Raw genomic sequence first — 72,089 nt, 5'->3', positions numbered from 1 at the left:
ACAATCAGTCAGGGCCGGGATTACAGTCAAGACCAGGATTACAATCGGTCAGGGCCGGGATTACAGCCAGGACCCGGATTACAATCAGTCAGGGCCTGGATTACAGTCAAGACCAGGATTACAATCGCTCAGGGCCGGAATCACAGTCAAGACCAGGATTACAATCGCTCAGGGTCAGGATTACAGTCAAGACCAGGATTACAATTGGTCAGGGCCGGTATTACAGTCAGGACTAGGATTACAATCGCTCAGGGCCGGGATTACAGTCAGGACTAGGATTACAATCGGTCAGGGCCAGGATTACAGTCAGGACTAGGATTACAATCACTCAGGGCGGGATTACAGTCAGGACCAGAATTACAATCGCTCAGGGCCAGGATTACAGTCAGCACTAGGATTACAGGCGCTCAGAGCCAGGATTTCAGTCAGGACTAGGATTACAATCGCTCAGGGCCAGGATTACAGTCAAGACCAGGATGACAATCGGTCAGGACCGGGATTACAGTCAGGACCAGGATTACAGTCGGTCAGGGCCGGGATTACAGTCGATCAAGGCCAGGATTATAATCAGTCATGGCCGGGCTCACAATCTGTCTGGGCCAGGATTACAATCAGTCAGGGCCAGAATTACAATCTGTCTGGGCTGGGATTGCAATCAGGGTCCAGATTACAATCAGTCAGGGCCAGGATTACAATCATTTAGGGCCGGTGTTACGACCAGGTGAGCTCCTCCTTAGTAACTCCTTGTTCACTGCTTTCCAATATAAGGCGAAGGAACCAACACAAACAGGTATTCTTAGGTTTATAGAAGAAAAGTTAAAATTTATTAAGCTTGATCTTAAACTCGAATTAGACTGACGTCTATGGATACACGCATCACCACGCTAGCATGCACATGCGATCCACACATGCAAACAGCGACAGAAAAAAAATAAAGTGGAAAAGTTTGAGGCAACATCTGAAGAGTTTTTGTTACGGTTCTTCAAGCTCACTGTAGAGCCCTTGATTGTAGGTAGATCTTGCTTTTCATTGGGGCCCAGTACTGTTCTTAAACTTTGTTCACTGTAGGAAATTTTTCTCTCTTGGGGTTCATGTGTCTTGAGTGGATTCAGAGGCTTGTGGGAAAAAGATGGGAGCAGACAGGAGAGATTTTCTCAGTCCAGGAGGAAACAGTCTATCTGCTCAAACTCTCTGTGGCCTGTTCAAAAACCCTGGAACAGCCAGTTAATCATGTGACCAAAACAAGAAATGCTGGAATCACTCAGCAGGTCTGGCAGCATCTGTGGAAAGAGAAGCAGAGTTAACGTTTCGGAAGAAGGGTCACTGACCCGAAACGTTAACTCTGCTTCTCTTTCCACAGATGCTGCCGGACCTGCTGAGTGATTCCAGCATTTCTTGTTTTTGTTTCAGATTTCCAGCATCCGCAGTATTTTGCTTTTATAATCATGTGACCAGCTGGTCCAACCAGTCCTGGCCCCTGTGGATTGCATCACCCCACAGGCCCTGGAATGCACTTCCCCACCCCCTCACTGTGGATGGATCAACATCCATTGTGGGTTGAATGTGTCAGGAAATAGTCCTTTGTCTACACAAGCATGTCTGTTAATATGCAAATGTTTTTTCCAGCCATAGCTGATCTGTTCAACAAGTCATTTCCTTGCTCCAGCAACAGTTCAAAATCAATGTTCATAAGACAAAACCAATGTGCCTCATTCTTGGCAGCCTGCATGACAGCTGGGATTACAGTCAGGGCAGGAGTAGTCAGGACCAGGATTGCAATCTGTCAGTGTCAGGATTACAGTCAGAACCAGGATTACAACTGGTCAGCGCCAGGATTACAATCAAGGCTGGGATTACAATCTGTCAGTGTCGGCATTACAGTCAGAACCAGGATTATAATCCTGGTTGATAGGTAAATTGGCCATTATAAATTGTCACTAGTATAGGTAGGTGGTAGGGAAAAATAGGGACAGGTGGGGATGTTTGGTAGGAATATGGGATTAGTGTAGGATTAGTATAAATGGGTGGTTGATGTTCGGCACAGACTCGGTGGGCCGAAGGGCCTGTTTCAGTGCTGTATCTCTAATCTATAATCTGCCTGTGCTGGGATTATGTAGTTAAATCTTTCACCTCAAATAGAGAAAAAAGTGCAAAGTCAGATTTTGATGTGAGCCAATTTCAGCTGCTGATATTAGTAAATACAGATTTAACAGTCACATGGGATATCCCTCTAGCTGTTATCTAACAGATGTGCTAATGACATATTATAGAAGCAGTAAAGGAAGTGTACAGTATCAGCAACAGGAACTGTTCATGAATAACATTTTAGATTCGAACACTGGTGAGGTGTCCAACAGGAATTCTCGAGAATGGGAGATAAGGAATCTGTTTCATTTACCTTTGGGCTGAGTGAGGAGAATGTCTGCAGAACATTTATTGAAGATGTTAAATAGTTGGGTGAAATCACTGGTAAACCACCAGATGTACAGTTTCAGGTGGAAACAGGTTTGATCAGCTTCTGTTAATACTTCCTTAGGTGTATTATGGAAACATAGAATAATGCAGCACAGAAAGAGACATTCCGCCAATCATATCTGTGTCAGCTCTTTCAAGGAGCCATCCGATTGGTGCTACTCGCCTGTTCTTTCCCCATAGCCTTGGAATCTTTCCTACGATTAAGAGGCATCTTGACAAATAAATGCAAAGAATGAGAATAGAGGGATACGGAAGTGCAGAAGGTTTTAGTTTTGACAGGCATCAAGATCGGCGCGGGTTTGGAGGGCTGAATGCCCTGTTCCTGTGCTGTACTGTTCTTTGTTCTTTGTTCAAGTAATTCCCTTGTAAAAGTGACAAGTGAATCTGCTTAAATCCATTCCCACCTTTGGACAAAGTTAGAAATAAAAGCTGTTCTAAAGTGACATCTTAACCACCAGTCCTGATCGTACGTCATTGCATAATACTGTATTTAATTATAATACATTGCATTGTATTTGATCATAATTCCTCACACTGTATTTGATTAGAATTCACTGCAATTGATTTGATTATATTTCATTGCAATATATTTGATTCCAATTTGTTGCACTGTATCTGATTATAATTTATTATATTTGACTACAATTCACTGCAATTTATTTGATTATAATTTATTATGCTGCATTTAACTGTTATTCATTACACTGGATTTAATATTTCAATGCACTATATTTTATATTAATTTAGTCCACTGTATTTCATTATTTTATTCACTGTGTTTGGGTTACATTCATTTTGATGTATGTAATTTTAATTGTAATCAATTAATTAGTTAAGCAATGCCTTGTTGTTTCATCCTTGTTTCCAAATCCCTCCATGCCCTCGCCCCTCCCTATCTCTGTAATCTCCTCCAACCCTACAGCCCACTGAGATATCTGCTCTAATTCTGGAGTCGTGAGCATCCAGAGGCTGGAATTTTACCCTTGGCAGACGGGAAAAGTCGGTGGCGATCCCGCCTCTGCCTGGCTGGGGGATCCGGATTGCATTTTGCGCTCCCCAGACCTTTAATTGGTCTGAGGCAGGACTTCCGCCTCATTGAGGCAGGAAGTCCCGCCTAATGGAGCTGCCGGCCAATCAGCGGGACGACAGCTCTCTGTCCCAGTAGCGCTGCCAGGAACAGTGGTTACTCCTGGGACTGCAGCCCAGCTGAAGACGGAAGATGTCGGGGAGCCCCGGAGAATGGGTACGTTTTTGGGGCCTCGCCGGTGGCAATCGGTCGGGGCCCAGCGAGGCAAGGGTGGCTGACTGAGGGGATGGGGGGGCATATTGGAGGGCATGTTGAGCTTTGGGGGTTTGGGACATGGGGCCTGCCCTCCATCAGGCACAGGTGCCTGATCAGCCCCACAGGCCATCGGAAAGCCACCTACTTTTAACAGGCAGCTTTTCTCGAGCCTGGGCCGCCTGCCAGCCAAGGGTAAAATCCCCATGGAGGTGGGCGGAGGCCCCTAAGTGCTGTTAACTGGCCATTTAAGGGCCTTGATTGGCCTGGGGCAGGCAGGCCGTTTTTCGCCACCGCCACTCTGTGTAAAAAGGCAGTGGAGACGGGAGCAGGTTGGGAACGGCCCCCCGAGTTTCCCGCTTCATTTTATGCCCCCCCGCCACCATCCCACTCTTTGGGGTGGGGTGTAAAATTCCGGCCAGAGTTTTAATAGTTCCACCATTGGTGGCTATGCCTTCAGCTGCTTGGGCCCTAAGCTCTGGAATTCTCTCCCTAAACCTCTCCACCTCTCTAACTCATTGTCCTCCTTAAAACCTACCTCTTTGACCAAGCTTTTGGTCATCTGCCCGGGTATATCATACGAACATACGAATTAAGAGCAGGAGTAGGCCACTCAACCCCTCGTGCCTGCTCCACCATTCAATAGGTTCATGGCTGAACTGATTCCTCCACATTTACACCCACTCCCTTATCAAAGAACAAAGAACAAAGAACGGTACAGCACAGGAACAGGCCATTCGGCCCTCCAAGCCTGCACCGATCTTGATGCCTGCCTAAACTAACACCTTCTGCACTTCCGGGGACCGTATCCCTCTATTCCCATCTTATTCATGTATTTGTCAAGATGCCTCTTAAACGTCGCTATCGTACCTGCTTCCACCACCTCCCCCAGCAACAAGCTCCAGGCACTCATCACCCGCTGTGTAAAGAACTTGCCTCGTACATCCCCTCTAAACTTTTCCCCTCTCACCTTAAACCTATGTCCCCTAGTAACTGACTCTTCCACCCTGGGAAAAAGCTTCTGACTATCCACTCTGTCCATGCCGCTTATAACTTTGTAAACCTCTATTATGTCGCCCCTCCACCTCCGTCGTTCCAGTGAAAACAATCCGAGTTTATCCAACCTCTCCTCATAGCTAATGTCCTCCAGACCAGGCAACATCCTGGTAAACCTCTTCTGTACCCTCTCCAAAGCCTCCACGTCCTTCTGGTAGTGTGGCGACCAGAATTGCACACAATATTCTAAGTGTGGCCTAACTAAAGTTCTGTACAGCTGCAGCATGATTTGCCTATTTTTATACTCTATGCCCAGACCGATGAAGGCAAGCATGCCAAATGCCTTCATGGCTACCTTATCCACCTGCATTGCCACTTTCAGTGACCTGTGGACCTGTACGCCCAGATCTCTCTGCCTGTCAATACTCCTAAGGGTTATGCCATTTACTGTATACTTCCCACCTGCATTAGACCTTCCAAAATGTATTACCTCACATTTGTCCGAATTAAAATCCATCTGCCATTTCTCCGCCCAAGTCTCCAACTGATCTATATCCTGCTGTATCCTCTGACAATCCTCATCACTATCCACAACTCCACCAACCTTTGTGTTGTCCGCAAACTTACTAATCAGACCAGCTACATTTTCCTCCAAATCATTTATATATACTACAAAGAGCAAAGGTCCCAGCACTGATCCCTGCGGAACACCACTAGTCACATCCCTCCATTCAGAAAAGCATCCTTCCACTGATACCCTCTGTCTTCTATGACTGAGCCAGTTCTGTATCCATCTTGCCAGCTCACCTCTTATGTGTTTTGTTGTCAAATTTTGTTTTATAATGCTCCTGTGAAACACCTTAGGACATTTTACTATGTGAAAGGTGCTTAATAAATACAAGTTGTTATAAATGTAATGCACTTGAGAATTTAATTTATTGCATTTGATTATAACTTATAGTACTGAATTTTATTGTAATTTAATGCAATGTATTTGCCAATAATTTTGCGGTATCGAATTTATATTTAATGCACTATGTTTGATAATTCTATACTCTTTATTTGATTACAACTTAGTGTGGTTTTATTATAATTCATCACAGTGCATTTGATTATAGCATATTACATAGAATTACATAGAAATCACAAACAAAAAAGGCCAGTCAGCCCAACAGGTCTGTGTCAGTGTTTAGATTCTACACAAGCCTCTTCCTACCCTACTTCATATCACCATATCCTTACATACCTCGAGGATCAGCAGCTAATCTTTTGATTAGGCACTTCACTGCCTTCAAACTCATTGATTTCAACAACTTCAGAACATAACCACTGATCCCATTTTCTCAGACAGGGGGTGCTATTAATGGCTCTAGTGTAACCATTTACACCTCCTCTAGACTGGTGTTGTCCACCGCTGACTATCCACAGATGTGGCAACAGTGACACGCACGCTAATTTTCTTAGAAAGCACTTATGTACACACATTGCAACAGCCCCTGAAGCTTGTTCGCCATTCATTGAGATCATGACTAATCTGCTTCCTAATTCTATTTACCCAACTTGGCTCCATGTTCCTTAATACCGTTGGCTACCAAAAGTCTATCCACCTCAGATTTAAAATGATTAATTTTTTTGTGGGAGAGGAGTGTTTCCTAACTTTTCTCCTGAATAGTCTTGCTCTGATTTAAGGTTCTGTCCCAATCCAGCTTAATGTATTTCACACGTGTATATTTATTTAACAAACTTCCGCCATGATTCAGTAACCAAGGAAGTAAAGTACTCACAACGATCAAAAAACACCCACACTCTGCCTCTTAATTTTAACAAACACAACAAAGATTGAAATTCACTTGCATACGCTGTCCAAGTATGAATATTGAGATCATTTGATCAAAGACTCTTTTTATTTACTCATCAGAAATGTAATTAGCCACATCTGAATTCCCAGTTAGCCACATTTGTCTAATGATTAACATATTAGACAGCAATCCTCTAGACCATCTCTTGTTTCCTGTCCCATTACTACCCGTTTGCCTTGTAACCTCATTATTTTTGTTATTTAAGCTCTCCTGCTTTCCACCCTATCACAGGCCTTCCCTTTTGTTCTTTCTTCCACTCCTCACTTTCGCTGCCTCTCCACCTGCTGTAAACCTGTTACATCTTGAATTTTCTCCAGTTTTGAAGAAAGGTCATCAAGCTGAAACGCTGGGTGAAATGTTACCAACTTATTCCCTGCGGGAACAGTGGGGCCATTTGTAGGCCAGGATTTGTGCGCCTTGTGGTTGCTTTTTCCCATAGCAAACCAATTAGGAGCCTGTCTGTGGGTTCCCTGACCAATCAGGGAGGGCGGGTAAGATGATACGCTTAAAACAGTAATGAAGGATTTCTATTGAAAGGGATCCCAGCAGGACTCACAATAGCAGCACTGTTTGGAGGAAAACAGATAGTCTGAGGGAGGAAAGAGTCGGATCATGGATGCAAGGCGTGGAAAGGCTCCCCCCACCCCATCCCAGTTCATGGACTCATCCCAGGAGGTTATGTTGCAAGCAGTGAGGGCACGGAGAGCAGTCCTCTTTCCAGAGAACTGCAGGAGGAGGCCAGCCAGCTTCACCAAGAAGGCGTGGCTTCAAGTTGCTGAGGTGGTGAGTAGCAGGAGTGTGCTGTTGAGGACCTGGATCCAGTGCCAGAAATGCTTCAATGACATCATAAGATCTAGCAAGGTGAGCATCCTGCAACTCTCAGCTGGTAGCCATCAGTTCTCAGTCACCCTCCTCCAATATTTCGTGTCCAGCCTTAGTAATCAGTGAACTCCTCGCACGCCTAACTCTCTGCTTTTTCTTATTTTATTTTTATTTTATTATACAGCGCTGAAACAGGCCCTTCGGCCCACCGAGTCTGTGCCAACCAACAACCACCCATTTATACTAACCCTACAGTAATCCCATATTCCTTACCACCTACTACACTAGCGGCAATTTACAATGGCCAATTTACCTATCACCTGCAAGTCTTTGGCGGTGGGAGGAAACCGGAGCACCCGGCAAAATCCCCTATGACTATTGCTTTTCCAATTTCCTCCTGCTCACCCGTACAGCTGAGCCAGGTGTGGTGCCATGGATTAAGTTCTAGCTGTGCACCCCAGAGGAACCATCACTCTGACCAGTACTTAGAACAGAATACAACTTGAAGACTGAAATACATTTAGCGGATTCCTGCACTCATTCGCTTTATGCTTGCATACTCTTAACTTGTGGGTTGACATCTATAAATGTACTATCCATTAAACTCACAGCCTCACAGATGCACTGCAGTGATGCCAGCTGTTGCTCAAGCTAAGAAAACCCGGAGCTGAAGCTCCTCCAGCGGACGACACTTCCTGCACATGTGATTGTCCAGGACACAAGAGGCATCCCAGAGTTCCCAAAGGGATCAGGATGCACACTCCAGTCCAAGCTGCCCTGCCATGCCCCTATTTATTGGACTATTAGATGTACTACTTAAATAGATTAAGGGCCAGGATTTTCAATTGCTGGTAGGGTCAGGAAAACGTGTGGGCACATTTTAAATTTCACATTCTGGAGGGCAGCTCTGGATCCTACCACCTCTGGAATGTGCACAATTTTCAAAGGGAGAGCGGTAGGCGGGGGAATGGGGAACCTGCTTGCCTCCAATTAATGGCCTACTGAGCTCCTTGAGAAGTTTGCTAATGGGATGGGGAGGGCAACAAGGCAATATTTGAAGTTGAAATCCCCAAATCCGAACTGTCTGGTGCATGTTGCTACCACAGCTGTCGTGTTCAAAGCAGTCTGTTTCGCATTTCTCCCAGTCTGCTTCACACTGCTCCCGGTCTGCTTCACATTGCTCTCGGTCTGCTTCACACTGCTTCCGGTCTGCTTCACACTGCTTCCGGTCTGCTTCATGCTGCTCCCAGACTGCTTCACACTGCTTCCGGTCTGCTTCACATTGCTCCCAGACTGCTTCACACTGCTTCCGGTCTGCTTCACACTGCTCCCGGTCTGCTTCACATTGCTCCCAGTCTGCTTCACACTGCTTCCGGTCTGCTTCACACTGCTCCCGGTCTGCTTCACACTGCTCCCAGTCTGCTGCACACTGCTTCCGGTCTGCTTCACACTGCTCCCAGTCTGCTGCACACTGCTTCCGGTCTGCTTCACATTGCTCTCGGTCTGCTTCACACTGCTTCCGGTCTGCTTCACACTGCTTCCGGTCTGCTTCATGCTGCTCCCAGACTGCTTCACACTGCTTCCGGTCTGCTTCACATTGCTCCCAGACTGCTTCACACTGCTCCCAGTCTGCTTCACACTGTTCCCAGTCTGCTGCACACTGCTCCCAGTCTGCTGCACACTGCTCCCAGTCTGCTGCACACTGCTCCCAGACTGCTTCACACTGCTTCCGGTCTGCTGCACACTGCTCCCAGTCTGCTGCACACTGCTCCCAGACTGCTTCACACTGCTTCCGGTCTGCTGCACACTGCTCCCAGTCTGCTGCACACTGCTCCCAGACTGCTTCACACTGCTCCCAGACTGCTGCACACTGCTCCCAGACTGCATCACATTGCTCCCAGTCTGCTTCACACTGCTCCCAGACTGCTTCACACTGCTCCCAGACTGCTTCACACTGCTCCCAGACTGCTTCACATTGCTCCCAGACTGCTTCACACTGCTCCCAGTCTGCTTCACACTACTCCCAGACTGCTTCACACTGCTCCCAGTCTGCTTCACACTGCTCCCAGACTGCTGCACACTGCTCCCAGTCTGCTTCACACTGCTCCCTGACTGCTTCACACTGCTCCCAGTCTGCTTCACACTGCTTCCGGTCTGCTGCACACTGCTCCCAGTCTGCTGCACACTGCTCCCAGACTGCTTCACACTGCTTCCGGTCTGCTGCACACTGCTCCCAGTCTGCTGCACACTGCTCCCAGACTGCTGCACACTGCTCCCAGACTGCATCACATTGCTCCCAGTCTGCTTCACACTGCTTCCGGTCTGCTTCACATTGCTCCCAGACTGCTTCACATTGCTCCCAGACTGCTTCACACTACTCCCAGACTGCTTCACACTGCTCCCAGTCTGCTTCACACTACTCCCAGACTGCTTCACACTGCTCCCAGTCTGCTTCACACTGCTCCCAGACTGCTGCACACTGCTCCCAGTCTGCTTCACACTGCTCCCAGTCTGCTTCACACTGCTTCCGGTCTGCTGCACACTGCTCCCAGACAGCTCACATTGCTCCCGATCTACTTCACACTGCTCCCAGACTGCTTCACACTGCTTCCGCTCTGCTTCACACTGCTCCCAGACAGCTCACATTGCTCCCGATCTACTTCACACTGCTCCCAGACTGCTTCACACTGCTCCCAGACTGCTTCACACTGCTCCCTGACTGCTTCACACTGCTTCCGGTCTGCTTCACATTGCTCCCAGACTGCTTCACATTGCTCCCGATCTACTTCACACTGCTCCCTGACTGCTTCACACTGCTTCCGGTCTGCTGCACACTGCTCCCAGACTGCTTCACACTGCTTCCGGTCTGCTTCACATTGCTCCCAGTCTGCTTCACACTGCTTCCGGTCTGCTTCACACTGCTCCCAGACTGCTTCACACTGCTCCCAGAGTGCTTCACACTGCTTCCGCTCTGCTTCACACTGCTCCCAGACAGCTCACATTGCTCCCGATCTACTTCACACTGCTCCCAGACTGCTTCACACTGCTCCCAGACTGCTTCACACTGCTCCCTGACTGCTTCACACTGCTTCCGGTCTGCTTCACACTGCTTCCGGTCTGCTTCACACTGCTCCCAGTCTGCTTCACACTGCTCCCAGACTGCTTCACACTGCTTCCGCTCTGCTTCACACTGCTCCCAGACAGCCACATTGCTCCCGATCTACTTCACATTGCTCCCAGACTGCTTCACACTGCCCCCTGACTGCTTCACACTGCTCCCTGACTGCTTCACACTGCTTCCGGTCTGCTTCACACTGCTTCCGGTCTGCTTCACATTGCTCTTGGTCAGCTTCACATTGCTCCCGATCTACTTCACACTGCTCCCTGACTGCTTCACACTGCTCCCTGACTGCTTCACACTGCTTCCGGTCTGCTTCACACTGCTTCCGGTCTGCTTCACATTGCTCTTGGTCAGCTTCACATTGCTCCCGATCTACTTCACACTGCTCCCTGACTGCTTCACACTGCTCCCTGACTGCTTCACACTGCTCCCTGACTGCTTCACACTGCTCCCTGACTGCTTCACACTGCTTCCGGTCTGCTTCACACAGCTTCCGGTCTGCTTCACATTGCTCCCAGTCTGCTTCACACTGCTTCCGGTCTGCTTCACATTGCTCCCAGTCTGCTTCACACTGCTTCTGGTCTGCTTCACACTGCTCCCAGACTGCTTCACACTGCCCCCTGACTGCTTCACACTGCTTCCGGTCTGCTTCACACTGCTTCCGGTCTTCTTCACATTGCTCTTGGTCAGCTTCACATTGCTCCCGATCTACTTCACATTGCTCCCTGACTGCTTCACACTGCTTCTGGTCTGCTTCACACAGCTTCCGGTCTGCTTCACATTGCTCTCAGTCTGCTTCACACTGCTTCTGGTCTGCTTCACATTGCTCCCAGACTGCTTCACACTGCTTCCGGTCTGCTTCACATTGCTCCCAGTCTGCTTCACACTGCTTCCGGTCTGCTTCACACTGCTTCCAGACTGCTTCACACTGCTTCCGGTCTGCTTCACACTGCTCCCAGACTGCTTCACACTGCTTCCGGTCTGCTTCACATTGCTCCCAGACTGCTTCACACTGCTTCTGGTCTGCTTCACATTGCTCCCAGACTGCTTCACACTGCTTCCGGTCTGCTTCACATTGCTCCCAGTCTGCTTCACACTGCTTCCGGTCTGCTTCACACTGCTCCCAGACTGCTTCACACTGCTTCCGGTCTGCTTCACACTGCTCCCAGACTGCTTCACACTGCTTCCGGTCTGCTTCACATTGCTCCCAGACTGCTTCACACTGCTTCCGGTCTGCTTCACATTGCTCCCAGACTGCTTCACACTGCTTCCGGTCTGCTTCACATTGCTCCCAGACTGCTTCACACTGCTTCCGGTCTCCTTCACATTGCTTCCAGACTGCTTCACACTGCTTCCGGTCTGCTTCACATTGCTCCCAGACTGCTTCACACTGCTTCCGGTCTGCTTCACACTGCTCCCTGACTGCTTCACACTGCTTTCGGTCTGCTTCACATTGCTCCCAGACTGCTTCACACTGCTTCCGGTCTGCTTCACACTGCTCCCTGACTGCTTCACACTGCTTTCGGTCTGCTTCACATTGCTCCCAGACTGCTTCACACTGCTTCCGGTCTGCTTCACATTGCTTCCAGACTGCTTCACACTGCTTCCGGTCTGCTTCACATTGCTCCCAGACTGCTTCACACTGCTTCCGGTCTGCTTCACACTGCTCCCTGACTGCTTCACACTGCTTTCGGTCTGCTTCACACTGCTCCCAGTCTGCTTCACACTGCTTCCGGTCTGCTTCACATTGCTCTTGGTCAGCTTCACATTGCTCTTGGTCAGCTTCACATTGCTTCTGCTCTGCTTCACACTGCTCCCAGATAGCTCACATTGCTCCCGATCTACTTCACACTGCCCCCTGACTGCTTCACACTGCTTCCGGTCTGCTTCACACTGCTTCCGGTCTGCTTCACACTGCTCCCAGACTGCTTCACACTGCTTCTGCTCTGCTTCACACTGCTCCCAGACTGCTTCACACTGCTTCCGGTCTGCTTCACATTGCTCCCAGACTGCTTCACATTGCTTCCGGTCTGCTTCACATTGCTCCCAGTCTGCTTCACACTGCTTCCGGTCTGCTTCACATTGCTCTTGGTCAGCTTCACATTGCTTCTGCTCTGCTTCACACTGCTCCCAGATAGCTCACATTGCTCCCGATCTACTTCACACTGCTCCCAGACTGCTTCACACTGCTCCCAGTCTGCTTCACACTGCTCCCAGTCTGCTTCACATTGCTTCTGCTCTGCTTCACACTGCTCCCAGACTGCTTCACATTGCTCCCGATCTACTTCACACTGCTCCCAGACTGCTTCACACTGCTTCCGGTCTGCTTCACACTGCTCCCAGACTGCTTCACACTGCTTCTGCTCTGCTTCACACTGCTCCCAGACTGCTTCACACTGCTTCCGGTCTGCTTCACACTGCTCCCAGACTGCTTCACACTGCTTCCGGTCTGCTTCACATTGCTCCCAGACTGCTTCACATTGCTCCCGATCTACTTCACACTGCTCCCAGACTGCTTCACACTGCTTCCGGTCTGCTTCACACTGCTCCCAGACTGCTTCACACTGCTTCTGCTCTGCTTCACACTGCTCCCAGACTGCTTCACACTGCTTCCGGTCTGCTTCACATTGCTCCCAGACTGCTTCACATTGCTTCCGGTCTGCTTCACATTGCTCCCAGACTGCTTCACATTGCTTCCGGTCTGCTTCACATTGCTCCCAGACTGCTTCACACTGCTTCCGGTCTGCTTCACATTGCTCCCAGTCTGCTTCACACTGCTTCCGGTCTGCTTCACATTGCTCCCAGACTGCTTCACACTGCCCCCTGACTGCTTCACACTGCTTCTGCTCTGCTTCACATTGCTCCCAGACTGCTTCACATTGCTTCCGGTCTGCTTCACATTGCTCCCAGACTGCTTCACACTGCCCCCTGACTGCTTCACACTGCTTCTGCTCTGCTTCACACTGCTTCTGCTCTGCTTCACATTGCTCCCAGACTGCTTCACATTGCTTCCGGTCTGCTTCACATTGCTCCCAGACTGCTTCACACTGCTTCCGGTCTGCTTCACATTGCTCCCAGTCTGCTTCACACTGCTTCCGGTCTGCTTCACACTGCTTCTGCTCTGCTTCACACTGCTCCCAGACTGCTTCACACTGCCCCCTGACTGCTTCACACTGCTCCCAGTCTGCTTCACATTGCTCTTGGTCAGCTTCACATTGCTTCTGCTCTGCTTCACACTGCTCCCAGATAGCTCACATTGCTCCCGATCTACTTCACATTGCTCCCAGTCTGCTTCACACTGCTCTTGACCTGCTTCACACTGCTCCCAGTCTGCTTCACACTGCTCTTGACCTGCTTCACACTGCTCCCGATGCAACATAAATGAGACGTGTGGTGTTCAGTTGATTGAAGATCTGAAACATGTTTGTTGAACAGAAAACAAGTATACACAGTGCAGAGCTAACTATTTACAGGACTTGCCTCTTGGTGTTGCAGTTACAGAATGACAGTGGCTCTGAGTCACATGACTGCATCCTGGCACTTAGCTCATTAGCATACTAAGATCTTAAATGGACGTCACTCTTAAAGGAATTCACACAACACCCCCTTCTTTCCAAAGATAAGTCTTGTATGCTAAAAGCAAGAATACATAAAATTAGATAACATCAACATTATTTACACATGGATAGAGATTGTGAAATTTACAAATATAGAGGCTCAAAAGTCCATATATCATCTTGGTGGTTTGACAACTGTTGCTTGGGCAATTCGTGTCTCATCTGTTGCTGTTCTTTCTGAAGTATCGTCTTTTCTGCATTCAGTTTCTGTTGCTCTGCCTTCAGCCTGCTAATATACTCTGTTGCTCATCTCAAAATGCCCATTTTTGAGGCCTTGTCATTCTTGGAATGCTCCAGTACCTCATCTTGAAGATCCAACAGGCAATACTTCACCTCATTCCTCCTCTGCCTTTTCAGGACTTTGCATGTCCTTCGCCTCTCCTCATCATCCGCTTCTGAAGGCTTGGGGCTGCAGGTTGAGGACTTGTTGGGGAAGAGTACTTGGCCTCATGGGGATACCTGCCCATTCTGGCTCATTGCAGTGCTGGCAATTCTCTAGAGAGCAGAAGTGAAGGCACGGCATAGTTGTGTTGTTGCTGGGTTTCCAGACTGCGCCGTTTGATGCTGGTCAGAGTCTGCGAGTGGGTTCTGGTCCTTGCAGATTTCCCCTTGACAATAATCTCATGAATAGTTATGATGTTGTGGTCCTTACATGCTGGTAGTCCAGCCACTGCTGGTTCCCTCGTGCCTACCAGGTAGAACATTTGTGGTTTCCAGGACAACTTGCCATAGCTGCATTGCATTGTTAATGTGCCACTGCAAGAGATAGGTGATCCATTGTATGCAGATAACTTGGCAGCTGTATCATTGGTTTTCAATGACTCCAGTCTATATCTTTGAGGATTTGGACTGGTAGGATATTTGAACTAGCACCGGTGTCAACCTTGACCTTTTTTGTATGTTTGCCAGCTTTCTTTGGGCACATGATGTTAATAGTGGTGAAAGCTTCCAGTTGTTGTACTTCATCAATGTGATGTGTCAGGTTCACAATGTGGAATGTTTGCTCGGCTTCTGTCTGAGAACTATTTCTCTCTGAGTCTTGTGTCAGGTGTGTTTTGCCATAGATTTTGGGTATCGGCTTGCATTTACGCAGGTCTCCGGCACTTTTATTTCTGCTGCTGCCCTGTTTCCCTTCTGTTTGCTTGTGTACGACCATTATTTTTGACTGCCTTTTTGGAGCCAGAATTCCTGCATAGGCAGGCCCAGTGTCCTTTTGCACCACACTCCTTGCACAGGTCTTGAAATACAGGGCAATTTTGCTGTGAGTGGGACAGACCACACTTACCACCCAGCCTGCTTTCTCTTTTTGACCTGGTTACAGTGCCCATACTGTTGGCTGCACCTAATGCTTGCAGGTGCTGTTGTCCAGCTATAATGGCTTCATATTTTCTGCCATCTTCCAGCAGTGCATCATGACTGTGACCTTTTTTTTCCCCAAGAGGTCTTTCTGAAATCCTTCAATGGGTGTTGACACAATCACCAGTTCCATTATTCCGTCTGACATCTCAGCTTCTGAGAAGTCGCATTCGTTGCCCTTACTTCGGCATCTGCTGGTGAGCTGGTCTATTGATTCCTATGGCTGTTGCCTGTGGGACATCTATTCCAGGTGGTAAATTCGAAAATTCACTCTCAATCTGAGTTGACCTTCCAGCACTTTCTATATTTTTGTGGGATCTTTCTGGTCTTGTTCAGATAATCCAGAGGTATTGATTCTGTGCAGTCACTCATTTCCAATCACTATCATTATTTTTACAGCCTATTTTTCTGGCTCTGCAATTACTTGGTCTGTAAAGCAGAATTGCATTCTGTGTTGGAACAGTTTGAACTCGGATAGGTTATCTATGCCTTTCCTGTTCATGCTGGGAAAATTGGTCCTGCTTAGTTTGTTTTAAAACTTGCTTTAAGACCTGGTTATGTGACTCTGTCTTCCCTGTAAAATAAATTCTCTGTTCTTTAGACTGGCTGGTTTGATTGACCAGAGCAGCTTGTCTGTTGATCTAGCTTCCAGCACTCTAGTCTGTTTGTTTGTACAGTTGTGCAATAGGCATTTCAAGTGCTTTGTGATTACTAGGGTTTGTTTATGCAGCCGTTTAATAGGCAATCCCTAATGCTTGAGTGGTTTTATGAGTTTTTTAAAACTTCGGCTGAATGAATGAAAGCTCTTCATGCTGGAGTGATTTAATGGTTTCTTTTTATAGCTTTAGCTGCAAGCTGTGTGAATGGAGGATTTCCATGCTTTTTGCTGTCAGGCACCCCCTGTAATGGCATGGATCTGATCAGCGTGGGAGAGCCTTTGAAAAACAATCAATCAGCCTGAGATAGGGATTGGGTTTTCCCTTTTTTTTACTGAGCCTTTAAAAAAATTAAATTTACAAGCACCTCATAGCTTTTTTTATTGGCTCAATGGGGCTTCTGGCTCACCTGATTGCAGCCTGTTCAGAGCTCTACCTTCTACAGCTTGAGGTGAGTTTCTTTTTTCTTCTTTGCACTGTTTGGGCCAGTGTTTATTTTCACATTCTCTCTTTTAGCTGTAGGTAGTTTTAAAAGCTGTTTTCCTGTGGTCTTCAATCCTAGATTCTGTCTTCTCACCATACCTGCCATCATGTAATGAGAAGCTTTTTATGTTGTCTGATGCAACATAAATGAGATGTGTGGAGTTCAGTTGATTGAGGATCTCAAACAGGTTTATTGAACAGCTAACAAGTATATACTTGTGCGGAGTTAACTATTTACAGGACTTGCCTCTTGGTGTTATAGTTACAGAGTGACTCTGGCTCTGAGTCACATGACTGTGTCCTGGCACTTAGCTCATTGGCATACCAAGATCTTAAAGGGACATCACTCTTAAAAGCAACCACACAACAGCTCACCAACGTCTCCACCTCCAAGAGACTGGGAAAATTCTGACCATTAACTCTGTTTCTCTCTCCACAGATACTGCCTGACCTACTGAGTATTTCCAGCATTTTCCCTTTTATTCCATTTTTCCAGCATCTTGTATTTTGCTTTTGTCCTATTCCTTTCTCCTCATGTGCTAAGCTAGCTTACCCTTAGATGCATTTATGCTAGTCACCTCAAATACTCAAACTGGTAGCAAATTCTAACCAGTATCTGTGTAAAGAAGATTCTGCTGAATTCTTTATTGGATATTGAATCTTATATTGATTACCTTGAGTTTTGGACGTTCCAAAAATGGAAACATTTTCTCTACAACTACAGAACGTCTTCAAAATATTACTGACTTCTATGATGCAACTTCTCAGTCTTTTTTCTACATAAAAGAGCCCCAACCTGTTCCATCTTCCTCTGACTGCTGTACCCTCTCAGTTCTTGTACCATCGCAGTAAATCTTTTTTGAACTTTCTCCGGCGCTTCTATATCCTTTGTGTAATATGGAGACCAGAATTGTGGATAGTATTCCAAGTGTGGTCTAAATAAGGTTCTGTATAAATTTAACATAATTTCTCTGCTTTTGAGTACTATTCCCTGAGAAATGAATGCCAGTGCTTTGTTTGCACTTGTTTTTGTAGTTTTGTTAACCTGTATTGCTACTTTTAATAATCTGTTCATCTGTTCTGAGATTCCATTGTATCTCAAACCCATGTAAACTCCTCCTACCAAAATGCACCACCTCACACTTATCTGCATTGAAATTAATTTACAGGCCCAATCTGCAAGTTTATTAACATCTTCTTGTATTTGTCACAGTTCTCCTCAGTATGAATTATATCCCCCAATTTGGTGTCATCCACAAATTTTGCTTTTGTATTTCTCATTCCCCAGATGATGTAAATGACAAACAATAGTAGTCCCAGCATGATCCTTTTGGAACACCACCACCTACCTTCCACTAGTCTGTGTAAGTACCCTTACCACCTACTCTCCATTTTCTGTTTTGTCGCCAGCTTGCTATCCATTCTACCACCTGTCTGCTGACTTCACATGTTTTGACCTTAGTCATGAATCTACTATGCGTACCTTAACAAAAAAGCCTTTTGAAAATCCAAGTATATTATATGCATGCAATACATTGTATTTGATCATTTAATAAAAAATGTCATAATAATTAATTTCTTATTATCTGAAAATAATTTTTACACACTGCCTTTGACAACATTTGTTTTCAATTCTGTGATATTATTGGCTAATACAGGAATAATAAATCATTAACAATACAACTTATATTTCTATAGCACCTTTAATATAATAAACTATTTTCAGGTGTTTCACAGGTGTATTATAAAACAAAATATGACACAGAGCCACAAAACACCAAGTCACAAAAAGAGATATTAGGTCAGATGATCAAAAGCTGGGTCAAACAGGTAGGTTTTAAGGAGTGTTTTAAAGGAGGAAAGCAAGGTGGAGAGGCGGAAAGGTGTCGGGAGGATATTCCAGAGCTTAGTGCTTGTCAGCTGATGGCACAACCACCAATGGTGGAGCAATTAAAATCAGGAATGCTCAAGAAGGCATAATTAGGAGGAGCTCAGATATCTAGGAAGGTTGCAGGAAATTACAGAAAGAGGGAGGGGAGAGGCCATGGAGGGATTTGAAAACAAGGATAAGAATTTTACGATCAGGATGTAGCTTGACCAGGAGCCAATGTAGGTCAGTGAGCACAGGGGTGAGAGGGGAATGGGATTTGGTGCAAGTTAAGACACGGCAGCAGAGTTTTGGATGACCTCAAGTTTAAAAGAACTTACCTGTAATGTTTCTGGTTTAGTGTTAGGATGTCCCTTCAAGGACTATTGGTTTTGCCACTGTATGTTGAGTTCCACTGGACAGGGCGTGTGCTGTTACTAACCACCAATTAATTCAGAGCATTTGCTTCATCATACATGCCTAAGTTCCATCAATTAGTGAGGTGGGAACACTGGTGAACTATTTCCAGCCATGGTCCAGAATTGCAGTGAGGATGCCTGTGTTAATGGGATGCTAACTGCTCAGTGATTATAATCTCAATATCACTACATTCTTGATAAAAAACTGGCAAAACTGAGGCCAACACTGGGCCCATTGTATCATGCTATAATAATGTTATAAAATTTAATACATTGTATTTTCTATCCTTACTCATTGCGCTATTTGTAATGACTATTCTTTCCTGATATTATAACATGTGCTGTTAGCATCTACTCCCACTGCTCGCGATGGCTATAATTTGCTTGAATTCCAGGACCAGTCACCTCTTCCCTTCGGAAAGGACGATGTCAGTCACCAAGATAGATAATGCCTGAGAGTGGCACTCGAACCTACAGTATGTTTGAAGCATACTGTCACAATGAAGTAAGATAATTTACCATGTATGAAGAAGGCTGTGCAATGTGCTATCAGTTACATTATTGATACAATTTATTTATTGCTGTTATTAATAGCTTCATTAATATTCAGACAAAAATGTGAAGACCACATCTGAAAATGCCTGGTGCCACGGGAATGCTATTAAGCCATCCACATCGCTGAGAACTTCTTAATTTGGTGAAAACACTCCAGAGATGTGCATTTGGGAGCACCCTTTGACTGGCCTGGCTCCACAACATAAGTTGCACCCGAGTTAAGATGCTGCAAATAAAAGTGAGCAGGTTACTCACCCAGTCAGATTCTGACTGTTTGCAGTATTAACCTGCAAGATTCTGCAGGCGGATGTGGAGACCTGATCCAGATGGGAAGTGAACCAGCAGCTTTTAAATGCGGTGTGGCGGTTAAATCACCATAGCCTTGGCCCACCTCCAACCAGAACCTGCTCCCAGTTAAAATTCACCCGAATGTCTTTCAGATATCCATCTTAACCAACAACAGGTGCAGGCATTTGCTTATTACCTTTAATGTTAATGCAACACACGGTCTTTGCATTGAGTGAGTGAAACATTATCCGCGGGGCTTTCAGGTGATGCAGCAAAATGTTTACACTCTACGGCAGAAGGAGCTTAATGAGACACATACCAGTCTGAACAAAAACAGATGTAAAATTACGATTGGAAAGAATGATCTCGGCTTGGTATCTCTGGAAGCTTGTGCCTCTGTAAGATATCACTGTAACGACCACTCCAAAATATATTCTGCTAACACAGCAATTTCTACTGTCAAAAACAACGAATGACATTTAACAGAGTGAAAGGGTGATACGCGTCTGTGGGCGGAGAATACTTAGAGTTTGAAAAAAGGACAGATCCGAGTCAATCAAATTCTCATTCCTGATCTTTTCTCAAGCACGCAGGCAGTAAATTCCTCCAGCTTCATTGTCATCTCCCTGGACAATCAATGAAATAAATTTAACAACACTGTCAAATCCAGCCAGTGTTCATGCTTGTCACAAAAGCTCAGTCCTCCCTCTCCTCCTCCTTCACTCCCTCGCCTTTCACGTAGCATCTGAATTCCTGATGACATTGTTGGTGTGAGTACATGAAATATTCAATATCTTAGCGTCCAGTCAAGACCAAGTTATCACAACACCAATTATCAGTGCTCAGTGGAGCGAAGGAATATTGGTAGGGTAAAATGTAGAGTGTGTAAAAGAGTGGGGAGTTGGATGGGGTACAGTGTGTGTGTAAGGGTGGGGAGTTGGATGGGGTACAGTGTGTGTGAAAGGGTGGGGAGTTGGATGGGGTACAGTGTGTGTGAAAGGGTGGGGAGTTGGATGGGGTACAGTGTGTGTGAATGGGTGGGGAGTTGGATGGGGTACAGTGTGTGTGAAAGGGTGGGGAGTTGGATGGGGTACAGTGTGTGCGAAAGGGTGGGGAGTTGGATGGGATACAGTGTGTGTGAAAGGGTGGGGAGTTGGATGGGGTACAGTGTGTGCGAAAGGGTGGGGAGTTGGATGGGATACAGTGTGTGTGAAAGGGTGGAGAGGTGGACGGGGCACAGTGTGTGTGTGTGTGTGTGTGTGTGTGTACGTGCATGCCGGGCGGAGGTGCGTTGTGGGGGTGGAGTTGGATGGGGCCACGTCTATCTGAAAGGGTCCGGAGTGGGATGGTCTGTCCACACCTGGACTGAGCATAATTCTGGGCACCATAACCTGGGAGAGATAACCAGCCATTGGAGACAGTATTGTGAAAGGCACCTAGACTGTGACCTGCAATTTGGCAACTGGGATATAAGGAGCGGCTGCAGAAGCTGGGAATGTTGAGACTGGGGAAGGGAACAGTCAGGGGTGATCATCGAGATGGGTTCACAACCCTGAACGATGGAGTCAAGATCATGTTCAGTATTGCTGCAGAAAGGCTGGAGATACTATTTCCACAAGAGCTGATGAAGTTAAAAGGAAAATTAATAGACTTATTTAAGAAAGGCTTTGATCGGATGAATCAGGAAAAAATAATTTGCTCTGGTTGGGGAGTCAGTGAAAGGGAAAGTCATTAATATAAAATGTTCACTAGGCCAGGTTAGATCTTTATGTAAAGGGTTGCTGGAGTTTTGCCAGAAGGAGTGGGTCCTGTAGAGAACCTTACATTTTTTAAAGGAAGAATAATTAAATATTTGAAGCAGAGGATGACAGAGGGTTTTAAAGAGAGAATGGGGCAGTGGGATTAGTCTTATTCTAGTAAAGAGCCGTCATACACAAGGAATTTAATGGCCTCCTTCTGTGCTGCAATGTTCCATGGCTGTATGGCAGCTGGACGCACAGCAAGATTCCACATCAGCTGTCCAATAAAGGATCCATTTCTGATGCTATTATTTGAGCAAGAAGTGTCTGCCAGGTTATTGGAACAAGTTTTTTGACCAGTGCCACATCTGTCTGAGGCAGATGGAGCCTCAGTTTAATAATCCTAAAGACAGCCCCTTTGACAGTTCAGTGCTCCCTCAGTACTGCACTGAAGTGACAGCCGACATTATGGGCTCATGGCCGGTACCTTGTCAGTTCCGTGGAGGAGGAGTTGGAGGCAGGAACAGGGACAAAATCTGAAAATAGTGCATCGAGTTGCTCCCCACGGATTGGTGCCTCTGAACGATCTTGTCGGAGGCTGATTCAACGTAGCAGCAGCTATTCCCCTGGCGGCTAGACGCAGCCAATGAGGCGAATTAAGGGACCAAATAGGAGCAACTTCCTGATGCTGCCAGGATCTTTCCGATGTCGCATAGGCCTCCCGCTGAGACTGGAGCTTGGCAGGTACCTGGAGGTGGCCTCTCAGTGGTAGGCCGGGGAGTGGCCATCGCACCTCCTCTCAATCCCCCACCACAGAGCCGCGGGGATCAGAGGGCCATTGCCGTGGCCGTAAGCAACCTGTGGAGGGATCCCCCTCTGAATTGATGGCCTGCCAGCTGTGGCCATTCTTTATTTTTAAATTTTCAGAAGGCTTCTGAGAGTGCCTCCATTTTGAGGCATCCTCGCACTCCCCTATCTGCCTCAGCATCGTCAACCTCTCCTGGTGGGGCTGCCAGCCGTCCAGAGGTCCAGGCCCTCTGATTGGGGCTCCCGCCTTGAGAACTCATCCACCATCCTTAATTGGCCAGTGAACATGGAGACGGACTCTTAATCAGCTGCCTCCGGTAAGGTCGTGATGCTGTGTGGCCAGCCAACACCAGCACAGTCGGGACCACGTTTGGTCCTGATGGTAGAAACATTTCAAAGTTGGTAAGCTTCTGCCCAATGTCTCTGGGATGGGGCTTGGACTTAAACCCACAACATTCCGGCTCGAGGGGAGAGTTCTACTGCTGAGCCAATATTTAGGCTGAAGCTCGCTTTAACATAGAATCACAGGAATGACAGGCCATTCAGCCCACAGCTCTCTACTCTAATCCCATTTCCCAGTATCTTTAATCCCATCCCCCAGATCCCTTCATATTCTCCCTTGACAATAACTATACTATTCACTTTCAAACCACGTCTTACTTTGCCTCAGCGATCATTTCAAGGCAAGTAATCCATAAACACGGTACACTGATCTTTAATAAAGCTGATTTTGTTCATTATATAACAATCAAATAACCAAGTAAGATAATAGGGTAAACAAGCGCGGTTAAAGTTTAAAATGGCTCAACAGCTTGTGCTGTTTCCTTCATTACAACAGTGATTGTCATGTGTTGTTGTAGTTGTAGCGTAGCTAGGGCATTATTGAGAAATCTCGCAGTCTGGATAAGGTCAACTAATAACTTAATACTTCACATCACTATATACACTCTCCTCAAGCCTCCAAAGCTAGCATCCTTCGTGCTGCTACTCTTTTCTTCCCAGACCATTAACATGTGACTGTTACATCATCACCCTTACAGTGGGAAGGGTTGCTTTCACTGTTTCCAGCATTAACCCTTACATGTCTTTATACTACAGCTCCCCCAAGTCTTTATCCAATATTTTCTTAAACATATATACATTCTTGACTTTATCTACTACCCTTTCTCCCCACAAGTCTCTGACTTCACAGATTTCGTTTGTTAGGAGGTTTCACGACTCTCCCCGATCTGGTTGTAGTCTGACTGAAATGGTTAGTTGTCTTCCGTAAGTCTGGATCACTTACTTGGTTGAGCTTTACTAAGGATTGTAGTATTCTATTTGCTGCTGGGTTTGTTCATCTTCACCTGAGCCTTCCAAATGAATGATTGGCTGTTGCTTCTGGGGAGTAGGGATAATGTTCCTCATTTCAACGTTTGTTTCCTTTAGTTGTGTGCATCACATACCATCTCTGGTAGTTGTCAACTCTGTGGATTACAGTACCTTCCCTTTCTAGGTCACATATCCATACTCTTTGGCTATTATTCAGTTTGGGTAAGTCTCTGGCATGAAATCGTTTGTTGTAATTTCTAGTTTGTTGCCTGCATAAGAGTTTCCCCAGTCTCTTATTCTCTTGTAGTCTTGGACATTCAATCCTGGAAGCAATTTTTTAGACAACACCAGAAGTTACGTTCTTATCTTCCTGCCCATCAGTAACTCTGCAGGTGATAGTCCACACATCAACAGTGTAGATCGACAAATTAGAAGTGAGATTGAAAGATCTTCATTCTTCTTCAAAAAGGACTTTATGGTTATTACACCTCTTTCCACTTCACCATTCGACTGTGGGTAACGTGGTGAACTTTTGAGATGTTGAATCCCATTTTTGTCTCAAACTGTATAAAATGTTCATTCGCAAACTGTGGCCCGTCGTTTGACAAGAATTCGTCAGGGGTACCACGTGACGCAACGATGTCTTGTAGTACTCTTATAACTGCTTCTGTTGTCATGGAATGCAACCTTCACAATTCTATCCACCTTGAGAAATAATCAATGATGATTATGTAGGACTTCCCATTGAACATTAATAAATCAACACCCAGACGTTGCCAAGGTCTGGTCAGAAATTAAGTGGTTAACAGTTGTTCACACTGTTCTGGTCTTTGTATTGCACAGATCTGACAGTTCCGGATCACATTCTCAATGTCTTTGGATATTCCTGGCCACCACACTGAAGATTGTGCCCTTGCTCTGCACTTGGTGTACACATTCTAAGACATACGGTCTCAGTGAACTAGGAATGACTAGTCTAAAATTGTAAACTAGCAATTGTGAAGTATTTTCTGTATTCATAGAAAATTTTCACTGTTTTCTCACGAGGATGTCTTGTGTGCAATACTGCCTTATGCAAATTCATTCTTCACCGCATTTTTGGGCGTGATGTATTTCTTGCAATTTCTGTCTGCTTGCTGGCCAATTTTGGGCAGTATACTGTGAGCATGACACTATCTCGTACACAGAATTCAAATCTTGTGTGGGATGGTCTACTGTCACTCTTGATAGCAGATGTTTCATCTTTCCCTGGACGTATACGGTCTCATACGTATATCTCATCAATCTTAAACAAAATCTTTGGATTCTTGAAGGCATTTTTGCAATCCCCTTTTCGTTCAACAAAGATACCAAAGGTTTATGGCCTGTCTCAATCCACCAATGTAGTCAGAAATTCTTTCACATGCCCATGTAATGGTAAGCAGTTCTTTTTCAATTATCGCATACCTTGTCTCTGTGTCAGACAAAGCTGTTGACGCATAGTATATTGGTCTGCAAGAACCATCAGGTTGCTCTTGGAAAAAGACTGCCCCTAACCCAGTGGAAGAGGCATCTGCCGCTAATATTGTAGCTAGTGTAGGGTTATAGCCTGCCAACACGCCCGGAGATATAAGCATTTCTTTAATTTTCTGGAATTCTTGTACTTGCTGTCAACTGCAACACTACACTTACTGTTTTGTGAGAAGTTATCTTAGCGGTTCTGTTATCTGCGCTAAATGAGGCAGAAACTTGGCTAACTGATTCATCATTCCCAGGAATCTTTGGAGCTACTGAATGGAAGTCGGAATAGAAAATTCTCTAATGGACTGTGTCTTCTGTGGACCTGCCATTATATCTTCACTGCTCACTATGTGTCCCAAGAAACAAACTGAGGTCTTGGAAAATTCGCACTTCTCGTTCAGAGTTAGCTCTGCATCTAGAAGTCGCTATAGAACCGCTCAAACTCTTCGGTCATGTTCCCCTACTGACTGCCCATGCATCAGTATGTCATCATGTGACAAATAACTCCTTTGAGCCCTTCTAAGATGTTCAACATAGACCTTTGAAAGATCTCTGGTGTTGAAGTTATCCCAAACAGTAACCAATTGAAACAAAATCACCTGAAAGGTATTATAAATGTGATTAGTAATCTTCATCTAAGGATACCTTCCAAAACCCACCATAGGCATCGAGTTTGCTAAACATGGTGCTCTGAGACAATTTCGCCAAACTGTCGTCCACTGTGGACATTAGGTGAATCTCTCGTGCTACTGCTTCATTAAGCTGCGTTAAAGCCACACAAATACATAGAGTTCCATTTTGTTTTGGGATGGGAACCATCAGCCCATTGGTTGCGTAACAGGAGAAATGACCCCCATTCTTGTGATCTCTGCCATCTGGTCTTGAACTTGGTTCATCAATGAGTGAGGTATCTTTCTGGATATAAAGATAGACACTGGCCTGGTACCATCCCTATGTGTGATTCGATACTCTGTCTTCAGTCTTCTGAGACCTGTGAAAAGTTTTGGATAGTCTACTTGAAAGCGACTTTGTCAATCTTCTTGATCAGATGCAGGCCTAAACAGGCTTTTCTACTCAGCAAGGAAAATTCTTGGTTTTGCAAGACATACAAAGTTTCTGTAATTTGTCTCCCTCTATATTGGAGAGTTGCTTGAAGTTTACCCTTCACTTTCAGTTTGGTCCTGCCTGGACCACGTAACTGTGTGTCCACCAGTTGTAGGCAATGTCTCAACAACTATGGCGCTTGGTCTGACAGAACTGTGACACTAATACCTGTGTCCAGTTTAAAATTCGTTAGGTGTCTGCTTATGTAGATGTCCACCATCCAAAATCCTTGATTTGGGTCATTAATTTCTCCTAGGAAATCTCCTGGTTCCTTTTCTTCTGGAAGTTGATGCACTTCATTTACCACACTGTGTGCGAAGGTCTTTTTCTTTGTGCGATTGAGCAAGGAGGTCTTGCTTTGGCACATTTTCCTGTAATGGTCAGTCTTTTTACAGTTGAAACATAGGAACATAGGAGCAGGAACTGAACAGAACAGTTCTGAAGAAGGGTCACGGACCTGAAACGTTAACTCTGCTTCTCTCTCTACAGATGCTGCCAGACCTGCTGAGTATTTCCAGCATTTCTTGTTTTTATTTCTAGTGAACCTTTGTTGCACTCCCTCGATGGCAATACTATCCCTCCTAAGGTAAGGGGACCAAAACTACACACAAAACTACAAGTGCGGTCTAACCAAGCTTCTATACAATTGAAGCAAGACTTCATGACTCCTGTACTCAAATCCACTTGCGATAAAGGCTGACACACCATTAGCCTTCTTCATTGCGCTTTATGAGCAGGACACTGTTCCTGTCTGATGGTCTTCCCAGTGTCATGCACCTTCTCACCTGTCTGTGTCTTCTTCTCTACAAATTGCCTCTCCCTCTTTGACTTCAAAAACTGTAATTTCTTCAAATCCAAGGCTTCTCCTCAGCCCGTAGAATGACTCTATTTTGCTTACGAACTTCATTCTGTCATACGATCTGAATTGCCTTCTCAAGTGTGAGGTCACCTTTCGACTGCAAGAGATCTGACAAAGACTCATCAGCTATTCTCACAACTATTCCGTCCCTTATCAGTTTCGGCCTTTAATTCTCCACAGTCACATCCCTCTGTCAATCTGTATAGATCAGAATCTACAGATTTGCCTATCTTCTGGGCTCGCTCGTTAAATTTTGCTATTTTATTTTATTGCTGTGTAAATTGAAATATTTGTCAAAAGTTTGAAGCACATACACAAATGTATCTGAAGCCTTGTTTATCCCTTGCCTCACAATCATATCGTCTGCAATTGAACCCATAGAGTATAAGAAGGAATTTACTTGTTCTGCTTCTGACTTTGTATGGAGCTGGGAAGCAATCCTAAATCGTAGAAATCTTTTTCTCCATAAGGACAAATTTTGTACCTTATAGCGTCCTTCCTGATCATAGAAGCTTTCAGGCATTCCAAATTTCAGATCCATTTTGCTTTCCTGGGCTCTGTTAGACTTTTTCAGGGTGTTGCCCTTTCTTTTTAAATTGCTCTGGCTTTAATGGAGGTGTTTGCGGTCTTTCTGGGGATTTCCTGTGCTTTACGACAGTTCCTGTGCTTTCTCTCCGCGGTCTGGTTGAGTAATGGCTGCCGACTCCACCCGACTCTCGAGTTGCCTTTTCACCTGAGATTGACCTCTCTCCCCATTTTTTCAAGTCAGTGCACCGTTGTCCGATAATGGCCCCTTTTGATATTCTTTGACCTGATCCTGGACCATTGCCCGGCACTGAGAATCAGAAATCGATCGCTGGACCTGGATGTTTCATTGCAGATCACCACGCTACTATGGTGCGGTCCGACAGCCTGCACAGCTGACTCACTGACTGTTCACGTGTTCCTTGGCTACAGCACAGCTCTGGAGTTGGTTGCAATCTCCTGACGAGATCTGCTGTCCTCTTGGCACTATTTCACAAGGTAAGGTGATTTTCAATACTTTCTGGTTGTTTTAACTGGTGCCACCATATTGTGTGTTGTTGTTGTTGTAGTTGTAGTGTAGCTAGGGCATTATTGAGAAAGTCACGGAGTCTGGTTAAGGTCAAATAACAACTTATTATTTTCACTATATACACTCTCCTCAAGCCTCCTTAGCTAGCATCCTTCGTGCTGCTACTCTCTTCTTCCCCAACCCATTACCATGTGACTGTTACATTATCACCCTTACAGTGAGAGGGCTTGCTCTCACTGTCTCCAGCATTAACCCTTACATGTCCTTATGCTACAGTGACTAGACCTCAAAAGGCTCTTTAAGGGATTTGGGATGTCCTGAAGTCATGAAATATAAATACAAGTTTTTATTTTCTTTTTCATATTACATTTCTATGTAGGGGCTCTGAAATCCATTAGTGATCGCTGTCCTATGACTGTGCCTTTGTGTTGAATTAACAAGGCAGAGAACATACTCAAAAACTTGAGGCTCACATTTTGGATGGTTGAGTATAAAGCCTTACCACACAAAGAAGATAAACCAAATTTTCACCACAAATACAATAGCAGGAATGGCTTTATTTGAAGAAGCACTGTCTTGGTTAATCATTTTTATCTTTTTATTTACGAAAGAACAAAAGAGGAAGTAACAGCGTCAGGCCCTTTGGCCCAACAGAACTGCTCTTTCTATAGACCATCAATTCAGTGTCACACATTTAATTTTCAAAGAAATTCCTTCATAATTACGTCCTGATTTTTTTTTAATGCATTCATTCTTCAGGATGTGGGCATTATTGGCAAGACCAGCATTTACTGTTCATCCCTAGTTTCTCTTGAGAAGCTGTGTCTTCTTCTTAGTTTGTGTAGTGAAAATACTCTCACAATGTGGAAAGTTACAGGATTTTGACCCAGCAAAGCTGAAAGAACGATAATGCATGTCCAAGTTGAGATGATATGTAACTTGGAAGAGAACTTGAAGGTGGTGATGTTCCCATACACCTGCTGCCCTTGTCTTTCTAGATGATGCAGATAATGGGTTTGAGAGTTGCTGCAGTGCATACTATAGATAGTCCACATTATCTACAGTACTGTGTACAGTATTGGTCTGCTTATTTAAGGAAAGATGTAAATGTGTTGCAAGCAGTTCAGAGAAGGTTTACTAGACTAATACCTGGGATGGATGGGTTGTCTTATGAGGAAAGGCTGGACAGGCTAGGCTTGTATCCACTGGAGTTTAGAACTGTAAGAGGTGATTTGATTGAAACATATATGATTCTGAGGAGTCTTGACAGGGTGGATGTGGAAAAGATGTTTCTTCTTGGAGGAGAATCTAGAACTAGGGGTCACTGTTTAAAAATAAGGGGTCGCCCATTGAAGACAGAGATGAGGAGAATTTTTTTCTCTTTAGAGTCTTTAGAACTCTCTTCCTCAAAAGGCGTGGAAGTAGAGTCTTTGAATATTTTTAAGGCAGAGATAGATAGATTCTTGATAAGCAGGAGGTGTAAGATTATTGAGGGTAGGTGGAAATGTGGTGTTGAGGTGACAATCAGATTAGCCATGATCTTATTGAATGGTAGAGCAGGCTCAAGGAGCTGAGTGGCCTACTCCTGCTCCTAAGTTATAGGTTTATATCTTCGTATTGGAACTATGGTATGCCAGTGGTGTAGAGTTGGTGTTTGTGTTAATGGGTTGGGTAATCATCAAGCAAACTGCGTTAATAAGCTCCATAGTCAATCAAGACAAACTTTAATATTTGTCTATTCTCATATCTCCACATACTCTAATGCCATTATAAACAATAGCATTCCCACTAGTGCAGGAACCATGTATCTCATGCAGTTTTTACCTATCCATCGAACTGGATATTTATCAAGCAGCTTTTTGAACGAATTACATTTGTCCCACATACCTACCACTCTCAAAGAGCTTGTTTTGACATAGTGTCTTTCACAACCTCGGGATGTTAATCATTAACATCAACTAGCCTTCATCTCAAGGGGCCTGGAATAGAAAAGCATGGAAGCTATGCTACAGTTGTGTAAAGCTCTGGTCAGACCCCATCTAGAGTAACTACATTCAGGTCTGGGCACTGCCCCTCAGGAAGGATTTAATGGATTTGGAGGGGGTGCAGCACAGACTCACTAGACTGATGCTGGGATAAATGGGATGAATTATGAGGGCAGCTGGCATAAACTAAGCTTGTATCCCCTTAACTATAGAAGATTAATGGGTGTTTAAGATGATTTAAGATTTGAAATTATTTCCTCTGATGGGGGAGTTCAGAACAAAGGAACATAACCTTAAAATTAGAGCCAGGCTTTTCAGAGGTGATATCAGGAATTGTGTACCAAGGCTCCCATATCGCTCTGTTCCTCTACACTTCCGAGTGTCTCATCATTTAGAGAATACTTCCATCTATCTTTCTTGGGTGCTCACATTTGCCCACATTGCACTCCACCTGCCACCGTTTTTCCCATCCACTTAGACTATCTATTTTACCTCAGTGTCCATGTGCCAGTCTGTCCCAAATAGATTGGTGCCATCCACTGCTTCCGTAAACCCCAGCGGGATCAATGCTGGAGGCTCCAGTGCGTGTGATCCCAGTCTCACCACTAGGGTAACGACCCATGGATTTTTGAAGCCATTAAGTCATCTTAACACGTCCTGCATTCCTCTTCAGCCAGTGTATTCAACCACAATCTGTAACTTCATGACCTGGTATATCCCTCACTCTACCATTACCATCAAGTCAGGGGACCAAACCTGGTTCAATGAGGAGTGCAGGAGAGTATGTCGGGAGTAGCACCAGGCATGCCTAAAAATGAAATGCCAACCTGGTGAAGCTACAACACATGAGTGGCTGCATGCTAAACAGTGGAAGCAGCATGTGATAGACAGAGATAAACGATCCACAACCAATGAATCAGATCAATGCTCTGTAATCCTGCCACATCCAGTTGTGAATGACGGTGGACAATTAAACAACTAATCAAAGGAACAGGCTCCACAAACATCCCCATCCTCAACAATGGGGAAGCCCAGCATGTCAGTGTAAAGGACAATGCTGAAGGATTTGCAACCATCTTCAGTCAGAAGTGCCGAGTTGATGATCCATCTCGGCCTCCTCCTGAGGTCTCCAGCATCACAGATGCCAGACTTCAGACAATTCTATTCACTCCATACGATATCAAGAAGAGGCTGAAGGCTGTAGTACTGAAGACTTGTGCTGCAGAATTAGCCGCACCCAAGCTATTCCAGTACAGTTACAACACTGGCATCTATCCGACAATGTGGAAAATTGTCCAGGTATGTCCTGTCCAGAAAGCAGGACAAATCCAGTCCGGCCAATTACTGCCCCATCAGTCTACTCCCGATCATCAGCAAAGTGATGGAAGGTGTCGTTGACCTTCACCTTGTACAATGCAAGTCCCAAGTTTATTTATTTATTTATTTATTTTTATTTAGACATATAGCACTGAAACAGGCCCTTCGGCCCACTGAGTCTGTGCCAACCATCTAATCCTACATTAATCCCATATTCCGACCACATCCCCTCAATTCCCCTACCACCTACCTACACTAGGGGCAATTTACAATGGCCAATTTACCTATCAACCTGCAAGTCTTTGGCTGTGGGAGGAAACCGGAGCACCCGGCGGAAACCCACGCGGTCACAGGGAGAACTTGCAAACTCCGCACAGGCAGTACACAGAATCGAACCTGGGTCACTGGAGCGGTGAGGCTGCGGTGCTAACCACTGCGCCACCGTGCCGCCCCAAAGTTGCGAAGTGGGCTGATTTTTCTTGAGTGCGTTGAATGTTTGCACTCTAACCAGCTCTCCAACGCTCAGCTCTGGCAATGATTTGGCAACTTAAAGTGAAATTTGGCTTTCTTTCATCTCACTTAGATCTTGTCACTCATTCCAGTTGCCACTTCTGCCGTCATTAGCTTTTTTAGCTGTTGGGAGAGTAGTGTGGGTGCACCATGACATTAATCGCTGGACTGGACTACTTTCCATGCCTTCAGTAAGTGTGTTTCTCCACTCTAGAAGTTGAGAGATTGTTCTCACTGGTCAGGGAATCTAGAAGGGCGGCACAGTGGCGCAGTGGTTAGCACCGCAGCCTCACAGCTCCAGCGACCTGGGTTCAATTCTGGGTACTGCCTGTGTGGAGTTTGCAAGTTCTCCCTGTGTCTGCGTGGGTTTCCTCCGGGTGCTCCGGTTTCCTCCCACATGCCAAAGACTTGCAGGTTGATAGGTAAATTGGCCATTATCAATTGCCCCTAGTATAGGTAGGTGGTAGGGAAATATATATGGACAGGTGGGGATGTAATAGGAATATGGAATTAGTGTAGGATTAGTATAAATGGGTGGTTGATGGTCGGCACAGACTCGGTGGGCTGAAGGGCCTGTTTCAGTGCTGTATCTCTAACTAACTAACTAACATGGGAACACAGTCTCAGGATAAGGGGGTCAATCATTCAGGACTGAGATTAGGAGAAATTACTTCACTCAAAGGGCTGTGAATCTTTAGAATTCTCTACCCCAGAGGGTTGTAGATGCTTCATCACTGAACACACAAAATGATGGGATAGATGGATTGTTGGTCTCGCGGGGAATCAAAGGATATGGGAAGTGGGCACGAAAGTGGAATTGAACACAATATGAGCTATGATTGTATTGAATTGCAGAGCAGGCTCGATGGGCCAAATGGTCTAATTCTGCTCCTATTTCTTGTGTCCTGTAAGATTGCCTTGTACTCAGCTGTGCTGGAAATAGTAGGTTTTTGATGATCCTTTTGGCAATTTTAACCACGGCTTTAGCCATTTCACTGGGGATTGTGTGGAGATGATGTGTGAGCTGTACTGCCTAATCGTTCAGGAAGTGCCTGAATTCTTCACTTGTGAACCGTGGGCCATTGTCACTCACCACAATATCAGCAATGTCATGATGACTGAAATGTGCTTTCAGGCGTTCTATGATCTCACTGGCGTCATTGACATCAGCTGGTCTAATTCCCAGTAGTCTGAATAGTAGTTGGCTGTGACGAGATAATTAGTTTTAATGAGAGTGAAGAGGTCTTCTCCAAGCTTCATCCATTGTCTGCATGGGATATTATGAGTCATGAGGGGCTCTTAGCTTGCTCAGCTTGATGTTACAAGCACTGCTCTGGTTGATGTGGTCCTTAATCTCATTGCTTGTATTTGGCCAGTAAAGCCTTCCACAGACTGGACTCGATTCCTTGAAGGCTTGTGTGGACGTGCTCCAGCATCCTTTTTCTCATCTCTTTCGGGATAATGACCTAGTCCCTTGGGCAGTCACTTCACATGCCAAACATTGTTTTTTTTTGTCACAGGTGTGTCCTTGATGGTTTCAGGCCATCCTTTTATCACAACTTCCAGTAGCAGTTGAAGTGTTGCTTCTTGTCGCGTAGTGTGCTTGATCTGAGCAAGACACTTGTCTGTCAGATTCAACAGGTTTGATTTTCAAATCAAACTCTCAACACTGGAGCTCGGGAAGGCCATAGACCACCTAACGACCAGAAAGGCACCCGGCAAGGACAGAATCTCAGCGAATTGTTCAAGCAAAGAAAGTCCCATCTATTGCCGCACCTTTATGACCTTCTTCTCTGCTGGAAGGTAGGCTCTGTTCCACAGGTGATGCATGATGCCAAAATCACCACACTATACAAAAACAAAGATGACAGAGGAGACTGCAACAACTACAGGTGCACCTCACTCCTTAGCGGGAAAGACCAGTGCTATGGTTATACTTAAAAGACTCCATTTACTTACAGACTGAGTGTACCCGGAAGCACAGTACAGTTTCCATGCTGGCAGATCTACTGTGGTCATGATCTTCTCAATAAGCCAGGTACAAGAGACGTGTACCCCTTTACCTTACTTTTGTAGATCTCACTAAGGCATTTGACACTGTCAGCAGAGCAGAGCCCGACAGGGTTTTGGGAAAAATTGGCTGAACACTGAAGCTCCTCAGTCTCACCCACTCTTTCCATGATAACATGCACTGCATTGTACAGTTTGATGGCTCCATTTCCAACAGTTTTGGTCTGAAGATTGGAGTGAAACAGGGTTGTGTCCCAGTCCCCACTCTGTTTGGCATCTTCTTCTCCATGCTCCTGACCTTCGTCTTCCCTGCAGTTATGGAAAGAGTCTACTTGCACACGAGGTCAAACAGCAAGTTCTACAATCTATCAAGGCTGAAAGCAAAGATAAAAACACATCACGTCCTGATCAGAGAACTTCTCGACACTTATGATGCTGCGCAAGTCGCTCACATAGAAACTCAGCTGCAAAGGCTCATGGACCGTCTCTCCCATGCCTGTAACTTGTTCTCCTTGACTGTAAGCGTCAAGAAAACCGTGGCCATGGGTCAAGGTGTTACATCTCCGCCCTTGATCACACTATATAACACCCCACTGGAAGTGGTTAGCAAATTCTGCTACATTGGGTCCACGGTGACTCATAAAACGTGCATGGGATAACACCAAACTGACCATTAGGACCAAGCTGATGGTTTATAAGACCTGTGTTCTCAGAACCTTGCTGTATGGCAAACATGGGCAACTTACAGCTACCAGGAAAAGAAGCTCAATAATTTCCATCTTCGCTATCTGTGGTGCATTATGGGTATATCCTGGCAGGACAAAAATCACTAATGTGGCAGTCCTCTCAAAGGCAGAGCTCCCAAGTGTTTTGGCACTAATCAAACTGAGGCGGCTTCAATAGATAGGACACATCCACAGGATGGAAGATAGTTGTATACCCAAAGACCTTCTGTATGGTGAGGTAGATGGGGCCACATGACCAGTGGGGTGCCCAAAGCTCCGCTTCAAGGATGCTTGCTAGTGTGACATGAAGACCTTAAATGTCGACTATCGCACCTGGGAGTCACTAGCTGGTGAAAGCGGGAAATGGTGCCACATCCTGGTGTGCATTACCATGACGACCGGTGGCTACAGCAACTTGGCAACAGACGCCAATGCCGAAAACAACACAATGTCACTTGGCAGCTTCACATGTGGCACTTGTGGTAGAACCTGCCTCTCAAGGATTGGCCTTCCCAGCCATGAGCAAAGGTGCATCAAGAGAAAAGACACCCCACCTTTCGTAGTTGAAAGGATGCCAACCATGTGATTTTCAAATCGGGGTCAGGAACTTGATGCCCGGATAGGTTCCAGTCCTGACCCCGTGATGCAATCTTCAAATGTTAATGCCCTAATTGGGCCAGAGGCGAGATGCCTGTTTGAGAAGGCACCTCAAAGGCAGACGGCAGCCATGACGGGGCCTGTTGCTGCCTTGTTCAAGACTAGAGGCAGGTATTTGGAGAGCCAGAAGCTTCAGACAATTGGCTAAATGGCCAGGCATATGGAACAGTGCCCAATCTTGCAGCAAAAGCCCTGGTGGCAAAATTTTTTCCAGTTTTGAAAAAAAACTTTGCAGCTCCCCACACTGAACCTGGCAGCTGTGCACGAAAGTGCACCAGAATGTTCCAATTTGGCGAATTCTGGTTTAAAAATCGCCTCCTGGCCCTCCCAGCCCATTAACAAGCTCCTCAAGGAGCTTCAAGGGCTGTTAATTGGTGACGAGCGGGTTCCCGATTTCCCCCACCTTCCCTTTGAAAATTGTGTCGCGTTCCAGAGGCGTCGGGATCCAGTCACGCCCTCCAGGAATGCAATTTTCAATGCACGTCCGCACCCTTGCTCGTCCCCTTCTGCAATTGAAAATCCAGCCCAATGTCTTTGCTGGGTTGATGACTTCCAGAACATGCTGTGCTGTTACTTCTTGTTGAATCAGGAAGATGTCACACTCTGTACGAGCATCATCAACCTCCTTCAGAGGGAGTGCAGCTCTCGACAGCATGTCGATGGTGTCCATCTGCTTCCCTTGCTTGTACTTCACTTCCAAGTGATATCTCTGTAAACAAAGGAACAAACATCCTTTACAAATGCTTTGGAACAGATAGAAGTGGTTTCAGAAAGATGCTTTAAGTAGCTTATGGTCAGATTCTACCATCACTTTCTCTCTCTCAAACAAGTACTGGTTGAAATGCTCACAAGCAAAGACAATAGCCAGATACTCTTTCTCAATCTGTGCATAGCATCGTTCAGTTTGCTGTAATGCTCTGGGTGCAAATGAGGGTAGCTCCAAGTCCTGTTTCACTGCAATCACACTTCATTGTTCACATCATAGTACCTCAGCACTGGCATTGTCATCACTTGTTTGATGAAAATAAAAGCTGCTTCTTCTGTGCCTCAATATCACTGAACATCCTTTACAGTGAGCTTACCTAGAGGTTCACACTCTGACAACAGATTGGTCAAGAACTTGGCTAGACAGTTAACAAATCCAACAGGTCATTGAACTACCTTCATATCAGTTGGTTACTGCATCTCTGCTGCAGCTCACAGCCTATCAGGATTAGGGCGAAGTCCTTTAGCTGTCACTACATGCCCTATGTACCTGACTTCAGTCATCTTCAGCTGGAAATTTTTCTTGTTCAGCTTCAGGTTCATCTGCCGAACTCTCTCTAGTAGTCTCACTCGATTCCGATCATGGTCAGCAATAGCATCTTCCATCCTATCTCGATATCCATAGACTAGAAGATTCATCTATGATCCCTTCCACTCCCGGTAGACCATTGACTACCTCATGCTGTCTGCGTTGGTACTCTTCTGGAGCAGCGGAATTGCCAAATGGCATGCGTACCCACCTATACCTTCCAAATGGTGTCCACACAGTAGTCAGAAAGCCGATGCTTTTATCCAACTTCATTTGCCAGTATCCATCTTTAGCATCTCGGGTGCTTTGGCAAGTTGAGGCAGAATCTCTTCAATGATTGGTGTAGGATCTCTTCAAAGGTTTATTAAGGTCCTTTGGATCTAAACACAGTCTCAGCTTTCCAGGTTTTTCACTGCTACCTGGATACTAATCCAGTCTGTAGGAGTTGTCACTTTCTTGATTACTCCCATCTTTTCAAGCTCCTCTATCTTGTCTTTCAGGCTAGATTTGAGGTCAGCTGGGACTCTTATCGGGCGATGTTGAGTTGGCCTCACACTCTCATCTACTTCGATATTATATTCATCAGGAAGGCATCCAAGAGCTGTGAAAACATCTTTGTAATCTGCCAGGATCTGTTCAGCACTCAATGGCTTGGTGTCATGTGAAACATTGCAAATCACTTCTGCTACGTCGGGGGTTACCAGTCCAGACTTTTGTCTTGTGTCAGCCGAGATGAGGGGAGTTTGCTTCGTGTTCACTATCTAAAACTGAAGTTCTTCTTTCTTCTCATTGCATTGGACGCTCAGCTTGGTTTGTCCTCTTGGAGTGAGCATCACTCCATCATGGAGCCTCACCTTTATCTTCAACGGCTTCATGTTCAGGTCACCATCTTGAGCAACTTCACACAAGTCAGCAAAACTCACGTAGAACTAGTGTCTACCTGACACCTCACATCAGCTCGATGCTCTCCTTCTGCAGTCATCATTCCAACAGGCACAAACTACTTTCTACCAGCACCAACATGTTCTAGAATGTAATGTGATTCATCAGACTCATTATCCAACATCTCTCCATAAACCACCTTTACAGGCTTTTCTTCTTTCTAGAAAAACATGTGTGAAAAGTGGTTCAACTTCTTGCAGTTAAGAGCACTGCTTTCCCCAGGCCGGACATGCTTCCTTTTCCTTCTTGTGGTGTCCCCCACAGTATTTACATCCAGTACTCTGGCTTTTATCTTTCTGTCACCCCCTCTGTCCTTCCTTTTCATCATTGACTTGTGTTTGAAAGTCTTGAACTGCCTCTCAGCATCGTGCACAGCCATATCAGTTCTCCCATCAATAATCTTCAGCTGTTGATTAGCCACCTCAGAGCTTCTGCACATGTCAATAGCTTTCTTGAGAGGAAACTTCTCTTCTCTCAGCATACACGATGTCAAGACAATCCCATCTCTGAGATCATCCTTCAGTTGCCCAAACTCACAAGACTCAGTCAGACGTCTCAGTACAGTCACATACTGATCAATATTCTCCCTCTCTTCCTGAGCTCTGGTGTTAAACACACAGTGTTCATAAATGATCTTAGTAGAGGGTTCAAAGTGGGTCTTAAAGACTCCAAAATCTCACAAGTCCCTTGCTTTTCTTCTGCTCGGTGAGATCTCGGGTGCAATCCAGCTTGTAACACTCCTTCCCCATCAAAGATAGCAGAGTTGCTACTTTTTGGGTTTCTTGCCCAATTCTGTGGCAATTTCATAATTCTGCCATTGAGGCTGGAGGAATTGCCAATTCCCTCTCAAATCTCCCTTCATGCCCTTGGAGCAGGTATTGGAAAATTCAAAGCCGTAATGACTTACCCAGCTGTCGATGTCCTGTGCAATGTTGTGGACAGATGTTTTATGACCCGGCTCCTGTGTCGTGGGCTGGGGAGGCTTCTTCATACCCCAATCCCACTCGTCCGCGGGAGTGTGGCCAGGCTTTAGCAAGTCAAACTTCTTCTCAAGATCGTACTAAAACTTTCCCTGCTGAAACTCCACATGGCATAATTTTCTCTGATGTTTTGCGTATCTGCTGGCTGTCTTACAGCTGACATGCCTCAATCTAAAGGCTAACAAAATCCTCTCAAATCCCAGCGGCTCACTTCTGACATCATGTTCCATGTGACGTACACAAAAATGTCAAGTGCCTTTATTTTGTTACTCTTGATGTCAGAGGTCAAACCATATCTGCACCTCATTAGATCTGTGCGCAGGCCAACGGGTACAAAGGTATTACTCCAACAGTGCTATCAAGTGGCTCTTACACTCACCAATAACCTGTTCACCGATGCTCAGTTTGAGTTCTGCCAGGGCCACTCAGCTCCAGAACTCATTACAGCCTTGGTCCAAACATGAACTAAAGAGCAGAATTCAAGAGGTGAACTGAGAGTGATTTCCCTGGATATCAAGGCAGCATTTAACTGAGTGTGGCATCAAGGAGCTCTAGTAAAATTGAAGTCAATGGGAATCATGGGGTAAACTCTCCAGTGGCTGGAGTCAGACCTAACACAAAAGAAGATGGTTGTGGTTGTTGGAGGTCAATCATCTCAGGCCCAGGACATCACTGCAGGAGTTCCTCAGGGTCGAGTCCTAGGCCCAACCATCTTCAGTTGCTTCCTCAATGACCTTACCTCCATCATAAGATCAGAAGTGGGAATGTTCACTGATGATTGCACAATGTTCAGTAGCGTTTGCAACGTGCAGATACTGAAGCATTCTGTGTTCATATGTAGAAAGACCTGGACAACATTCAGGCTTCAGGCTTGGGCTGTTAAGTGGCAAGTAACGTTTGTGCCACACAAGTGCCAGGCAATCACAATCCCAAACAAGAGAGAATCTATGCATTCCCTTTTGACATGCAACAGCACTTCCATCACTGAATCCCCCATCATCAACATACTGGAGGTTACTGGACCAGCCATGTAAACACTGTGGCCAGAAGATCAGGTCAGAGACTGGGAATTCTGCAGTGAGTAACTTACCTCCTGACTCCCCAAAGCCTGTACATCATCTACAAGGCACAAGTCAGCAGTGTGATGGAATACTCTCCACCTACCTGGATGAGTGCAGTTCCAACAACACTCAAACAACTCAACTGCATCCAGGACAAAGAAACCTGCTTAATCAGCACCCAATCCACTGCCTTAAACATTCCCTCCCTCCATTGCCGGTGAACAGTGGCATCAGTGTGTACCATCTACAAGATGATGTCACGCTTACGAGAAGTGCGACAATGAAAATATAGACCCAAACTGAAGGGTTATAAAAATTGACTTTACCTTGTAAAAAATGGTCAATTCTGCAAAAGCTGGCTGCATGTGTATTCGAACATTGCCACATTGTCTGTTCAGAATAAAGGATGCCTAACCAGGTTCAGAGGTGTCAATTACACCCATCCTGAAATATTTTTGAAATGAATGGGTTCTCCTGAAACAAAGAAGGTGTGAAGTAGCTACCTCCTGGGCCATTGTGTATCACCACAGGGAGGGAAATCCATGTCTCCCAGCAGAGGAAAGATGTAAGACCATTTTGACATTAAAATTTGCTGAAGAGAGAGAAAAAGAATAAGGACAAACATCATGATAGTCTGTCCAGCTGGGAGAAAATCCAGCAAGCCAGACAAGGTGCCCTGCTGTAAATGCTACATTTTCAACTTGTGCAGCAGTGAACAGTAAGTGATCCTCTTTCTTCAAACAGAACTTTCAACCAACAGAGAAGTCTACAAACACCTCAGGCCAGCAACCAACGAGAAGTTGACTTCTGAGAGAATTCAACAGGTTTGCTGTGAACCCCGAAACCCTAACTCACTTCAAAACCACTTAGCGCTTTCCCTTTCTATCTGTCTCTTCTTGTGTGTTGCGACAATTTCGAGATAAGGCATATTGATCAATAAATAATTCATCTTCTATTTTAAACTAACAAGAAAGCCTGTTGCTGTTTGTTTATTTGACAACTAAAACACAAAGGGGTTAAACCTCAATAACAATAAACACTTGCTGCGGTCAGGTGGGAGTTGAACAGAGGGAACCACCAACACCCCTCACCACGTGGCCGTAACAATGCACTGCAGCAACTCCCAAGGCTTCTTCGACAGCATTTTCTAAACCCACGGCTTCTTCCACGTAGAAGGACAAGGACAGTAGATACATGGGAACACCGCCACCTACAAGTTCCCCTCCAAGTCACACACCATCCTGACTTGGAACTATATCACCGTTCTTCACTGTCGCTGGGTCAAAATCCTGGAACTCCCTTCCAGCAGTACTGTGGCTATACCTACAGCACATGAACTGCAGCGGTTCAAGAAGGCAGCTCACCACCACCTTCTCAAGGGCAACTAGGGATGGCTAATAAATGCTGGCCTAGTTAGTGATAGAGTCATAGAGTCGTGCAGCATAGAAACAGGCCCTTCGGCCCACCACATCCATGTTGACCATAATGTCTATCTATACTAAACCCACCTGCCTGCATTAATTCCATATCCCTCTATGCCTTGCTCATTCAAGTACCTGTCCAGATGCCTCTTAAATGTCGCTACTGTTCCTGCCTCCACCATCTCCTCTGGCAGCTCATTCCAGATACCCACTATCCTTTGTGTGAAACATTTACCCCTTTGATCCCCTTTAAACCTCCTCCCTCTCACCTTAAGTCTATGCCCTCTAGTTTTAGTCACCCCTACCATGGGAAACAGACTCTGGCTATCTACCCTATCTATGCCGCTCATCATTTTATATACCTCTATCATGCTCACGTCATGAACAAATAAAAAAAACTCCTGTCTAACGCTTCCCACTCTTCCCCTCCTACCCTGTCTTCTCACTACTGCAGTCTTCTGTAAAAACACAAGTCAAGTCTACATTTAGAGTCCCGATCATTATTTCATCCTCCGTTAAGATTTCTCTTTCCACCTCTAGATACACTTTATTTTTTACTTTCAATATATTGAAAAAATTATTTGCCATTTCTCTTCCTGTTCCCTGCAAGTCTTTCTTCACACCCTCCTTTAGCCTTTCTAATTTCCTTTTTCATTTTTCCACTGTATTTTCTACATTCCGACTTGTTCCACTATTAATCTGAAGTTTGTCTTACTTCTTCCAGCCTTTACCCAATTTCAGCAACACCCACTTCCACATTAACTTTTCATTTGCCTATAATGGAATGTATGGAAATAAAGTCTCCACAGCATCATGAAAGGTTTTGCAAAATCCATGAGGGTACAGTTGTGAATCCATGGGGGCGGAGAATTCCGTTAGTGTCATGTCAGTGTCGGAGTAGTCACAATGTGGAGTGGAATCCAGCTATACTGGCTTTCTGCCCCACGTTGACAAATAGCGAACTGGAGAAGTGGAGCAATTCTTCAGCCGCCAGTCATTAGAACCAAAGCCTGCTTTGGAGGGGAGGTGTATCTATCTGGGGAATCTGCCCAGCTCCCCATTTGATAGATGCAGCCGGACCTACATAACTTGAATTTAAGAAGGCTTGAATAGTGTTGCAAAGATAGAGATCTGATGCCAAAGGCTGCTACAATTCTCCCAGCTTTTTGGGATTTCATCTCTGACTCGATAAAGGCTTTGTACATTCTGACCCTGCCCTCGCCGATGCTCCACAGTTCAAGCAGCCACAGAGGGCAGGCGTCTTGAACTACTCCAGAGACATGGACACCTGGCCAAATATTAAAACTGACCCAATGCTGGAATTGACACAATGCTATGGGGAGCCTGATGCCATGTTTGAATGCCCCACTTTAACCCTGTCAGCTTCCTGCCCCACCCTTCCCTCCAAAACTTTTTCCCCAACTTTTGCTCCTCTTCTCCTTGTAGGTTTTCATCTGCTGCAGATCAAAGCCCTCTAGTGATTTTGGTTTGCTTTTGGTTCCAATTACTGACACATTGGTGTCTGTGTGCCAGTATCAGGTAAACAGCCTCATTCATCCTCAGGACAGAAATAAATCTGGCTTTAAAAATTACAGAGAGATTACTATGACTTGTTCTAAAGTGCAGAGTCCAATTAGTTCAGGTTACAGTATTATTGATCACATGAGGAAATAACGTCGAAATTATTAGATCAGATTATTCTTCTGTGTATAAACATAATTTTAAGATGTAACAATATTGAAAATCCAGATGAAATTTTCCTTTAATTTTTGCCACCTTCATGTCTAAAAGCAAAGCCAAAGAAACTAATGCACATGACCGATGGCATCAGAGTTAGTACCTGGCAATAGCAGCACCAGTTAACATTTCCAGTTGAAACACTGAGATAGACTGACCATTTATGAATGTCATGAGGGACAGGTCAGAATTCAACACGGTATATATATTTATTAATAGTCGTTCAGTTATTTTTACATTTAAACAGTTGGTGAGATGACAGCTGAGCCTCAAGGTACAGTCCAGCCTTACAGCTCTTGTCACTTTAGATATAAAACCCTCTTAATAAAAAAACCCTACAGACACTTCAGAGCTCCAAGGACTAGCTACAAAATGCTGTCTTCAACCTTGAAAGACTACATTGAAAACATCATTACTCTGAGCCACAAATCACTCTGTCAGTACTGTACCATCACCAGAACCCACTGATAGCATGACAGCACCTTATTTTGTCACTGTACTTTGTAGAACACGACTCCCAACAAGTGGAAAGGATTTGCTTAAAAATGATCCAGCTTTCAACTTGATACACATTTCCCAAAAGGATGACACAATCCATGCTGAAAAAAACAAGCTCTTAACTTCTAAGTTAAAATTGTGATAAATGCTCTGGAGCGGAATACCTCCTACCATGTCTGATGTGTATAATTAGCTCATCACAGTGCACATCAATTCCATGGAAAATTAGTTTATTTAACAAGGTAAAACATTGAGATTAATGTGTAATGAGTTATCCAAATTATTCACTTACCTAAACAGGAGTCTCTCCTGAAGTATTTCAGTAATTATCTACAAATGAAATTTGGTTCCCAATCACATTATAAGGAAGGAGTTACTTTGCAAACAAGGTGACAAACATTTCTCGATCATGGACAGGACTTCACGCCTCTGAAACAGGAAGCAATGGAGGTGGGTGGGGTGGAGGGGGGTGCGGCTTAAAATTGTGTGGCGTGGCATCAGGTCAGCCCTCTGACATCATCACCCCAGGGCCGCATTTTACGAGGGGCAGACAGGAAGCCAGTAGGGGACGCCACACGTGTTTTCAAAATGAACAACTGATAGCCATTTTAGATAGTTAATGAGGCAACAGACCGCGATTTTACGGGACCCTCCGGATTTAATGTTAAGTACACAGGAACACAGGACATTGGAGCCTCAGAAGGTTTTAAAGGGCAGCAACGGGGCAGCAGCTGTTGCCATTGCTGCAGTCAGCAGCCACAGAGTGAGGCATTTTTCATTCATAGGAAGCAGTTGGAAAGCCATTGATCTGGGCTCAAGCCCCACCTTGGTGCCATAGTGGTCCTGACAGGGGGAATCACTTGAGACCGCCTGAGGGGGAGAGGGTGGTGGGCTGGGCCACATTTCAGCAGCTACTGGCAGGGTGGCCCAAGCAGACCAGCAGTCCCCAAGTGCCATGGGCATCGTTCATTCAGGAGGAGGGTCCTCCAGTGAGGAGCAGAACCAGAGAGGGTGGCAGATGTGGATTTCATCTGAGGATGCTGGAGGGTTCAGTGTTCAGAGGATGGTTGCAGGGATGAGTGCTGCAGCAAAGGACTTCCGCCTCAGGCTCGGGTCCTGGCGCCAGCACATACTTCTGTGTCAGGTGACGATGGCGGCTACCACCTCAATGCCCACTTCCGGTCACTGACTGGTCAGCCACCCCACCTGCCGGCTGTTAATTGGCCGGTCAGCGCGACATCACAATGGGAACGGGAGCAGCAGCGGGAGGGCCTTTGCCACCCGCTCTTGTTCCACATTCCCTTTCCCAGCATCTCCTGTAAAATCCCAGCCCATGTCCCTAAAATCCCAGCACATGTCCCATAAAATCCAGGCCCTTGTCTCATAGAATCCTGGCCCATGTCTTGCATAAGAGAATTTTAGAAACAGAAAATGGTCATTGGGCCAACAAACTATCCCTTTGACCAATCACAACCCTACCTAATCATGACTCACCGTCCCCCTCAATCCCCTCACTCCTGAAACATATCTAGGTGCCTCAGTCCATTTTGCTGTTTGCTTCAATGACCTTCTTGAGTAATTACTGAGCAGGTCTATTGCCCTGTGGCTTCCACTCATACACCTAACCTTTTCATTTCTACCTCATGCCACCTGCTATTTGAATGCATTGCCATTGTAAATTCCTGATCGTCATCTTTATGTCTCCCTTTATGCCCTCCAGAGAGCAGTAATATCCTTTCTTGACCGAGTTGACCAGTACTCAAGATGGGATGTGACCTGTGCGTCATGCAGCAACAATACAGTCTTTGGGATGTTTTGTTCCCCATCCCTCTGCTAATGTAACTGAGTATCTAATTTATTTTTCATTGTCACCTAGCACTGTTTTAGTTACATAAATGTGTTCCCTGTTCTATAGTTCTTAGGGCTAAAGAAATCAAGGAATATGGGGAGAAAGCAGGAACAGGTAACTGAGTTTGGACGATCAGCCATGATCGTATTGAACGGTGCAGACTCGAAGGGCCGAATGGCCTACTCCTGCTCCTATTTTCTATGTCTCTATGTTACTTTTAGTGAGCATCTGAAAACTGTGCCACCTGATAAATACTCCTTCTTCCATACGACTTTACACATACTCCCATTTTACTGTATGGGCAATCAGTAGCCCCATTACCTGAAAGGTATAAGCCCTTCCCAATCCGATTACAGTTTCTCAATTGTTCTGTCTTCTATATGGGCTCGCTGCAGGTTTCCATGATGACACCCTCATGCAAGTCATTTACACTTAGACTAAGATCTAAAAAGAGAAGCAAGACAATCCACCAGGACCTATAGCGTTAACTCTGCAATTTCGAAAATTCCTTCAGTTACAGCATTGTACTCACAAAATCACAAACCATGTCCTCCCAGCCACAACACATGCCAGCATAAAAACACATTGGGCTGAATTTTACAGCCAACCCCCCACCGACGTTGGGGGTCGTGGCGGGCCGGGGGGGTGGGGGGGGGGGGCGCCGAAAAATGCCTTTGGCAGAGGCCCACCATGGGCCTCGACGTCGGGAAGGCCAGGTCCGATATTGCCAGCCTCGTGACGGCCCCCTGCCGCTCAGCAATGGCAGTCAAATTTGCATAAATAAATGTATTTAAATAAATGAATGAATTACTGACCCACTTCCCCCACCCTCCGTCCCAGAGTGATATTGCTGCCAGTGGCTGACACTCTTGTGCCTTCAGAATCCCATCCAGGGATTCGAGATCGAGATGTAACATTGGTGGGGAGGAGGTAAGTATTTCAGTGCAGAGGGGGAAGCGGGGTCAAAGTCATCTGATTGGTGTAGGGGATGGTGGAAGGGGTAAAGTTCACAGTTTATGAACTGTGGGAGGGGGGAAGGTCAGGTGCACAAGGCAAGTATTTTGTGGGCGGAGAGGACAAAGAATGAATTGTATGGTTATTGGGAGGTAGGAGAGGGGCTAGAAACATTTATTTGACTCTTTTTGAATCAATTTAAAATGATTATATCTTTAAATATTAAAATGAAATGGAAGGGCTTGAAGCCCTTTAAAAATGGTGTCAGCGCCTGCACAATGGCGCCTGTTGCTATTGCCGGGGACGGACAGCCCACTCCCTCCAACTCGTCCACATCATCGGGGGGGGGGGGGGGGGCGCGATCTGCCCCAGCTATTTAAATGAGCTGCCGCGTTTAATATCGTGGCGACACTTATGAGAAGTATGACAACGAAAAAAAAGACTCAAACTGTAGAGTTATAAAAATTTGACTTTACCTTTTAAAAAAATGGACAATGCTGCAAAAGGTGGCCACATGTGTAATTGAGCATTGCTGTTTAGAACAAAGGATGCCTAACCAGGTTGAGAGGTGCCAAAATTACCCATCCTGAAACATTCCTGAATTGAATGGGTTCTTCTGAAACAAAGAAGGTGTGAAGTGGCCACATCCTGGACATTGTTGCTTACAACATCCATGCCTCCCAGCAGAGGCAAGATGCAACAACTTTTTTTTATCTTAAAAGGCAGCCCTAGAGAGAGAGACCCAGAAAGAAGCATCACCAAACAGCTTGTTCAGCTAAGGTGCTGGGAGCAATCCAGCAAGCTAGAAGGGAAGTGCCCTGCTGTAGAATTCTACATCTGTACTTATACAGCAGTGAATTGGAAGTGATCCACCATCTTCAACTGAACTTTCAACAGAAGAGAGAAACCTACAAACACCTTAGGCCTGCAGCCAATGAAAACTTGACTTCCGAGAGAATTCAACAGGTTTACCATGACCCACGAAACCTACCCCCACTTGCAACCACTTACCCCTTTTTCCTCTCTATTAGCCTCGTGTGTCTGTGTGTGTGTGTGCGCATGTGTGTGTGAGCGAATGCACGAGTGACTACGACTGCAACAATTTTGGGATAAGGCATATTGATCAATAAATATTTGATATTCTGTTTTAAACCTACAAGAAAACCTGTTGCTCTCTGTTCATTTGACAAATAAAACACAAAGGGGTTAAACCCTAATAACAAAAACACACTTGCTGTGGTAAGGTGAGAGTAGAACAGTGGGAACCACCGAAACCCCTCACCACGTGGCCGTGACAACATACTTAGACACACACATACAGACATACACATTCATATACACAAATACAGATACTCATACACACACACTCACAGACACACACAGAAACTCACAGCCACTCACACATGCAATATGCACACAGTCAGACACACAGTTTTACACACAAACACACGCAAACACTTACCCTGACACACACAGGCAGACACACACACACTCTGACACACGCTCTTACACAGACACACACACACATACACAAAGGCTGGAATTTTACAGACTTATAAAATTCATGGCTACTTCCAGTATCGTCCTTCTGTGCTGTATTATTTTATAATTCTCTATGTCAGCAGCTCAGCCACCTGCGTGAACCTATGGGAAACAGCCAATTAATAGGCCAGCTCTCTGTTTGCCGTCCACTTTGGGATGGTGGGCAGCACACAGTCACCGAAGGGCCAATCAGGGAGCCCAAGAATAGAGTCAGCCGGAAGCCCCACTGTTGAGAAAGAGGGAGACTAGGGGGCACCTCAAAATGGAGATATTCACAAAAGGGTCCACAGGGAATAACAAAAACAAGGCCCAGAACTATGAGGGTCCTCAGTGTGAACGGGAAACCCCTCGGCCCAGAACTGTGAGGGTCCTCAGTGTGAAGGGGAAACCCCTCGGCCCAGAACTGTGAGGGTCCTCAGTGTGAAGGGGAAACCCCTCGGCCCAGAACTGTGAGGGTCCTCAGTGTGAAGGGGAAACCCCTCCCCAAGAATGTGTTTGGCCACGATTGCACCTCTTTGAGCCTTGCATCTCCCTGATACTGGCATTTGCAGCGGCCTCTGATAGCTCTCCAACGTTTCGCAGTGTGGCTGCCTCCAAAGCGTTGTCAGGCTCCTGACGCAGCGAGGGATCCATGCAAGGCCAGAAAACTTGCATCACTCTAAGAAAATGACTGTTAATTGAGGCCTTACTAACTTTGGCTGCCTGTCCAACTCTTGTGAGTGGGTTGCTGATTACAGTGGCAGCCTGCTCCTGGGAAACTCGACCGGACTTTCCTCTATTTTCTCTATTTTCCCGGGCCTTGCCACCAGGAAACTTCCAGCCAAGCACTCACCCAGACACAGAAGCACATTCAAACACACACACACACACACACATTCACACACATTCAAACATACACTCAAACATACACTCATGCAGGTGCATATATTCTCATACATGGATAATTACACACACAAACTGGCCGGAATTTTATGTTGTGGCGGGAGCCCCGTGCACCGGCCGAAAAGTCGGGGGTGAGCCCATATCTGCTGGGCCTGGAAGCCAGGCAGCTATTTTGTGTGATCGAGGCCCTTAATTGGCCTCAGGTGGGACTTCTACCCCTCTGAGGCAGGATGTCCCTTTTCAGGAGCTTCCAGCCAATCAGAGAGCCTGTAGTTCCTCAGTCCCAGCAGCGCCACAGGGAGTGGTGGCCACTGCTGGGACTGCACCCAGCAAGAAGAGCAACAGGGAGGCTGACACCAAAAGGTGAGTGGGAATTCAGGCCTCTCCAGGGAAAATCGACTGGGCCCCAGCAACGGGGTGAGGGGAAGGTGCTCCAGCGGGGGTGGCTTGTGCCGCGGGAGGGCCCTCTGTGGGGCACAGGGTGCCCGATCAGGAGGGTCCCCCCACACCCCCAGCCCGCAAGGAGGCCTCCAGGTTTTAATGGCAGCCTCCATAGGTGGCGAAATGCCCAGCTGCCACTGGTCATATACCAGCAGCGGCAGGAGGAGGCCCTTAAGTGGCAATTAATTGAGCACTTAAGGGCCTCAATTAGCCTGAGGCGGGCAGGCCATTTTCAACATCCCCCGCTGCTGATAAAATGGCAACAGGGGTGGGTACACGATGGGAACTGTGCCCCACTCGATTTTAGGCCCCTCGCCTCCAGTCCACCCCCATGGGGTGGCCTAAATTTCCAGGCACACACACACTCATGCAGCCACACAAACATAGTCACAGACAGATATATACACACGTGCGTAGACACACCCATGCAGATTCACTCACATAGAGGCACACACATGCACATATACACACACACACTCACCCAAACACACACACTCACATACACCCATTCTCTCACACGCGCATACATATCCATACCAACACATAGACACACATATGTACACATACATACATTGACATACACACAGCGCACACTACCACACACTTACACACACACACTTACACACACACACCCACACACACACACTCACACACACACACTCACACACACTTACACACACACACTCACACACACACACTCACACACTCACACACACACACTCACACACTCACACACACACTCACACACACACACTCACACACACTCACACACACACACTCACACATGCACATACACTTACACACACATACACACACAAACATACGCACACATGTATACACACACACGTACACACACACACAAACACACACACACATGTACACACGCAGGGCTAGATTTGGTTTGAAGACCGCAGGTCCTGGCGACAGCAGCGAAAGCAGGTGACGCTTCTGCTCGAGAGTCACACGGTCGCCGAATGCAATCACATGGCAGCTGGCCAATTAACTACCTGGAGGTGTGGGGCTGTCCAATTAACGAGCAGGGGCGGGCACCAAGGTGCCAATGGCAGCATCACCTGACTCAAAGGCAGATGCTGGCATCATTTTTAAAAGGCTGCCAGCCCTATATGTAGTGCTGCCTTGTTCTTAACAACTGCTTCTGCAGTGGCACAGTGGTTAGCACCGCAGCCTCACAGCTCCAGCGACCCGGGTTTAATTCTGGGTCCTGCCTGTGTGGAGTTTGCAAGTTCTCCCTGTGTCTGCGTGGGTTTTCTCCGGGTGCTCCAGTTTCCTCCCACAAGCCAAAAGACTTGCAGGTTGGTAGGTAAATTGGCCATTGTAAATTGCCCCTAGTATAGGTAGTTGGTAGGGAAATATAGAGACAGGTGGGGATGTGGTAGGAATATGGGATTAGTGTAGTATTAGTATATATGGGTGGTTGATGGTCAGCACAGACTTGGTGGGCCGAAGGGCCTGTTTCAGTGCCGTACCTCTAAACTAAACTAAAAAAAACATTGTTCAAGAAGCCTCCAGCAAAAATGAAACCCCTGCACCCCTGGACCAGAATTAAAGACCCAAGGAGCTGACTGGGAGCTTGCTGGTGCCATGGCAGAGGAAAGACACTGGGCGGCCCCACTGTTTAGTGATGCCTCCTGCATCCTCGAGGCTGCAAGGGAAAGACAGGAGGTCCTCTTCCTGAGGGATGGCAAGTGACTGGCCTGCATGACCAAGGAAGTCTGGACGGAGATTGCAAAGGAAATCAGCAGCCACGAGATCACCCCCACCCACCCACCCACCCCCAAATATGGATGCAGTGCTGCCAATGGCCAAAGACCTCCTTCTCTGCACCGGGGTGAGTTCTCTGTACTGCTCTCCTCTTTGGGCCTTGCATGTGGCAACGCGAGCTGGTACGTGAGATGGGGTTGGAGTGAGCACCCAGTCAGTGGCAAGGCAGCAGCATATCCTTTCTGATGCATGGCTATATCTCAGTGAGAGGCAGCCATCTGTGTTTGCAGACCCCCATCACATTCCTGCAGAATGGACATGGACAAGCATCTGTGGGCCCCTTGCATGGGCCAAAAGGCTATCTGCAAGATAATTGTTGTTCTCATCTTGGTGGGGAAACTCACAGTGCTCAGCCTTCTGCTTGCAGGAGAAACAGGCACATAATAAAGAACAGGCCAAGACTGGTGGAATGCTCCTGGACATCTGTGTTCTGACCCTGGCAGAGGAGGAGTCCCTGGAACTGGCTGGGTCGCAAGGTGGCCCTGCAGTTGCTAATGGCAAAACAGGAGTGTCAACACAAGAGAGTGAGTGAATGAGTGCAGGGCCACAAGGCTGCATCTTGGCTCATGTGACCACCACTGGACACATGGATCACCACATCAGGCAAGGCTGGGATGAGGAGATGGGAAGCCCTTAAACCCCAAAATGTTTATGTTCCCTCATGCAGGTTTCAGTATTCCCAAAGGATGCTCAGCTGCCGAGATGGAGGCCATACGTCCACCTTTGGGGAGCAGGAGGGATCTGCAGAGGATCCAGTGACACATCATTCCTCCGCACCCTCCACCAATGCAGATACTCTCATGTTGATGGCTACGCGTTTCCAAGTAGATTCATTAAAAAAACACCCACACACAGAAACAGACACTCACACACGCACTATATTTTTTCTTTCATCATGTGAGCATTGCTGGCCAGGCCAGCATTTATTGCCCATCTCTAATTGCCCTTGACAAGCTGGTGGTGAGCTGCCTTCTTGAACCGCTGCAGTCCATGTGGTGCGGGTACACCCACAGTGCTGTTAAAGAGGATGTTCCAGGATTTTGATCCAGTGATAGTGAAGGAATGGAAATATATTTCCAAGTCAGGATGGTGTGTGGCTTGAAGTGGATCTTGCAGGTGGTGGTCTTCCCATGCATTTGCTGCCCTTGTCCTTCTAGGGGGTAGAGGTTGTGGGTTTGTAAGGTGCTGTCTACGGAGCCTTGCTGAGTTGCTGCAGTGCATTTTGTAGATGGCACATAAAGCTGCCACTGTGCACCGGCGGTGGAGTGAGTGAACGTCTAAGGTTGTGCTTGGGGTGCTGAACAAGCGGGCTGCTTTGTCCTGAATGGTGTCGAGCTTCTTGAGTGTTGTTGGAGCGGCACCCATCCAGGCAAGTGGACAGTATTCCATCACACTCCTGACTTGTGCCTTGTAGATGGTGGACAGGCTTTGGGGAGTCAGGCGGTGAGTTACTCACCGCAGAATTCCCAGTCTCTGATCTGTTCTTGTAGATACAGTCTTAAATGGCTGGTCCGGTTCAGTTTCTGGTAAATAGTAACTCCCAAGATGTTGATAGTGTGGGATTCAGTGATGGTATTGCCATTGAATGTCAAGGAGACATAGTTAAAGTCTCTCTCACTGGACATGTCATTGCCTGTGTCATGCAGGCCCCCACCTGTCAAGAATGAGGCATATTAATTTTGTCACATGGACATTACATTTCAAATTGTTGCTGGGAAGAATAGCCTGTGATAAGGGGTTGCCAGGCCCCTGGCTGGAAAGACATTTTTGCATATTGGCAGAAAATGTTTGGAACAAAGGAGCTATCCCCTGCTCCAATACAATCCACAAACTGGTCAAACCAGTTAGTCACATGTTTTTTTTCCTGACTTGTACAGATGAACTGAGAGCCGGTTAAAAGCAGAATGCTCCTGGACTGAAGAAGACCTCCTGTCTGTCTGTCTGCTCCCATCTCTTTCTCAAGGAACTCCAAAACCTACTGAAAGCACATGAACCTCAAGAGAAAGAAGTCTCCTACAGCCAACAAGTTTTAAGAAGAATATTGGGCCCCAATGAAAAGCAAGATCTACCTAAAAATATGGACTCTGCAGTGAGCTCAAAGAACCGGAACAAAAACTCTTCAGATATTGCCTCAAACTTTTCCACTTTATTTTCTTCTGCTCTTTTCTGTCTCTAACTGCAGGTGTGTATCACGTGTGCATGCTAGCGTGGGCGCGTCATGTATCTGTGGGTGTTAACTGAATTAGAGTTTAAGTTTAATAAAATTTAACTTCTTTAAACCTGAGAAAACCTGTTGTGCTAGTTTGTTTGCCTTATAATTGGAAAACAGTGAGCAAGGATTTATCAAGGGGGAGCTAAAAACATGATGTGTTTAAAATTAATCCCTGTTACAGGAAGACCAAGTGAAGGCTGAAAGGGAACCCTAAACCTTTTTCTCACCTGGTCGTAACACCTGGCACTTGTTTAGTGTGAATGTCACTTGCCACTTATCAGCCCAAGTCTGAATGTTGTCTAGGTCTTGCCGTATATGGACACAGACTGCTTCAGTGTTTGAGGAATTGCGAATGGTACTGAACATCGTACAATCATTAGTGAACATCCCAACTTCTGATGGAGGGAAGATCATTGATGAAGCAGCTGAAGATGGTCAGGCCTAGGACACTACCCTGAGGAACTCCTGCAGTGATGTCCTGGAGCTGAGATGATTGACCTCTGACAACCATAACCATCTTCCTTTGTGCTAGGTATGATTCCAACCAGCAGAGAGTTTTCCCCTTGATTCCCATTGACTTCAGTTTGGCTAGGGCTCCTTGATGTCATGAGGTCCTTGGGGTCAAATGTTGCCTTGATATCCAAGGAAATAACTCTCACCTCACCTCTTGAGTTCAACTCTTTTGTCCATGTTTGGAGCAAGTTGTAATGAGGTCAGGAGTCGAGTGAACCTGGCGGAACCCAAACTGAGCATTAGTGAGCAGGTTATTGCTGTTTAAGTGGCGCTTGGTAGCACTGTCGACGACACCTTCCATCACTTTGCTGATGCACAAGAGTACATTAATGGGGTGGTAATTGGCCAGATTGGATTTGTCCTGCCTTCTGTACACAGGACATACCTGGGCAATCTTCCATATTGACAGGTAGATGCCAGTATTGTGGCTATACTGGAACGGCATGGCTAGTTCTGCAGTACAAGTCTTCAGTACTACAGCCGGGATGTTGTCAGAACCCATAACCTTTGCAGTTTCCAGTGCATTCAGCCGTTTCTTGATATCACGTGGAGTGAATTGGACTGGCTGAAGACTGGCATCGCTGATACTGGGGAGCTCAGGAGGAGGCTGCGATGAATCATCTACTTGGCACTTCTGGCTGAAGATGGTTGCAAATGCTTGAGCCTTTTCTTTTACACTGTTAAGTACAAAAGAACATAGGAACAGCAGTGGGCCATTCAGCCTGTTGAGCCTGCTCCGTCATTCACTTAGATCCTGGCTGATCATCCACCTGAACATCACTTTCCCGTGCTATCTCCATATCCCTTGATGTCATTTGTCTCCAGATTTCTGTCTTGAACATGCTTAATGATCAAACTTCCATTGAGCTCTGGGGTAGAAAATTCCACAGATTCACCACCCTCTGAGTGAAGATATTCCTCCTCATCTCAGTCTTAAATGGCTTGTCCCTTATTCTGAGATTATGTCCCCTGGTTCTAGACTCATCAGCCAGGGGAAACATCCTATCCACATCCACCCTGTCAGGCCCTGTAAAAATGTTATAAGTTTCAATGAGATCACCTCTCATTCTTCAAAACTTTAGAGAATACAGGCCCAATTTCCTCAATCTCTCCTCATAAGACAATCCTGCCATCCCAGGGATTAGTCTGGTGAACCTCCCTAGCACTTCTTCTGTGGCAAGTATATCCTTCTTCAGATAAGGGGACCAAAACTGTACACAATACTCCAGGTGCGGTCTCATCAAGGCTCTCTACAGTTGCAGCAAGACATCTTTACTTCTATACTCAAATCCCCATGTGATGAAGGCCAACATATCATTTGCCTTCCTAATTGCTTGCTGCACCTGCATACTAGCTTTTGGGCGACTCATGAACAAGGACACCAAGGTCCCTATGGACACCAACACTTCCCAACCTCTCACCATTTAAGAAATATTCTGTCCTTCGGTTTTTTCTACCAAAGTGGATCACTTCACACTTATTCCCATTATATTCCATCTGCCATGCACTTGCCCATTCATTTAGCCTGTCCAAGTCCGCTTGAAGCCTCCTTACATCCTCCTCACAACTTACATTCCCACCTAGCTTTGTGTCATCAGAAAATTTGGAAATATTACAATTGGTCCCCACACCCAAATCATTTATATAGATTGTGAACAACTGTGGCCCCAGCATTGATCAATGCAGAACCCCATTCATAACAGCCTGCCATCCTGAAAATGACTCATTTATTCCTACTCTCTGCCTCTGTCTGTTCACCAATTCTCAATCCATACTAGTATCACGCAGGTCCCCGCCTGCCAAGAATGAGGCACATTGGTTTAGGCATATGAACATTGATTTTGAACTGTTACTGAAGTGAGGAAATGACTTGTTGAACAGATCAGCCATGGTTGGAAAAAACATTTACATACTAACAGATGGTGCTTGTGTAGACAAAGGACCATTTTCTGACACAGTCAACCCACAATGGATGTTGATCACCAGCTAGTGAGGGGGTGATGAAGCACATTCCAGGGCCTGCTGGGATGATGCAATCCACAGAGCCCAAGACTGGTTGGACCAGCTGGTCACATGACTAACTGGCTGTTCCAGGGTTTTTTGAACTAGCCACAGAGAGTTTGAACAAAGAAAAAATGTTTCCTCCTGGACTGAGAATATTGCTCCTGTCTGCTCCCATCTCTTTCTCACAAGCCTTTGAATCCACTGAAGACACATGAACACCAAGAAAGAAAAGTCTCCTACAGCGAACAAGGTTTAAGAAGAATACTGGGGCCCCAAAGAAAAGCAACATCTATCTGCAGTCAAGGACTCTATAGTGAGCTTGAAGAACTGCAACAAAAACTCTTCAGATATTGCCTCAAACTTTTCCACTTTATTTCTTCTGCTCTTTTCTGTCTCTATTTGCATGTGTGTATTGCGTATGCATGCTAGCATCGGCGTGTCATGTATCTGTTGGCATCAACCAAATTAGAGTTTAAGTTCAAGTTTAATAAATTCCAACTTTTCTTTTTTAAACCTAAGAAAATCTTTTTGTGCTGGTTTCTTTGCCTTATAATTGAAAAGCAGTGAACAAGGATTCACCAAGGGGGAGCTAAAAACAGTGTGTTTAAAATTAAATGCTGTTATGGTAAGCCCAGGTGAAGACTGAGAGGGACCCCTAGACACCTTTCTCACTGGGTCGTAACAATAGTATATAACCCCCAATCCCATGTGCTCTAATTTTGTTTCCTTAACCTCCTGTGTGGGACCTTATCAACAGCCTTCTGAAAATCCAAATACACCACATCCACTGGTTCTCCTTTATTAGAGATACAGCACTGTGGCGCAGTGGTTAGCACCGCAGCCTCACAGCTCCAGGGACCCGGGTTCGATTCCAGGTACTGCCTGTGTGGAGTTTGCAAGTTCTCCCTGTGTCTGCGTGGGTTTTCTCCGGGTGCTCCGGTTTCCTCCCACAAGCCAAAAGACTTGCAGGTTGATAGGTAAATTGGCCATTATAAATTGTCACTAGTGTAGGTAGGTGGTAGGAAAATATAGGGACAGGTGTGGATGTTTGGTAGCAATATGGGATTAGTGTAGGATTAGTATAAATGGGTGGTTGATGTTCGGCACAGACTCGGTGGGCCGAAGGGCCTGTTTCAGTGCTGTATCTCTAATCTAATCTAAAAGAAACAGGCCCTTCGGCCCACCGAGTCTGTGCCGACCATCAACCACCCATTTATACGAATCCTACACTAATCCCATATTCCTACCAAACATCCCCACCTGTCCCTATATTTCCCTACCACCTACCGATACTAGTGACAATTTATAATGGCCAATTTAACGATCAACCTGCAAGTCTTTTGGCTTGTGGGAGGAAACCGGAGCACCCGGAGAAAACCCACGCAGACACAGGGAGAACTTGCAAACTCCACACAGGCAGTACCCAGAATCGAACCCGGGTCCCTGGAGCTGTGAGGCTGCAGTGCTAACCACTGCGCCACTGTGCCGCCCAAAAGTAACTTTTCCAGTTTACTTTATTTTCTAAGTGTCCAGTTATCACATCCTTCATAATAAACTCTGACATTTTCCTACTGACATCTAACTAACAAGTCTGTAGTTCTCCGTTCTCCCTCTCCCTCCTTTCTTAAATTGTGGGGTGACATTTGCTACTTTCCAGTCCGCAGAAACCTTTCCACGATCTATAGAATTTTGAAAGATAGCCACCCAATGCATCCACTATCTCTATAGCCACCTCCTTTAATACTCTGGGATGTAGCTCATCTGGTCCAGGGGATTTATCAACCTTCAATCCAGTTGACTCTTATTAATATTAATTTCTTTCAGTTCCTTAGTTTCACAAGTGCCTTGGTTACCTAGTATTTCTGGGTGATTTTCTGTATCTTCTTCTGCGAAGTTAGACACAAAGTAATTGTTTAGTTTCTCCGCCATTTCCCTGTTCTCCAGTGTAAATGCTCCTGTCTCCACCTGTCATAGGCCCACATTTGTCCTTGCTAATTTTTCCTTTTCACATACCTAAAGAAGCTTTTAAAGTCTGCCTTGATGTTTCTTGCGAGCTTGCATTCATATTCTCTTTTTCCTTTCTTTATCAGTTCCTTGGTCATCCTTTGATGGGTTCTAAATTGCTTCCAATCCTCAGGCTTACCACTTTTTCTGGCGTCCTTATAAGCCACATCCACAGAATCATAGATTTAATGCAATCTTTAACTTCTTTTGTTAGCCACGGTTGATTCACCTTTCCCACTGGATGCTTCTGCCTGAGAGGAATATATATCTGTGATAGACCATGTAGTACTTCTTTAAATATGACACAGGCACAGTGGCGCAGTGGTTAGCACCGCAGCCTCACAGCTCCAGGGACCCGGGTTCGATTCCAGGTACTGCCTGTGTGGAGTTTGCAAGTTCTCCCTGTGTCTGCGTGGGTTTTCTCCGGGTGCTCCGGTTTCCTCCCACAAGCCAAAAGACTTGCAGGTTGATAGGTAAATTGGCCATTATAAATTGTCACTAGTGTAGGTAGGTGGTAGGGAAATATAGGGACAGGTGGGGATGTTTGGTAGGAATATGGGATTAGTGTAGGATTAGTATAAATGGGCGGTTGATGTTCGGCACAGACTCGGTGGGCCGAAGGGCCTGTTTCAGTGCTGTATCTCTAATCTAAAAAAAAAAACCCATTGCCTGTCTGCCGTCAAACCTTTTGGTGTATTTTCACAATCCACCATAGCCAACTTGGCCCTTATACCTTCATAGTTTCCCTGGTTCAGATTTAAGACCCTAGTTTGAGAATGAACTATATCACATTCAAACTTAATATGAAATTCTATCATACACCCCAAGGACTACAGAGATTCAAGAAGGCAGCTCACCATCACCTTCTCAAAGGCAATTAGGCATGGGCAATAAATGCTGGCCTAGCCAGCCAACATCCCACGAATGAATAAAAAAAGATTATGGTCACTATTCCCCAAAGGCTCCGTTACAGCAAGGTTATTAATTAGCCCTTTCTCATTACATAATACTAAATCTAAAATAGCCCGATCCCGAGTTGGTTCTTCAACACACTGCTCCAGAAACCCATCCCGTACACACACCAGGAATTTATTCTCCACGGCATTAGTGCTGACTAGGTTTACCCAGTCTATATGTAAATTGAAATCGCCTATTATTACTGTATTACCAATGTTACATGCATCTCTAATTTCCTGATTTATATATTGCCCACATTACCACCAATGTTTGTTGCCCCTTGCTGTTTCTAAGCTCCACTTAAACTGATTCCACATCTTGATATTTCGATTGAAGATCTTCTCTCACTAATGTACTTCTGTTCTTTGGACTCCTTGTCTCGAGAGACAATGGGTAAGTGCCTAGAGGTGGTCAGTGGTTTGTGGAGCAGTGCCTGGAGTGACTATTAAAGGCCAATTCTAGAGTGAGAGACTCTTCCACAGGCGCTGCAGATAAAATTGGTTGTCGGGGCTGTTATACAGTTGGCTCTCCCCTTGCGCTTCTGTCTTTTTTCCTGCCAACTGCCAAGTCTCTTCGACTCGCCACACTTTAGCCCCACCTTTATGGCTGTCCGCCAGCTCTGGCGATCACTGGCAACTGACTCCCACGACTTGTGATCAATGTCACAGGACCTCATGTCACGTTTGCAGTCGTCTTTAAAGCGGAGACATGGATGGCTGGTGGGTCTGATACCAGTAATGGGCTCGCTGTACAATGTGTCCTTGGGGATCCTGCCATCTTCCATGCTGCTCAAATGGCCAAGCCATCTCAAGCACCACTGGCTCCGTGGGGTGTATATGCTGGGGATGTTGGCCGCCTCGAGGACTTCTGCATTGGAGATACAGTCCTGCCACCTGATGCCAAGGATTCTCCAGAGGCAGCGAAGATGGAATGAGTTGAGACGTCACTCTTGGCTGACATATGTTGTCCAGACCTCGCTGCCGTAGAGCAAGGTACTGAGGACACAGGCTTGATACACTCGGACTTTTGTGTTCCATGTCAGTGCGCCATTTTCCCACACTGTCTTGGCCAGTCTGGACATAGCAGCGGATGCCTTTCCCATGCGCTTGTTGATTTCTGCATCGAGAGACAGGTTACTGGTGATAGTTGAGCCTAGGTAGGTGAACTCTTGAACCACTTCCAGAGCGTGGTTGCCGATATTAATGGATGGAGCATTTCTGACGTCCTGTCCCATGATGATCATTTTCTTGAGGCTGATGGTTAGGCCAAATTTGTTGCAGGCAGCCACAATCCTGTCAATGAGTCTCTGCAGACACTCTTCTGTGTGGGATGTTAATGCAGCATCATCAGCAAAGAGGAGTTCCCTGATGAGGACTTTCCGTACCTTGGTCTTCGCTCTAAGATGGGCAAGGTTGAACAACCTACCATCTGATCTTGTGTGGAGGAAAATTCCTTCTTCTGAAGACTTAAACGCATGTGAGAGTAGCAGTGAGAAGAAGATCCCAAACAGTGTAGGTGTGAGAACACAGCCTGTTTAAGCCACTCAGGATAGGAAAGGGGTCTGATGAGGCGCTGCTATGCTGAATTGTGCCTTTCATATTGTCATGGAATGAGGTGATGATACTTGGTAGCTCTGGTGGACATCCGATCTTTTCCAGTAGTCTGAAGACACCATGTCTGCTGACAAGGTCAAAGGCTTTGGTGAGATCTATGAAGGCAACGTAGAGGGGCATCTGTTGTTCGTGGCATTTCTCCTGGAGCTGGCGAAGGGAGAAAAGCATGTCAATGGTGTATCTTTCTGCTCGAAAGCCACACTGTGCCTCAGGATAGACACACTCAGCCAGTTTCTGGAGTCTCTTTAAAACAACTCGAGCGAAGACTTTCCCCACTATGCTGAGCAGGGAGATTCTACGGTAGTTGTTGCAGTCACCGCGGTCACCCGTGTTCTTATAGAGGGTGATGATATTGGCATCGCGCATGTCCTGTGGTACTGCTCCCTCATCCTAGCACAGGCAAAGCAGTTCATGGAGTGCTGAGAGTATAGCAGGCTTGGCACTCTTGATTATTTCAGGGGCAATGCTGTCCTTCCCAGGGGCTTTTCCACTGGCTAGAGAATCAATGGCATCACTCAGTTACAATTTTGTTGGCTGTTTGTCCAGCTCATCCATGACTGGCAGAGACTGGGCTGCATTGAGGGTGGTATCAGTGACAACATTCTCCCTGGAGAACAGTTCTAGGTAGTGCTCCACCCAGCGGTCCATTTGCTTGTGTTGGTCAGTGATCGTGTCCCCTGATTTAGATTTGAGGGGGGCAATCTTCCTGACGGTTGGCCAAAAAGCTCTCTTAATGCCATCATACATTCCTCTGATGTTTCCGGTGTCGGTGGCCAGCTGAATATGACTGCATACGTGTTGCCAGTAGTCATTTGTGCAGCGCCTGGCTGTTCTTTGTGCAGCGCTTCTGGCTACTTTAAGTGCTACAGATGTTAACTCGCTGGGGGCTTTCTTGTCGTTCAACAGTGCAAAGCGCTTAGCGGTTATGACAGGTTCCAGCTCTTCAAAGTGAGATTGAAACCAATCTGCATTCTGCTTCTCACGTTTGCCAAAGGTGGTCATTGCTGAGTCATAGATGGCGTCTCTGATGTGGGCCCACTTGGTCTCTGCAACCCCTGCAGGAGTGTTTTGAAGGGCTTTTTCAGGTGAATTTAGAAACTTATGTAACAGCTGTGGATGAGAGATTCTGCTAGTGTTGATGTGCGGGCGGCCCTTCTGCTTGGAGTGATGCAGCTTCTTTGGTTTGACTCTAACTTCGCTACACACCAGGGAGTGGTCGGTGTCGCAGTCCGCACTGTGGAAGGCGCATGTGATTTGGACACTGTTTATAGAGGCTCGCCTTGTGACGATGAGGTCCAGCTGGTACCAACGACGTGATCTTGGGTGCCTCCATGAAACCTGGCGACAGGATTTAGTATGAAAGAACGAGTTGGTGATGCAGAGGTTGTGATAGGTACACAACTCAAGCAGTCTCTGTCCATTCTCATTCATCCTTCCAATGCCATAGCGCCCGAGGCAGGAGGGCCATGAGTCATGGTCGGCCCCAAACCTGGCATTAAAGTCCCCCAGCAGGAAAAAATGTTCGGTATTAGGAATGCTATGAATGATATTATGGAGTTCTTCGTAGAGGTCTTTAACTTCAGGTGGGGAGCAGAGTGTTGGAGCACAGATGCTGAGTAGGTGTACTGGCGGTGAGCAGTCGGATGGACAGTATGCGTTCCGAGCCATTTGAAGGAGGCTCTATCATGCTAAGCAAAGAGTTTCTGATAGCGAAGCCCACTCCATGCTGTCTTGGTTCTTCTGGATCCCTACCCTGCCAGAAGAAGGTGTAGTCTTGCTCTGTTAGAGATCCACTCGCAGGATGACGTGTCTCCAGAAGTGCTGCAATGTCCACATTGAGTCTACTGAGCTCGTTGTTAATGATGGCGGTCTTCCAAGAGTCGTTGATTTGTGTAAGGTCTTCCGACAGGCCAGGACACATAGTTCTGACATTCCAGCTTGCAAAGTGAAGGGCTGGTACCTTCTTTCCTTTTTTTGTCGTGTTGTTTGGTGCGATGTTCCAGTCCACTTGTCGGGCAATGACCCTGAGCTCCAAGCATCCACTGAAGCAGGTGGACTGTAGCGGGACATAACCTTACTAACCGGAGCTGCGCGGGTAGTGGTGGGTGGGAGCTGTCCAGTGAGATGCGATGACCTCTCCCACCAACAAAGGCAACCCGTGGCACCCAATCTGTATGCCAATTGAGCTGGACCTATAACCCGTAAATGCTGCCTTCTGTGTTGTTTTGGTCGATGTGAGGCGACTATGCAGGGACCTCTCCATGGCGCATGCCTGGGAGGATATATGGAGGTTGTGAGTTGCCCAAGTGTCAAAACCTCCCTCTCGGCCTTCCTCATGGGGTCCAAAGGAATGCAGAGCCGGTATGGCTGCAGGAACTGCCGGAAACATGTCAAAGGTGACACAGGACTGCCTTCGAGGTTCCACTCCGAATTTTCTGTCAGGGTTTACTCCCTTAGCCTTGGTCTCTCCCAAGACGCCCACAAGGCAGTGGTGCTGTTAGTTCCTATCCCTGAGCAGGGGCCCTAACAAGTAAACTGTGCGGTTTCATGGAGGAAGGGGGAAGGGGGAAGGGAGTGCGAAGAGGAAGGGGTGCGAGGGGGTGGGGGGAAGGAGCAGTGGGGGATGCCGGGGGGAAGGGGTTCGAGGGGGTGGGGGGGATGGGGTGCAAGGGGGGAGGGGGTGCTGGGGGAAGGGGTGTGGGGGGGGAGGGCGTGCGGGGGGAGGGTGCAGTGGGTGCGAGGGGGGGAGCGGGGTGTGTGAGGGGGGAGCGGGGAAGGGGTGCAAGAGGCAGGGGGTGGGGGGAAGGGGGTGCGAGAGGGGAGCTGGGAAGGCGGTGCAAGGGGCAGGGGGTGGGGGAAGGGGGAGCGAAGGAGGAAGGGGGTGCGGGGGGAAGGGGGTGCTGGGGGGAAGGTGGTACGAATATGGTGGCTGGTAAAGTACTGATCGTCTCTTACTAAGGGTGCTACCCCACTCCATTTCCTTTTTGGCTATCCTTCCGAAATGATGAATATCCCTGGATATTCCGTTCCCAATCTTGCTCACCCTGTAGCCACGTCTCTGTAATAGCAATTAAATCAGAACCATTTACCTCAATTTATGCCTTCATATCATCAACATTGTTGCGAATGCTGCATGCATAATTCTGCCTTTTTAACATTATTCCGCATTCTGATCCTATTTGATACTTGCTTTTGCTTTTTCTGTCTTCTGATTTCGCTTACTACTTTTCTACTTACTGTTACCAGTTTTGCTTCCCTCCAATCTGAGCTTCCTCTCAGGTTCCAATCTCCCTCCCAAACAGCAATAGAAAATCTTCCTGCGAGGATATTAGTCCCAGTCCTGCTAAGGTGCAACCCGTCCATCTTGTACAGGTCCCACTTGCCCCAGAACCGGTCCCAATGCCTCAGAAATCTGATGCCCTCCCTCCTACACCAGTTCTCCAGCCACGTGTTCAATCGCTCAATTCTCCCATTCCTACACTCACTAGAACATGGGACTGGGAGTAAACCGGAGATTACTGCTTTTAAGGTCCTGCTTTTTAATCTCCTTTCTAGCTCCCAAAAATCTGCTTTCAGGACCTTATCCCCTTTCCTATCTATGTCGTTGGTACCGACGTGTTCACCCTCCCCTAGAAGAATGTCCTGAGGTCACTGAGGATGGGATATTTGTGGGACCTCCTCCTCCTGTCAGTTGTTGAAGACATTTTTAAAAGACAAGCTGCCAGCAAAGTCATCACCACCACTCACAACTGGATGTGGTAGGACTGCAGAGCTTTGATCTGATCCGTTGGTTGTGTGATTACTTAGCTCTGTTTATTGCATTCTGATTCCTCTGGTTAGCATGCAAGTAGTCCTGTGTTGTAGCTTCATCGGGTTGACACCTCACTTTTAGGTATGCCTGCTGCTGCTCCTGGAATACTCTCCTCACTGACATATACACACACATACACCAGCACTCTGTCACGCCAATGTGTTTTGTTGAATTATAATTTTCTTTAATCCACTGACTGGAGATCTGAATTTATATATATTTTTTTAAAGACGTTTTTAAAAAACAAGCTGCCAGCAAAGTCATCCTTTCAGCTTAAGATGATGACCTAATTTGCAACACTGTATCCTACACTGCAATGCTTGTGAGGAGAGAGACGAAATGTCTGCTAATTTCCCAGCAAGAACTAAGACCTAAGAAGTTAAAAGGAACTACCTGTTCTCTCAGCAAGAAGAAATACTGCTATGTTTGAATCACAGAGTGACTATCATGTGACAAGCTCCACCCCACCTGTGTTTTTAAGCTGGTGTTTTCTCTGCAGCAGAGGCGAAGCAACTGGACTCTGACATGAGCAGACCCTAAGTGGGAGTCCCTCTCTCTCTCCATTCCAGCTTGAAAGTCTTCAAATCCTGCTTGTTGACTGACTACCTTTGCACACACTGGCTACAATCAGAAACCCCATTGGGGAAATCATCCACATCGCTATCTCCAAGAGACCCACTGAACCAGTCATCTACCTCTTCAAACTAAAAGACTCAGGACCACTGAAGCCAGGCTGGAAGCCAGCCGCATCACCAAACTTCACAGACTGTATACCTTTTTTATGGACTCTAACTCAACCAATCTACCTTTCCCCACTCTATAACTATTGGTGAGTGTGTAAACTGCTAGTGTGTCTGAGACAGTGAAAGTTGGTGCATTATTTAATATTTTTATTAGTTCGGTTTAGATACAATAAAATTAACTCTTTGTTCATTCAAGAAAACCTGTCTGATTGGTTCTTGTTATGTTCATAGCAAGTCAGTAATCCAACACCTACCGAATTAACCAGTACATCCAATTTAAGAAAGAATTAAATCTGTTGTGGTCTAACAAAGAGAGGGAAAAGAAGGAAGCAATCCTCAAGTGACCATAACAACTCATGGCACATAATCCCCTCAGACATGCACACAAACTCTCACACCCACACAAACACGCACACACGCGTGCTGACACACACATGTACTCACATACATCCATGCACAGACATACACTCACTCACACATGTACATGCAAACGTGCATGCACACCGACATATACACCCAGACCAACACACGTACACACACATGCACACATACACACAGATACACACAAACACAGAGTCACACTCACACATGCACATGGGTGCACATGTACATAAACACACACGTGCACACACACACATTTGTACACAAATATACATGCACTCATTAAGGTGCCTTTTTCCATCAGAAAAAACATTTGGCAGATTTTATATTACTATATAGTAATACGCCCTATTTTTAACATGCCAGCCAAGACAATAATATCATCTTTCACAGAGATCATTAACTGGAACAGAACGTTAGTCTCCGAGGGCTGACAAAGGAAGAACCTTCACCGCCACTTACTGGTATCCAAAAACTATAGAAGGTGACAGAATTGTGCAGCATCCCATGGGTGATTTTCACAAGGTGAATACAATAATGGATGGCTACAGTGGATTCCTTTTAATGATGAGTAGACATCTATGGGATTGAAATTTGTCTATTTCAGTCAGGGCGAAACAAGCTTGTGGTGTGGATAGGCAGTCGATTTTTCACCGCACCTGACCTTCATTCCACTGAAGCTCAGAGAAGGAAACTTCAAACTCTTTTTTGAGACTCATTTCCTTTTACTTGGTTTGAAATTAAAATCTTGGCAATATTTTCATAGTCAATGGAAAATAAAAACTGACGCAGTATACAACAGGCTGTTGATTCGCTACGAGACCATTTTACACTGCTGCCGTAGACTAATTCCAACCCCTTTATATCTTACTAAAAATACTATGCCTGTACAAACTTACTGTTAGTATTATTTTTGCTACGTTTTTATGTCAACATTTACAATGTTACAATGGGATGTAAAAGGTTGCTTGTCACAATGTAGCTCTGACCATTAGGTGGCACAGCATCACTAATTTCCCAGAGTCTTCCAAGCATTTCCAGTGGCCATTCTACCCGCCCTCCTCACTGTTTATCAGTTCTGGTTCATGGGACACTGGTCCCAGAACTGGGGAAAGTGGGTCTGTACCATTTGGATGGTCTACACCTGAACTGCACTGGGGCTGGTGTTCTAGTGAGCTGCATAACTAGGCAGGCAGACAGGGTTTTAACCCAGATAGTGGGAGCAAGGGATCAAATTTGAGAAGATGTGGTAAATCAAAGTGTGGAGACAAGGTAAGAGAGAAATGTATTAATATAGGAAATGACAGACCGTGACGGGAAGGGATAGAGAGTACAAATCTAAGAGTAAATTAACAGTCAAGGCTAGATGTTACAAAAATAATAAAAGGACAAAAATAAATGCTCTGTATCTGAATGCATGCGGCACTCAAAACAAAACAGATGAACTGATAGCGCAAATGGAAATAAATAAGCATGATCTGATAGCCATTACAGAGACATGGCTTCAGGATGACATAGATTGGCACTTGAATATTGAAAGGTACATGACATTTTGGAAGGACATCTGGAAAAGGTGGAGCGGTGACTCCATTAATTAATGATGGTATTAGCACATTAGAGTGGGATGACCTAAGTTCAGGAAACCAGGATGTAGACGCAACTTGGGTAGAGATGAGAAATGTTAAAGGCACGAGGTCACTCATGGGAATGGTGTACAGACCCGCTAACCACACGGTAGGACAGAGTATAAAGGAAGAAAGAATGACTGCTTGTCAGAAAGGTACAGCAATATTCATGGGGGATTTTAATCTACATATAGACTCGAAAAATCAGATGAGCAAAGGTAACCTACATGAGGAGTTCGTGGGATGTTTACAGGATAGGTTCTTAGAACGGTACATTCTGGAGCCAACCAGAGAACAGGCTACACTAGACCTAGTATTGTGCAACGAGATAGGATTAATTGTTGACCGCATAGTGAAGGCACCCCTAGGTAGCAGTGATCATAATATGATTGAATTTTACATTCAGTTTGAGGGAGAGAAGAATGAGTCCAAGACTAGTATTTTAAACTTAAATAAGGGCAATCATGAGGGCATGAAAGCAGAGCCAGCAAAAGTGAACTGGCAAATTAGGTTAAGAGATGCAGTGACAGAGATTTAAGGGGATATTTCAGAATACACAGAATAGATACATTCCAACGAGAAAGAAAAATTCCAAGGGAAGGACCCACCATCCGTGGTTAACGAACTTAAAGAATAAGCACATAATTGCGCAAAGGTGGATGGCAGGTCAGAAGATTGGATAGAATATAAAAAAACAGCAAAGAATGACTAAAAGATTGATAAGGAGGGAAAAATTGGAGTATGACAGAAAGCTAGCTAGAAATATGAAAAGGAGACAGCAAGAGTTTCTATAGATATTTATAAAAGAAAAAAGTTAACAAAGTGAGCATTGGTCCTATAGAAAGTGAGTCTGGTGAATTAATAACGTAAAATAAGGAGATGGCAGATGGATTGAACAGGTATTTTGCATTGGTCTTCACTATAGAGGATACAAGTAACATCCCAGAAATAGCTGTAAATCAGGAAATGGAAGGGAGACTCTTGAAAACTCCGCACAGGCAGTACCCAGAATTGAACCCAGGTCACTTGATCTGTGAGGCTGCAGTGCTAACCACTGCGTCACTCCTGTCATAAAGAAAATGTTAGAAGTTATTATTAAAGACACTATAGCAGAACACTTAGAAAAAATGCAAGGTAATCAAGCAGAGTCAACATGGTTTTGTGAAAGGGAAATCATGTTTCACCAATTTATTGGAGTTCTTTGAAGAAGTAACATGTGCTGTAGATAAGAGGGAACCAGTGGATGTAGGTACTTAGATTTCCAGAAGGCATTTGATAAGGTGCAACATCAAAGGTTATTGCAGAAAATAAAAGCTCATGATGTAGGGGGTAACATATTGACATGGATAGAAGATTGGTTAGCTAACAGGAAACAGAGAGTAGGCAAAAATGTGTTACTTTCTGGCTGGCAAGATGTAACGAGTGGTGTGCCACAGGAATCAGTGCTGTTTACAATTTATATAATTGACTTGGATGAAGAGACAGAAGATATGGTTGCTAATTTTGCTGAAGACACAAAGATAAGTAGGAAAGTAAGTTGGGATGAAGGGATATAGATGGGTTAAGTGAGTGGGCAAAGATCTGGCAAATGGAGTATAATGTGGGAAAAAGTGAAATTGTCCATTTTGGCAGGAAGAATAAAAAAGAAGCATATTATCTAAATGGTGAGAGACTGAAGAGTTCTGAAATGTGGAGGGATCTGGGAGTCGTAGTGCATGAATTGCAAAAGGTTAGTAATGCAGGTACAGCACGTAATTAGGAAAGCTAATAGAATGTTATCATTTATTGCGAAGGGAATTGAATACAAAAGTAGGGAGGTTATCCTTCAGTTATACAGGGCATTGGTGAGATCACATCTGCAGTACTGTGTACAGTAACTATTGGTCACCGTATTTGAGGAAGAATGTAAATGTGTTGCAGTTCGGAGAAGGTTTACTGGATTAATACCTGGAATGGATGGGTTGTCTCATGAGAAAAGGTTGGACAGGCTAGGCTAGTATCCGCTGGAGTTTAGAACAGTAAGAGGCGACTTGATTGAAATATGTAAGATTCTAAGGGGTCTTGACAGGGTGGATGTGGAAAGGATGTTTTCCGTTGTGAGAGAATCTAGAACTAGGGGTCACTATTTAAAAATAAGGGGTTGCCCATTTAAGACAGAGATGAGGAGAAATTTTTTCTCTCAGAGGGTCGTGAGTCTTTGGAACTCTCTTCCTCAAAAGGTGGTGGAAGCAGAGTCTTTGAATATTTTTAAGACAGAGGTAGATAGATTCTTGATAAGCAAGGGGGTGAAAGGTTATCAGGGGTAGGCGGGAATGTGGAGTCGAGGTTACAATCAGATCAGCTATGATCTTATTGTATGGCGGAGCAGGCTCTAACGGCCGAGTGGCCTACTCCTGCTCCTAATTCGTATGTTTGTTTGTATGTTCGTATACCGAAAGAACATGTCAGTTTAACATCAGTGGCGCCAAAAATAATGGGATGCTGACTGAAGGAGAAAACAGAAAAACATCAAGAAACCAAAAATAGAATAAAGAATATTCAGCATGGTTTTCAAAAAGGAGAGTTTTGCTTAACTATCCTCATTAAATTCTTTAAAGAGGTAATAGAGAGAGTAGACAAGGGTAATGTAGCAGATGTAATTTACCTAGATGTCCAGAAGGCTTTTGATAAGCTACCACTTAATAAACTTATGCATAAGATCAGAGAATTTGTAGTCAGGAATAAGCAGCAGAATAGATTGCTAGCTGGCTTCAAGACAGAAAACAGGGAGTGGGAGTAAAGGGTAGTTATTCAGAGTGGATGAGGTGGGAAGTAGGGTCCCACAAGGATCAGTGTTGTTCACAGTTTATATTAATGATTATGACTTTGGAATCAAAAATACAATTTCTAAATTTGCAGATGACACCAAATTGGGGGACACCAAACTGAGGAAGACTGCAACAAATTACAAGTAGCATTAATAATCTTGCAGAATATCAAATAATCATAAATAAATTTCAGCACTGCTAAATGTGCAATATATTTTGGTGAGAAGATTAAGGAGGTCACTTATTACTTAGAAAGTAAGAACCTAAATGGGGTCGAGGAACAAAGGGATCTTGGGTGTACAAATTCACAAATTACTGCAGGTTAGGAACATAGGAGGAGGAGTAGGCCATTCAGCCCATCGAGCCTACTCTGCCATTCAATAAGAGCATCGCTGATCATCCAATACAATGGCTTTTCCCCACACTATCCCCATATCCCCTTATGCCATTTGTATTTAGAAATCTGTCAATCTCTACTTTAAACATACTCAATGACTGAGCTTCCACAGTCCTCTGGGGCACAGAATTCCAAAGATTCACAACCCTCTGAGTAAAGAAATTTCTCCTCATCTCAGTCCTGAGTGGCTTTCCCCTTATTTTGAATTTGTGTCCCTTGTTTCTGGACTCCCCATCCAGGGAAAACATCTTACCTGCATCTACCCTGTCTATCCCTTTAAGTATTTTGTAGGTTTCAATGAGATCACCTCTCATTCTGCGAAACTCTAGATAATACAGGCCCAGTTTGCCCAATCTCTCTTCATAGGTTAATAAGGCCATAAAAAAACAAAGCACTAGGGTTCATTTCTGGAGGAATTGAGTTGAAATACAGAGAAGATATACTAAACCTGTACCAAACTCGGAGTACTGTGCACAGTTCTGGTCACCATTTATAAAAAGGATACGGAGGCAAATGATTTACAAGGATGATATGAGAAATGCAGGGGGTATACTTATCAGGAAAGGATTGACAGACTGGGTATCTGTTCCCTTGAAAAGAGAAGCTTGTTTTACCTGTGGCAAAGAACAAAACTAGAGGCCATCAGTAAAAGATTGTTGAATAGGGAACTCAGCAGGCGAAAGTGTGGAACTCGTATAGATGCATTTAAGGGGAAGCGAGATAAGCATGTAAGGGAGAAAAGAATAGAGGCTTATCCTGATAGAGTTAGAGGAGGGAGGACAGGAGGAGGTTTGAGTAGAGAATAAACACTGGCATGAACTGGTTGGGCCAAATGGCGGGTGTCAAAGGAGCAAAGTATATAACAGGCAGAATGTGTAACAGGTGAGTGTATAACAGACGGGTATTTAACAGGCAGATGTATAATGGGTGGGTATACAACCAGCCGGGTGAATAACAGGCAGATGTATCATAGGTGGGTGTATAATGGGTATTTTTTAAAAATTCATTTGTGGGATGTGGGTATCACTGACTAGGCCAGCATTAGTTGCCCATCCCTTGGCCAGATGGTTCATTCATTTCATTCCTTTTCTTAGGCTTTGTATTAGTTTGATACAACTGAGTGGCTTGTTAGGCCATTTCAGAGGGCAGTTAAGAGTCAACCACATTGCTGTGGGTCTGGAGTCACATGTAGGCCAGACCAGGTAAGGACAGCAGATTTCCTTCCCTAAAGGACATTAGTGAACCAGATGGGTTTTTACAACAATCGACAATGGTTTCATGGTGATCATTAGACTCGCTTTTAATTCCAGATTCATTAATTGAATTCAAATTTCACTACCTGCCGTGGTGGGATTCGAACCCATGTCCCCAGAGCATTAGTCTGGGCTCTGGATTATTAATCCAGTGACATTACCATTAAGCCACCATCTTCCCATAGCAGGTAGGTGAATAACAAGCAGCCGGCTTTCCGCCTGTGCCCCTAGTGTAATTTGCCTGGCAGCATCTCAGTGGGTGAAGCTAATGAAATCGAATGGGAAAAGCTACAGTATCGGCTATTCCTTCGCAAGCAGCACATCAGTGTAATAAACTGTCGACAGTTCAGAGAGCATGGTCAATTTGAGAGGGCAGTAGCACTGGTACAAGATGACTGGGGGAGCATGTTGGGGGTCAGGGGGTTAATTGGTGAGTTTTATAATATATACAAATCTGAGTCAGTAGAGAAGACTCCCAGAGGAAGGATGTATCAGTAGACATTATTCAATGTAATGAACGGGAACAGGTCAGCAACACGAAGGTAGGAGAAATATTTGCGATCAGCGATCAGAACATAATTAGCTTGAATGGTAAAAGAGAAAAGGAAAAACAAGTCAAAAGCAAAGGTCGATTCGAGAAGAGCAAACTTCAGGGTAGATGGCAGAGGATAAATTGGAGGGAAAGGTTAACTGATAAAACAAGGGAGCATCAGCAGGAAATATATAAATGTGAGATTGGTACTGCCGAGTCTCATGAGAGAAAGTGGAGTTTGATCTTGGACCGTGCTTCTTTGGATGAACAGTCAGATCAAGCTAAAAATAAATACTAGAAATGAACCATGGAACGGAGCAATACTGAGTGAACAGAACAGAGTCAGGAGAAATAGCACAATCTGTAAATAAGAGAGAGAGATCAGGGGAGTGTGGTAAAAATCAGGCATAAATGTTAAGCAAAACAGCAAACGTTTTTAATAAAGATACTGGGAAAAGAGAATCATTAAGGAGAGTGGAGCCA

This window comes from Heterodontus francisci, chromosome 37 (assembly GCF_036365525.1).
Source record: "Heterodontus francisci isolate sHetFra1 chromosome 37, sHetFra1.hap1, whole genome shotgun sequence".
NCBI classification, from domain to species: Eukaryota; Metazoa; Chordata; class Chondrichthyes; order Heterodontiformes; family Heterodontidae; genus Heterodontus; species Heterodontus francisci.
This window is presented reverse-complemented; position numbering follows the sequence as displayed.